The sequence below is a fragment of the Triticum aestivum genome, chromosome 2B (assembly GCF_018294505.1).
Source record: "Triticum aestivum cultivar Chinese Spring chromosome 2B, IWGSC CS RefSeq v2.1, whole genome shotgun sequence".
Lineage (NCBI taxonomy): Eukaryota > Viridiplantae > Streptophyta > Magnoliopsida > Poales > Poaceae > Triticum > Triticum aestivum.
The window spans coordinates 15,348,927-15,420,726 of NC_057798.1; the positions used below are offsets into that span (position 1 = coordinate 15,348,927).

Sequence of the window (71,800 nt, forward strand, 5' to 3'; positions counted from 1 at the left end):
ACTCACAAAGCGAAAGCCACTTTGCCCACTTGTTCGGATGAGCACTGAGGAAACATCTCAAAAAACACTCCACCTGCTGATTAACACGCTCTGTCTGCCCATCAGTTTCAGGATGGTAGGCTGTGCTCATATTAAGTGCAGCTCCTGTCCTCTTCACCAGAGCTTGCCAGAATTTGCTGGTGAAAACTGGATCTCTGTCAGACACTATATAGAGGGGCATGCCATGAAGCTTGTAAATATTGTCCAGAAAAAGTTCAGCAATCTTCTGGGCCGTATATGGGTGTTTGACAGGTATGAAATGACCATATTTTGTAAATTTGTCAATGACCACCATGATGCAGTCATACTGATCAGAAGATGGCAATCCTGATATAAAGTCCATTGTCACTGTTTCCCAAGCTTTTGTTGGAACAGGCAGTGGTGAGAGCAACCCAGGATAAGCCACTCTCTCTGGTTTAGCCTGTTGACAAATGAGACAAGATTTCACAAATTGTTGGATCTGTTTCTTCATACCGACCCATTTAAACAATGCTCTAATTCTCTTGTATGTAACAGGAAACCCAGAATGACCTCCCAAGGGAGTGTCATGAAAAGCTTGACAAATTTTTATGTGCAATCCAAGGTTATTGCCCACCCAAATGCAACCCGTATACCTCAACACACCTTGTATCAATTGAAAATTGTTCCTGGGCTTAGGCTGCACAGACAACTGTTGCAGTAATTCCTGTGCTTTGATATCATCCTTATAACTTCCCACCACTTCTTCCAACCAACTAGGCTGAACCCCAGAAATTGCAAGCACTTGCAAATCTGATTGTGGTCTCCTGGACAGGGCATCAGCTGCAGAATTATCAATAACTTTCTTGTAAACAATCTTATAATTTAATCCCATCATTTTTGTGAGAGCTTTTTGTTGCCAAGGTGTATGCAGTCTCTGATCAGAAAGATTCACCAAACTCTTTTGATCTGTCCTGATAATGAATTCTTGGAATTGTAAGTAGGGTCTCCACTGCTCAATAGCTAATAGTATAGCTAGATACTCCTTCTCATACACAGATAACCCTCTGTTCCTGGGACCTAGATCTCTGCTGACAAAAGCAATGGGATGACCCTGCTGCATCAGAACAGCACCAATCCCAACATCACAAGCATCAGTTTCAACCACAAACTGCCGTGAGAAATCAGGTAATGCTAAGACAAGAGCATGAATAAGAGCTTGCTTCAGAGTTTGGAAGGACATTTCTGCAGCTGGTGTCCACACAAAGATATCCCCCTTTTTTAACAGATCAGATAGTGGTCTACTGATCATCCCATAATTCCTGATGAACTTCCTGTAGTACCCAGTTAAGCCCAAAAATTCTCTGACTTGCTTTACATCAGTAGGAACCGGCCAATTTTTAACAGTTGCAATTTTGCTAGCATCTGTTGAAACCCCTTCACTGTTAATGACATGGCCCAAACAAGCAATTGCCTGCTTAGCAAAGTCACACTTGCTCAACTTTACTCTACATTGTTTTTCCAACGGTATGCTCAACACCTTTTCCAAATGTATAAAGTGGTCCTTCGAGGTTTTACTGAAAATGAGAATATCATCAAAGAAACATACTTCACAAGGATCTTCTCCTCTCAAACCTGGTTCTAGATCTGTATTCATTGCTCCTTGGAATGTATTGGGTGCACCTGTCAGGCCCATAGCCACCACAGTAAATTCATAATGGCCAGTATGAGTTTGAAAGGCAGTCTTGAATTCTTCTCCAGGTGCCAGTCTAATCTGATGGTAGCCAGCTCTCAGGTCTAGTTTTGAAAACCAACAGGCTCCAGCAAGTTGATCCAGTAATTCATCTATAACAAGAATTGGATACTTGCTCTTAATTGTGAGAGCATTAAGGGCATCTCCAGCCGCGCCCCCAAGAAGGCCTCCCCAGGCGATTTTTTCGCGCCGGCGCCGAAAAAACGGCCCAGTCGCGCCCCCAGGACGCCGAAAATCGCCGGCTTGGGCCGAAAACAGCGCCGGCGGACCCAGCCCGAACCTGGCGCGCTGGGGGGCGCCCGGGGGCGCCGGGGCGAGTTGTTTTGGCGCGAAGAAGCCGCGGGCCAGCCGCGTCAGTGACTCGGCGCCTCGTCTCCCCCCAACGGCCTCGGTTTCCGCGGGGAATCAATGGCAAGGCTGCCGTCGGTCAGCCTTGCCATTGATTCCTTCACTCACGGGCGGCGCTTCACGGGGCGGCGCCGACGCCTCCCCTCCCTCGCACGCGTACACACGGGCGCGGCCAGGCTATAAAAGCCGGCGGCCTCCACTCCACTCTCCTGTGCCCACACCAGCCCCGTCTGCCCCTCGCCGCCGTCCAGCCCCTCCCTCTCCCTGCCTCTCCCGCGCGCCGTCGCCGTCGCCATGGCAGAACGTTTCCCCGGGGACGAGGCGGCGGCCAACGGCTTCGGCCGCCGTTCGCTCCGCGTTCTGGAGTCCTGGCTCCTGTTCCAGGCGAACATCCCGGCGCCGCCGGACATGCGCGCCGGGCCGTCGGGGTGGAGGCTCGGCGCCGGGGGAGTGCCCATTCCCCCGTTGCCCGACGCCGCGGCGAAGCCGGAGTACTTCGCCGAGGAGGTCGAGATCGTCCGCGCGTCCCTCACCGACGCCCAACGCTCCCTCCCCCAGTACGCCGCCGACAACCACGCGGCCTGGGCGGCGTATTTCGAGCGCCGTCAGCAGCAGCGTTTGGCGTCCACCAATGACGCGCCGGTGGTCGGCGGGCGGCAGAACAGCGAGGGGCGCCACCTCTGGTGGGGCATCCCCGGCCGCACACTCGAGGGCGTGCTCATGCACCTCGAGGGCGGCAACGACCCGCCGTTGGCATACCCCCCGGCGACGCAGCGGCGCGTCGGGACATGGGTGCCAAGGCGGTTCGGGTCTTCCTCCTCCCGATCCTCCTCGCACTCCTCCGGCACTCCGGCCCTGCTCGCCGTCAAGGCCGAGCCTGCGGCGGAGTCGCCGCTCGGTTGGCGCACTCGCAGCGCCGGCATCGTCATCAACGAGGGCGGCCGGCGCGCTTCCTCCTCGGCTCCTTCGCGCTTCGTCAAGCCGAAGACGGAGCCGGGACTGGCGCCGGTGAAGACGGAGCCGGGGCTGGCGCCGGTGAAGACGGAGCCGGGTCTGGCGCTGGCGAAGGCGGAGCTCGTCGACGACGACGCGGCCCTAGAATGGGCGCGCCAGGACTCCATTGCGATGGAGAAGGCGCGCCGGGAGAAGGCGAAGGAGCACCAGCGCGGCGCCCTGCGCCGCTTCGAGGATCGCCGACGCGGCCGCGACGAAGACGGAGTCGTCGTCCTATGCGACAGCGACGACGACAACGACGCGCCGCCGCCAGTCCACCATGGCGACGTCAGGTCCAGCCGGGGCGTCCGCGTCAAGGAGGAGAAGGCCGATGACGACGATGGCGGCGACGACTTCAGCCCCTTTCTTTTTTAGATCAGCTTAATAATGTAATGAAAATGGGCGAATTTGGACGAAATTCGCCATGTTCAGACGAAATTTAACTACTCTTTGTCATAACTTCGCCGAACGGGCCCCCCCTTTTTTTACACTCGCCTGTGGGCGGCCCTGGGGGCCGACGGCTGGGCGACGACTCGCCCCCAGGGCCTTTTTTTTCGCCGGCTCACCCCCAGGCGGCGCTTTTAGACGCCCCCTGGGGGGCCAACGGCTGGAGATGCCCTAACATGTCTAAAATCAATGACCAACCTCCAGTCTCCTTCTTCCTTTTTCTTGACCATCAGAGCAGGAGATGAGAATGGACTGTTGCTCACTTGAATTATTCCCCTTTGCAGCATTTCCTGCACTTGCTTCTCCATTTCAACTTTCAGATGAGGAGGAATCCTGTAGGGTGTGATGGACACTGGCTTAGCACCACGGATTAGTGGTATGCTGTGATCATACTGTCTTCTAGGAGGTAAACTTGTAGGAGGAGAGAAGACCACTGCATACTTGTCCAACAGGGCCTGAATTTCAGGTAGCTGTTCCTTTTGCTCAATTACAGCACTCTGGAAAATAGCCATCACTGTAAAAGCACATTCTTCAGGCGGATCTCCTTGTAAGGTGACAGTGACACCCTTGTACTGGAATGAAAGCCACTTCTGCTCCCAATCGATGTACATGGGGCTGTGTTTGACCAACCAATCTAGACCCAAAATGCCATCATAGCCTCCTAATGACAATAGTCTGAAATCATGTGAAAATTCCTGGCCTTGACAACTCCACTGACATTGTTTCACTTGTTGTGAGCAAGTCAATTTTCCTCCACCTGCCACCTTCACTGTAACTGCTTTAATATCAGTAATTTTGGAAGCAGGGAATTCAAGGTGTTGTCCAAAAACGAATGAGTATTGCCTGAATCTACCAAAAACTTCAACTCTGCATTTCTGATATTAACTAGCAAGAACAGGGACAGTGTAGATACATTGTTGCTTGTAGCAGCTGTTGACAACAGCATCAGATTGTCAGAATCACTATCTGACTCATCCTGTGAAGGAGTGGAGCTTTGCAACTGGTCAATGAGCTCTTGAACCACATGTAACTGGACTCTAGATTTGCACTGGTGGTCCTTGGACCATTTCTCACCACAAATGAAACACAATCCCTTGGCCCTCCTGAAATTCCTTAGTGAAGTCCATTTATCTTCTACTGCCAGGGTTCTAGAGCCTTCAGTTGGTTTCTTTTCTTCCACAATCTTTGCCTTATAAGGGTAAGTTCCTGACGACTTACCGCTTCTTTTTGTTGTGGAAGAGTACTGCATTTCTCCTAATTCCTCATGGAGCAGGGCCAACTCATAAGCAGTATCCAGATCGCGTGGTTTTTGCATGGCAATAGCCATTCGAACACCTGGTTTCAGACCATCGATAAAACGGGTAGTGTAGTGCAGGGGATCAGGGCTGGACTCATATGCAGTCAGTTGGTCATACAGTTCTGCAAATTGTTCCACATACTCCACCACCGATCTAGTTTGGTTAATTCTGAACATCTTCCTCAAGAGATTCTGGTGCTGGTTCCGTCCAAATCTCGTCTGCAATAGGTTGCAAAACTCTGTCCAATGCAGTTCCACAGTTCGCCTCTGCACAGACTCCAACCATCGAGCAGCTGCACCTTCAAACTGGGCAGTGGCATAAGATACCCACCTGCTGTGGTGAGTGCCTCATAACTTGAAGTAATCCTTGCATCTAGCTTTCCATAATCGTGGATTAGACCCATCAAACCGCGGCAATACCACTCGTGGACCAGAGTTGAACTGCTCACCTTGATCCAGAGCAACGAGTTCGCGGGGTGACTGAAACTCCCGGGGAGACGGCAGATCACGCGCTCCGCGAGCCGGGGGTGGAACGTAGATGTTCTGGGTGCGCGCTTCTCTGCCCGCAGACGAGCTTCCCGGCCTGGCCTCGTAGTCGACCTTGTCAACCCACTCCAGATCGGAGCGGATCTGCTCGATGTCGAGGTGGAGCTCGGAACGGACGCCGTCAACGCGGGCCGTGATAAGGCCGTCCAAGGTCTTGGTCGATTCCTGGAGCAGCTTGGTCATGGATTTGAGGAGGTCGTCGCTGTGTACCTTGAGGCGCTGCTCGAGACCGTCGGTGACGGCCGCCTTGACGAATTCATGGATGTTGCGGCCTTCCGCCGACAGCTTTTCCATGGCCTCTCGCCGGTGAAATTCGCAGAAACGGGTGTGGTGTGGGTGGCGGGGCAACTCCAGGATGGAACGGCTCTGATGCCAGATGTGAGCAACCCGCTTATAGGATCCGAATTGGGGATGGATTCGCCATGAATGGCAGATACAAGCTCACACACACGCACAGTCTGGCCGAAGCCACTAGTTCCGTCCCAGATCCACACGCCACCCGCACCAACGGTAATATACTAGCGTACACCCTTATCGGGCCCAGTTTGGGCTTGCAAGCCACTGGTGAAGTTGCCGGTCGCGAGTGGGCCGAGCAGTCGGCCCACGAGTTGAATCCTTGGCCTCGCGCGCTCCCGCTTGCTCTGTTCCCGTGCCAAGGTCGCTGACAACAATCGTACCCCACAACACTAACAAATGACCCATTCATCACGAATAGATGGGGCTGGGGGTCTGGCTGACTTGCGGGTCCCGCCGTCCGGCACAACCGTCTCTTGCTCTCGTTGTGTTTTTTCTCGAGCTGGTTCAGTTTCGTCAGTTCCTTCATCCTTTGCTGCTGCACCTCATTCATTTCTGCCTCTGCAGTCTGCACGCTTCGCTAATGCCTTCTCCCAGCGACTCTGCATACGGGGTGTAACACAGACAGTTACCTGTCCAGCCATGGGAGGTTTCCGACGACCAGCCACACAGCACCCCCCCCCCCCCCCTCCGTTGTCGCCGGAGGCTGCTCACGTTTGGAGGGCGTGGTCGGTATAGTACCGACGCACATATCTTGGTGGGCTCAGCATGCTTTTTTTTCAAGTTCTGTAACATGCTTTGGACAGAATTTAGCAACGGCTCGCATACGACGTCTTTCCTTCATCCTTCTTCCGCCTGAGTTTCTTTCACTGCTTCTTATTCAAGTCAAAACAGTTTCTTTCAGAAAAACAAAGCTAATACTAACAATCTTTTTTCTAGCATCACCATCACTCTTTTCTTGTTGTTCTGCTATCTGAAGAAACATATTCACTGACCCCAGGTTCAGTTCTGGTAAGTACTGGTATACACAACTTCAGTTCTGCTAACTTAAGGACCAGGTCACATGCCATACTACTCTTTCTCTAATTAAACACAATGATGCCAAATTAACTTGACCAGCACTAGGAGGTCTTGCCTTAACTGACCGTCACTAGGCACATTTTCTATTCCAACCAAAAAGTTAGCCAAATTCTTTCCGGTGCTGCTCCCTGGATAAGACATAGAATCTAAAACATTGCTAGAAAATATATTTAGGCTGGAGTGTTTTGTAGAATCACAAAAAAAATTTGTGAGAAAAACATATGCTTCTTTTTTTGCAGAGGGTGTGAAAAGTGTATATTAAATTTTGTCCTATACCAAAAAAAATGATGTACATACTATTTTGGTTTATGTATTAACCTCTCACTATATTTTTGTAACAGCAAACAAATGAACATTTTCTAATAAAAGCATCACAATCACTGTTTCCTTGTTGTTTGGTTGCTATATTAACCTCTCACTGTTATTTGCCTCAACTGATCGTCACCAGTCAAAAGATCTCCTCAAACAAAAAAAGGTAGTCAAAGCTTGATTAAGTGGTGCATTTGTTTCCACTTAATTTGTTGCCGTGTGTCTTAGGGTCCTTCCTGCCAAATTATTATTCTCTTTTGCTCCCTAGAGAAAACCCACCAGCAAGTTATAAAAAGCTTCCTAAAAGCTTTAGATCTACATTCTGGAATATTGTGAAGAATATCAATTTATTTTGTGTCTTATACCCCAAAAAATATGGTGCTCTTTCATTAACCTCTCACCATTATCTGTGCAGGCAAATACACAGCTTTTTATTAAAAGTTTTTAGTGTGCACACAACATGCATTTGAAATAGTATAAATTATGTTTAGAAATTCCAAAATTTCCGGTCGCATCAAGTTGAGAATTCCCGTTTTTGTACTTTCCACAGCAATGCGGAACTTGACCGGCAGAGTAAAAGCGTCCGTCAAAACTTGTTGAAGAGATGGAAACTTCTCCACTATCATATGTACCACGAAGGATACTACACCCTATATATATGACATATTTGCATATCTTAATGTCCAGATGTCACAAAGATATATCAAAACAAATTACAACCCACCATGCTTCATTTTTTCATTGTCTTCGTGCTTGCCATATCTGTTCCTTCGGTGGCGTGCGCTTCTGTAGCAAATGGCAGTAGCATCCTGACAGAAGGCCAAGAGCTCAGCAGCGGCAACAGGCTCATCTCAAAGAATGGCAAGTTCACGTTGGGCTTCTTCACGTCAGGCAGCAGTAAGTCTTCCTCAGACAACACCACCTTCCCCAACTGGTATGTAGGTATATGGTTCAACAAGATCCCAAAGTTCACTCCTGTATGGATTGCGAACAGAGAGAAACCAATCAGTGACCCCAAGTTTAGACTACTCAAGCTCAGAATCTCAAGGGATGGCAATCTTGTCGTCTTAAACCAAGCGAGTAAATCCATAATCTGGTCCAGTCAAATAATAACAGCCAAAGGTAGAAGAACAGCTAGCAAAAATACTACCATCATGGCGGCGCTCTCAGACGATGGTAACCTTGTCATAAGAGACGACTCGAACCCATCCATCGTGTGGTGGCAGAGCTTTGATCACCCAACAAATGTTTTCCTGCCCGGTGCAAGGATTGGCCGGAACAAGGTTGCTGGCCAAAAATATAGTCTTGTTTCGAAGAAGAATCTGATAGATCCAGCTCCAGGCCTATACTGCATGGAGCTAGACCCAACTGGTGATCCGCAATACTTTGTTAAGCTCTGTAATTCATCCATGGTGTATTTCTCCACGGGGGAATGGACCGGGTGCGGGTGGTACTTCAATTTGGTGCCGGAGATGTCAGGCAGTCACTTTCTCCACACCAAATTCATCGACAATGATGAAGAGGAGTACTTCACTTATGCCCCGATGGATCCAACAATGATAACAATCTGCTTCCTTGATGTCTCCGGTCTTACCAAGCAACTTCTTTGGCTTGAAATCTTGCAAGATTGGGAAACCATACATGTCCAACCAAGGGCTCCATGCGATGTTTTCGCCGTTTGTGGGCCTTCCACGGTCTGCAATGACAACGCACTTACATTGTGTAACTGCATGAATGGGTTCTCTGTGAAGTCACCAGAGGATTGGGTGCTAGATGATAGAGGAGGTGGATGCATGAGAAATACTCCACTAGAACGTTGCAACAGCAACAAAAGTAACACAACAGGATTAACTGACCAGTTCTTTCCCATACATAGTGTTAGATTACCATATTATGCACATAGCATGGAAACAATTGAGAGTGGACAAGAGTGCATGCAGGTTTGTCTAAGAAATTGCTCATGCACTGCCTACTCCTATGGCAAGAGTGGCTGTTCTATCTGGCATGGCCAACTTATTAATGTAAAGCAGTACAATAATGGCACAGTCAATAGTGACAAAGAGATTCTTTTCCTTCGTCTTGCTGCTGGAGATGTGCAAAGTTGGGGAAACAACACGAAAGGAAATAGAAGAATGATCATAGGTCTCACTGTGTGTGCTTTCGGTTTGTTGGTAATGCTATTGATGATTTGGAGGGGGGGAAAGGAAGTGGTGTTCTCATCCCTTAAGCAACACTGAAGGTGGATGTGGAGTTATAGCATTTAAGTATGTTGATTTGCAGCAGACAACTAAAAATTTCTCAGAGAAGCTTGGTGTAGGTGGTTTTGGCTCTGTATTTAAGGGAATTCTGCGTGACTCGACTACCATAGCGGTGAAGATGCTTGATGGTGCACGCCAAGGAGAAAAACAGTTCAGGGCTGAGGTTAGCACAATTGGAATGATCCAACATGTCAACTTAGTAAAACTGATTGGTTTTTGCTGTGAAGGTGATAGAAGGATGCTTGTTTATGAACACATGGCAAATCGTTCTCTTGATGTCCATATATTCCAAGCCAATGGTTCTATGCTAGATTGGAGTACAAGGTTCCGAATTGCCATTGGTGTTGCTAAAGGATTGTCCTACTTGCATGAGAGTTGTCATGACTGCATAATACATTGCAATATTAAGCCAGAAAACATACTTCTCGATGCGGCACTTGTTCCTAGAATTGCAGATTTTGGGATGGCAAAACTTATGGGAAGGAACTTTAGTCGAGTTCTGACTACAATGAGAGTTCTGACTACAATCGAGATCATAAGACAGACCATCATAGTTCCATGCTACATAATATGGAATATATTCCGCACCCACCACACCGACGAGTAGCCTAGCAACTCCATGCACACGAGTATATGGCATATCACCCTTCTCTGTTTTACCGAACAGTGAACCGAGACTCGAGACAATAAGAAAGTCATTAAGCAAAGTCTCCGGAACACCTGTGAGTCTGACCCATACCTTCTCCAGCGGTGTCCCTGTCGGCTCAGGTCTTGTACACTCGTCAAACTCAAGAATACACTTGCTCCAGGGCACCCTACTGATTCCACACTGAAGCAAGTGGTTAAGATCCTCTCTCCTAGGGAACTCAACTCTATTTACCTGATCCTCCAACATGACATGTGACTAGTGGAAAGACTTAGAAACCAGCCGCTTGAGTTGCTGGCACACCTGTTCCTCTGTCAATGTCCCTTTAGTAACCCTGACCAGACCAAATTTCGAGCTCTCCATCATGGGGGTCACCAAGATCATACGTGGACTCTGGAAGAACATAACCTTTGTGTTGTATACACCATAAATATTCATGACAGTAGTGGGTACCAGAAGCAACGGACAATCGTCAGGTGAGTGTACATGCTTCAAGCATATGTCACATAACACCGCCGTGCAATCAATCACAAAGTGGCCTGGCAGCCCACAACGATAGCAGGTCATCTTTTCTTTCTTGCGTGCCGCCTTATTAGCCATCATATTTTCAGCTTTGTCACTAACTTTGTCGCTCATCCCATCTCTGCCATCGGTAGGCATCGTGGCCAGCACTGACAGCGCCGCCAACACCGTAACCGCCGCCATTGCAGCATTTGGCAGAGAAGCCGTTGAAGTATAAGCCACGACCATCTTCGCCGCGACCACCCCACTGTCAGTCTTTGCCGGTTTGATTGTCGGCTGCTTAGGGTATACCTTGGGGGCATATGGGCGACATGGAGGGGGGTTCCAGTCGTTCCATCCCCGACATCCCCGCTGGCGATAATGAGGCCATGTGGCACCCTCGACAAACTCCCCAGACGGAGGGTTGAAATTTCGCTGCCACTGGTTGCTGCCATAACCTCTTCCTCCCCCGCCATTCCATTGGTTCAAACCATTAGTAAAGCCCTGATAGCCACCGTCGTTTCCACATCCACCTCCGTATCCGCCACGACCGCCATTGAAGCCACCCTTGGCCGTGAGGAAAATCACCATGGCCGCCGCCTCTAGAAACAACTACAGAATAACCATGCCCCATGACCTGCCCGGCATCACCGCCCTGCGCCCCGTGCCGTCTCCACCGCGCGGTGCAGCAGGTGGCTATGGCGGTTGCTATGCTGGGAACCGTGGGGGCGGCCGGGAGTCACCTCGCCCAGCCATGTTCGCCGGCGGGATTCGCCGCGCCCTGCCAGTCAGCGAAGGGAATCCAGTCGCCGGCCCTTTAAGTGAAACAAGTGCTAAGCACGCCACATAAGCGAAACAATGACATGTCAGAGTAATTAAGGAGGAGAGAGAGCACTTTGATGACCTAGGAAGAACCAATGCCAAGTACGTAAACCTATGTAAACCACTTAAATGAAAGAAGTTGACAAATGCATGAAAGAGTTTAGGTGCTAAATCATTTAATAAAGTAAGCTTAGCAACAACATGTTAATCACCTATGCATTGGGAAGTATATCATCTAAGCACCTTTGCATTGAAAGAGCCTAAGAAAGTTTTGTTCATCATGTCCAACTACGTGCTGGACTGTTGTACTGTGGCATTTATAGCGTAGTGTAGACGGGGTTGCAGCATTGAAGACAAGTCGTGCAAGAAAACAGAAATGACAACCACATACGGGAGCTGACTAATCTAACGTGTACATTTTCGTCCTACCAATAGACATGTAACCCTCCCAATAGTCTACTCTCTACCGTGTGCCGCTGCCCCTTGTTCTCTCTCGTGCTACAATGAGACGAGAGGTACAACCCCTCATACGTTGGTGTTCCTCCTGCTTCACTAGAAACACGGGATTAAACTTGCACACATGACCCTCGGCCAAAATGGCACTGTAGGGCAAACACACACATACTTAATTAGTTATAATCTTGGACCGATATTACTCGGGGGTCTTGTCCATGGTCACTGTGAGTTGGTAAGCAGAAACCACATGACTTTGGTAGTTTTTTTTTTTTTTGACTGACCAGCGTGAGCTCTGCTTTTTTTCATCAAGAAGAAAATTGACCGATTAATAAGAAAATTGGCCGAAAATCGAATGACTTGACTAGTTTAGAATTCCATGTGTTCTTCAAGCAAGATGTTTATACGGAATCAACTACCTCCAAATTCCGGCACGTCTATGGCAATGCCAACCGCGGAATTCCATGCACCTGCTTGGCATTTGGTTTTTCAACCATTTAGCCGTGAGTAGTCCCTGACCAATCTTAGTATCTGATGAACGTATGATGATACATTTACCCTAGCTTTCAGGTTCAAGCGGTAAAACCGAAAAGCTCACACACACACACACACACACACACACACACACACACACACACACACACAAATACAAATACTCCCTCCGTTCCTAAATATTTGTCTTTCTAGAGATTTCAAATAGACTATCACATATAGATGTATATAAACACATTTTAGAGTGTAGATTCATTCATTTGTATTTGAAGTGAAAAAATGATTGTTTTGAGCTGCGCCTAAACGACAACCAAGCGCGTTTTTCCAGCTGGAGGGGAAAACAATTCGGAGCCGTATTTTACGCTGGTTTGGGCCTAAAAAACGGCCATCCAAGCGGGGCGTAAGATAAGAGTTTGGGTTACATCATCATTCCTAGTACGAGATTCAAAACTACCATATAATTACTTCGTTCACAAGATATTCAAAACTTCAAACCACGTGGAGAATCCACTAGTCAGATACATTTTTGTTCTTTTTTTATCTTTTTTCTGAAAAGGAGGATGACCCCCCGCCTCTGCATCAGGGCGATGCATACAACCATTTTATTAACTATTCACCAAGATCTTACAAAGTAATACATCCACAAGTATGAAGCCAGCATCGTTGCAACATCTGTCGCTACTGTGCGTATTGTCAGTGCCGCCAGCCCAGACATCACACCAAAGGCCAACATCTAAAACCGAAGAGCTCAACCAAGCCGCAACCGCGAGGTCTTGGGCACACACCGGCCCGACACACTCTCAGCAGACACCACATAAGCACGCTATAGAGGCCACCGCCACCGTCTTCCACCTGTCCATTTTCAGAGCAGGTACCGACACATTGACCTTGCCAGGCCCTGCCGTCGACGCCACCATGGTGCCAGACAACGCCACCTCCATACGTGCATCCATCATCACGCATCCGAGGCCGAGACCATGCAGCGCCACGGCGCCGAGACACCGCATCGTCGATGCATCACTTGAAACGCCACTCAACCGCTGAAACCGTCCACTTACCAATGCACACCTCCAAGAATGACGCCCCCAAGGACAGAAAGACCCAAGAGCGCCACTGTCATCTGATCGACTCATATAGAGTTTCCCCTGGAGGTAGCAGATAGTGGTCTGGAGCTTCTCCACGGTGATGCCTTATAGAAGGGGACAACACAAAAGAGTGTTACCATTGAAGGCCTTCTCAACTAGCCAAGAGCAAGGTTTTCACCCGGATCTACTCGATGAACCCCCATCTAGCATCGTGTGCCCTGTCTACCACCAATCTCTGATGCTGCACAGCGAGCAGGCCTCACCGGCCAGACCATGCATCCGGCGACCGGTCTACCATGCCCTCCACGCTGCCGCCACCGCATAACCGTCCGCCGCCGCTGCCCTACGCAGGGCTGACAGCCGCACCACCAGGGCCTGATCGGTTGTGCCTCCTCGCGCTGAGAGGCCCTGCACCACCCCCTTCACGCGGGAGAGAGGGAGACCCCCACCTTCGCCATTGACCCCTGGGCTTAACCTGGCGGCGTCCCCATGCGGCGACGGAGGGAAGGAAGGAAGGAGGCAGCGCCCCGGGAGGCTAGGGTTGTGTTACCGCCCGAGTCGCCTGAGCGGGGACGCCGCGGGGGTTGGGAGTCCACCCGCGTTGTGGAAAAAATGGACTATAGAAACATTTCTCATGAATGAATATATAGTTTGGGATTAGTCGTGAGTAGTTTGCGTCATACAAGGTTAATTGCATTTTTCTTCCTTCGTGCAACTGGGCAATTGCTTTTTTAGGACCAAGACCAGACTATTAGTTCAGTTTAGTTTTGAACCGGCACTTTGTAGTAGTCAACAATATGGTGCATCAACGACTATTAAATGAGACCAGACAAGTATTCTATAGACCTCATGCAACCACCTGCAAGTCAAGAAACCTCGGTGCATCTATAAAACGCCTGTCCTGCCCCGACTAGTAGTTCTTCTCATGCATCCACCTCCAAACGGTTCATCCTATTTCCAATTCTTTTCAGTTCCAGTGCAGGTCTTGTCTCTGGTTAATTGTTGTAGGATTGTAGCTACGCCTGGTTCAAGCACAAACAATTAGTACGTACGTAATCTCTCTCTCTCTCTCTCTCTCTCTCTCTCTCTCTCTCTCTCTCTCTCTCTCATCAGTACGTAACTTCTAAAAAACTTCCATTCTACATATGTTTTCCTTCATCCTCAGCTCAATCAATTAACTCATTTTTGTTAGCCAGGTTTGCATAAAGTTGAGCGCTGCATATGCATATGGACATGGATGGGATCAAAATACACACGGCAGCATGCTTTACCATTGCATTTCTATTTCTCGCCACAATCATCTCCAAGATCATTGCAGGAATCACAACCATTCATCTTACGCGCAAAGGAAAAAGATCACCAATTACTCTGCGCCTGCCACAAGTCGTGAGTGGAGCTCCTCTAATGGCAGCCCTGCTCACACTTGTGACGCCCAAGAAGGGTTTACATGCTGCAATCCATGAACTACACATGAAGATGGGAAGTGTGTTCACAGTGAACCTTTTTGGGCTAAAGAAGGTGACCTTAATTAAGATTATTTTGCAGATGTAACAAATGTTAAATTTAAGAGTATTCTCTGAGTTACAAACTCACGTACATGTGATCAATTTTGAAGGTGACATTTTTGGTTGGGCCAGAGGTCACTCCTCATTTCTTCAAGGGATCGCCATCTCAGATCGACTTCGGCGATACAGCTAAGATCATTGTGCCCGTCCTCGGTCCAGGAGTTCTGTTTGGTGTGGACATGGCTACCAGGAATGAGCAGATCCGATTTTGTACCAAGGCGATACAGCCGGCTGTTGAAAATTCGCCCTCAGGATCGATCACATCAAATCACGACGAACACGCGCACACAAAAACTGATAGCCAAGGGCTCTTGTCGTGCCCTTATTTCCTCTTTATTAATTTTCTGGTTTTCTCTGTTTTCTCTCTTTTCACAGGGTTACAAACCTTGACCGTAATGCCTGTATATATACAGGCACGAGACCATGACTAGCAAAGCTAGCCGGACACTACTTAACCTAAACATACTAGGACTGAACTACAAAAGCAACACGGACACAGCGAAAGCCTACTAGGACACGGCCGCGTACCACTACTCGTGGCCGGACACAAATTCAGTTACCTAATCTAATTACACAGCAACCCTGCTCACACTACTAATCCTAACCGGACTCAATTCTGTCTCACGCAGCCTGCTCGCTTGCACATAACTACTTACCTAGTTAAAAGTAACTTATGTTTGGATTACCTAACACCGGCGAGGTTGCGAAGAGATGTTCATTCCATGGTTTGTGTAGTGGAGGTAATTTTACTTTTAGATAATAAAGATATATCTTTCCCTTCCTCTGCCTCAGGAGATGCACGCAACCTGATTAGGAACGCAAGTTCCTCTATTTTGATTGATATGCACCATTTAATTACTCCGCCTTATGATTATTAGTTGTTTGATTTATAAATCTTTTTTTAGAATGCTTGATATGGAAAATTTTGTATGTAGGACTACTTTGCGAAATGGGGACAAAATGGCACGGTTGATTTAAAGCATGAGCTTGGCCACCTAATCGTGTTGATCGCAAACAGATGCTTGCTTGGCAATGAGATCAAAGGCCACAACTTGGAAGAAGTGTCGAGACTCCTCCATGAACTATTTGAAAACAGCTTCCACATGATCAACTTATTCTTCCCGCACCTCCCAATTCCGCCGCACCGCCGACGCGACGAAGCGCGTGCAAGGCTGGGAGAAATGCTCCATGAGATAGTCAGATCACGTAGAAGAATTAGCCCAGCCCGAGTCATGGACAACAATGATGACTCAAAGTACAGTGATGGCAGATCCATGACAGAGAGAGAGATCGTCGGGCTACTCATTGCCATCTTGTTCGCCGGGCAGCACACGAGCTCGAGTACCAGCACCTGGACAGGAGCTTGCCTGCTAAGCAATAAAAAGTACATGACAGCTGCCATGGAAGAGCAGAAGAAAATCATTGAGCAAAATGGAGAACCCATCGACTACACCATCTTGTCAAAGATGGATACCTTGCGTTGCTGTATCAAAGAGGCACTGAGGCTTTATTCTCCGACGCCATTATTACTTCGTCATGCACACAAGAGCTTCGCTGTGCAAACCAGAGATCGCATGGAATATGAGATCCCAGAAGGGCATGCTTTGGCGTGCTCCATAGCAGTAAGCAACAAGTTGCCTTACATATTTAAGAACCCTAATGTGTATGATCCGTGCCGGTTTGGCCTGGGGAGAGAGGAGGACAAAACCGGTGGCAAGTTTTCGGATATATACTTTGGTGCTGGAAGGTATTCTTGCTTGGGGCAGGATTATGCTTTCATGCAAATCAAGGTGATATGGAGCTATTTGCTGAGGAACTTTGAGCTCGAGTTGATCTCTCCTTTCCCTGAGCTAGAGAATGACAAAATATTACCAGGACCTAGGGGCGAAGTGATGGTTACTTACAGGAGAAGGTCAATAGTTAATTAGCACGCATGCATGTAAAGTATGAATTTGTAAGCTAACTGTGTGTCCGTGTGTCATTTTTATACGTGTGAATTAATATATAGTAAATATGTGCTAGAAAAGGGAGAACAATTAGCATTTGTGAAATACCTCGCCATTACAGTGGGTGTGTGAGTTAGAAATGTGGTCATGTGTGTATGTGTACACGTTCAAGTTATGCTTGTTCTGTAAAGAAAGTCTGTTCTTATTGCCCTGCTAATAAAAAGAAATTTATTACTCCAATATTTTTCAGAATATAATACTCCATATGCTTCAAAATATGTGTATTAGGTTTTGCAGGTAATCTACAGAGGAACTAGCTGGATTCCTAGGTGGTCGTGACTCAGCCGTGCGGAAGCCAAAGAGTATATGGCTTATGGGTGCAACTGATGGGAGACGGTAGCACGAGATACCTACAACCAGTTTGGATGGCGGTTCAATATGATAGGTGCATATGGCTTTGAGTTCTTCCTTTACTTTATCTCTTATACTACAAACTTGTTGGATCTTTTGGTTAATAAGATGGCTGCATGCATCGCTTTCATGTAGAGGTCAAGGATAATCCTTCTTTTCTAAAAAAATAGGTTTTGTTAAGACAAGATTTTGACACACAGTTAAACTAAACTATGTAACATATGCGATATAAAACCATAACCCTGAAAAGTACCTTTTTTTGAGCATCAGTACAGACACAAGCGCTCATATACACGCGCATACACTCACCCCTATAAACGCACACTGAGCCGGCATACCATCTTGAGATTTACGAAGCCACCATAGGCACCTCGTCGTCGACGGAAACGTCTCCTCCCACTGAAAGCGCATCGCTGGAAATCCTGAAATAAATCAAGGAATAATGCGAGCACCAGGATTTGAACCCTGGTGGGTTGGGGATACCATTGTCCACCTAACCATCTCAGCCACAGGTTAAATCCAATGACATTGATCTCATGTTACATAAAAAATATACGTATTTTATTATAATAGTCCTAACAAAACCTTATATGCTAGGTGTTTTGAAACGGAAGGCATAATGTTCAAAATCTTATATTTATTAATTGGAGGCACCATCAAAGGCTCCACGGTAATTCTGGAGGTTAGAAAATTTCATCCATAGGATTAACTAATGGTAGTAAAATAGCCCGTCAGATGTGATCTACCTATTCGGCCAATTCCACCAGCCTGAAAGAAGGAATCTAATCGAGGACCCTAATCGCTTTCCATCCTCCTCCGTAAAAAAAAATGGAAACAGAGGAATACATCTCCTCCTTGGAAAGCGATTAGTTTCTCCTTCATCTTGAGCTGGCCAATCAATTAGGATCTCCAATAGACGAGGTGAAGTGATTACAAAGATCATGCCAAGGGAAGATGGAGAGTACTGGCCGGCAGCAATCTAGCAGCTCCATTCTTTGATCTACCTGCATAGGCTGGCTGCATCATGCCTCCAGATGCAGACAAAGGTACTGCATAAAGCATGTCTGATATTACTACGTGTGGCTGCTTTAGATTTGGGTAGTTCGAATGATTGGGTATACGAGTAGAATTTCTTGATACATTCATAAGCAAGGTGTGGTAACTACATATATGTCACTATTTTTGCCATAATTAGGAGAAATAAATATTAAAAACGATTATATGCTGAAATCTCCATACCCATATACTAAAGGGAGGTAGTAGAAATAATCCCTACGTCTCTCATCCCTCCGAAAGATGCGAAACACACACACCCACACACCCACACACACACAGACGCAGACAATTATCTATGTGCTACAGCAATATATGCATATGTGTTGGCAGTATTGCCAATAAAAAATATATATAATCGTGAATTTATCTCAACCAATTTTTTGACATCTATTTGATGTAGTTTACTGGAAAAAACTAACAAAAAATAGAACAAAAAAACTTCGAATGTTTTATGTAAATGGTACTGAATGATTCAGAACTTCCTAAATATGTTCCCGATGACATATGCTCAATGGCAGACACACAAGACCAAACTCTACAGCGCCTAGCGAGCGATCCCTGGGAGAACAAAAACTACAAGGTGCATATAGTACTTTAACGACAATAGAATCTGCTGATCGGTCCTGAAAGAAGACGGCATGGCCCTTGGTTAGCCAAGGCGTTGATGAGCAGACCGTTGCCCGACGAGGTCAAGTAGTATAAGGACACCCATAACAAGAGTTGATGGCGAGTACCGTCCTGTGCAGCTCCATGAGTCGCTTTGGTCATGTACACGTAGCAATCTGACTGCATGCATGGGCTCAAGATGTGTTGACACCAGATTTTGGCACGGTCAATAACTTATTTAAGATGGCCTCAAATGGAGAAGTGATCTTCATGAAAGAGTTCCGTATTGTCGATATGAACATCTTTGAAGTTTGGGTCATCGCAGTCCGATTTCATCTCGAAGGCCGAAACTATACTCAAAGTACTAAGATCATATATTCAGAGTACAGTTTGGCTGATTAAGCCCCCAAGACGACCTCAAATGGAAACATTATATACACGGATTGTCTTCGTCTCGTCGAAACGATCGATTTTGATATAAAAATCGTTCCAATGCGAGTTCGTATGCAAAAGTTAGAGCCATCGGAACACAGCCCTGTCACGAGGCAAAAACTGGCGCGCCCCACCAGACACCCTGTCTGATGGGTAGCGCGAGGGATAGCCTGTTTTGCGCGACCATTTGACTCTCGAGATGATCTCTGATCAAAAAACGTTCAACATAAAAGTTGTTCGTCTCGTTGAAACGGTCAAGATTGCTTTTGGGCTCGTTTCCATCCGAGATCGTTTACCACCACAAAAAGACCTGCAAGGTGTAGCCAGTTTAAACCGAACAGTTTTGGAAAGTTCGGACAAAATCAATCCGAATTTGACTAGGGTTTTGGACGTGGATCCAAGCCTTTTCCTGGCACGGGAAGTCCAGCCGCCTCTTATATACCTAAGGGGTGACGGCCGATTGAATAACCCACAATCGATCAATCAATCTACCACTTTTTATCTTTTATCTTTTCTCCTTAACCCTAGTTGTTCTTCTTCCTCGTTCTTCGTTTGTTCTTCTTCATTGCAGGGAGGCGAACCTCGAGGCCCTAGGGGCGATCAGGTCATTCTAGGGCAGCCCATAGCCGCCACGCGCCCAGACGGGGTCCCTCCCGGGCGTGTGGGGTTTCGGGTCCCAAAAGCGCCGGCTTGCTGTCTTGCGTATCGCGCTGGAAGTCGGCCTCCCGCGGTGTGAGTTGCGGAGCATCTCCCTCGGCGCCGCGGGTACACATCGACGTGTTCGTGTGACGCGTTCCAGCGTCAACACACTTTTTGGCGACTCCGCTGGGGATGAAGCTTTGAACGGTCTCCAGCCCGTTCTTGCTACGAAGAGATCGTCATCTAGGGTTTGCAATCTACAAAGGTAACATGAATACCCAATTCACTTATGTAGATGCAAAAAATACATATGTTGTTGCTAGATCGTCTAATGAACATATTGTATCGACTAGCCCTAGTTTTATCAATCATGCATCTAATTATGTGCAACAGCCGATTCAGAATAATCTTCATGCTTCAACTTCATATAATTTTAGCAACATGCAACATATGTATCCCAACTCCCATGCATCGGCAACCCCACAAATCTATATGCCGATGAACAACATGATGAGTTCGGTTAATCATGTTGAGACACCCCATGTAGGAACTTCCAATAGTATGCAACAAAGTGTTTCAACTTTTTATTCAACGGCAAATAACTTGCAGTATGTTTATCCAAACGTGCCGGTGGATAGGGGAATTGGCCATGCCACTACTAGTTATTCGGCCAATTACCCTCAAACATCGTATGCTACACCTCATGCTACGAATTTTTCGGCACCATACGCAATTGTAGATATTCGTGATTCGGCTCCGCACCTTCAGGACGACACTAGTGTCTTAGCATCTCTGCAAAACTCGATCAAGGTTGCACAAAGAATCATCAAAAGAGGATCCATAGACGGAGAAGTCATCCATGAATACCTCACAAATCTTTTCACAAAAATCAGAAAATATAGCCATCATGTATCTTTGAAAGGTAGCAGGTGCATTACATAAACCAAAAGGCATACGTCTATAAGCAAAAGCACCAAAAGGGCAAGTAAAAGTAGTTTTAGATTGATCCCTCGCAGATACAGGTATCTGAGAGAAGCCAGAATAACCATCTAGAAAGCAAAAATGTGTGTGTTTGGATAGGCTTTCTAGCATTTGATCAATAAATGGTAAAGGGTAATGGTCTTTCTTAGTAGCTTTATTTAACTTACGAAAATCAATTACCATCCTATAACCTTAATAATTCTTTGCGGGATCAATTCATCTTTATCATTAGGGACAACGGTAATACATCCCTTTTTAGGGACACAATGGACAGGGCTTACCCATTCACTATCAGCAACGGGATGAATAATACCTGCCTCAAGGAGCTTTAGTATCTCCTTTCTTACCACTTCCTTCATTTTGGGATTTAATCGTCTTTGAGGATCTCTAACTGGTTTGGCATCTTTCTCCACTGAAATTTTATGTTGACATAATGTGGGACTAATGCCCTTAAGATCATCCAGAGTATATCAAATAGCAGCTCGGTGCTTCTTCAGAGTTTTCAATAATCTTTCTTCTTCTTTCTCTGAAAGTTTAGCACTAATAATAACAGGATATATTTCTTTTTCATCAAGATAAGCATACTTAAGATTATCAGGTAAGGGTTTGAGTTCAAACACAGGATCACCCTTGGGTGGAGGGGGATCCCCAAGAATTTCAACGGGAAGATTATGTTTCAACATAGGTTCTTGTTTAAGGAACACTTCATCTATTTCTTCCCTTTCCTTCATAAACATATCGTTTTCATGGTCTAGCAAATATTGTTCTAACGGATCAGTTGGTGGAACAGCAATGGAAGCAAGACCAATAATTTCATCCTTACTAGGTGGTTCCCTTTCACGAGGTTGTCTACTAAACTTAGCAAAATTAAACTCATGAGACATACCATCTATGCCAACAGTGACAATATTCTTTTCACAATTAATCTTAGCACTAGCAATATTCAAGAAGGGTCTACCAAAAATAATGGGACAAAAATCATCTTGTGGGGAACCAAGAACAAGAAAATCAGCAGGGTATTTAATCTTCCCACACAAGACTTCAACATCTCTAACAATCCCAATAGGTTTAATGGTGTCCCTATTAGCAAGCTTAATAGTAACATCAATGTCTTCTAATTTAACAGGTGCAATATCGTGCATAATTTCTTTATAAAGATCATAAGGTATCGCATTAGCACTAGCACCCATATCACATAAACCGTTATAACGATGATATCCTATTTTAACAGAAATAACATGCGTGCCTACAACAGGTCTACGTATCTTAGTATCAGGTCTAGCAATATTAGCAGTTTCACCACAAAAAGAGATAACATGCCCATCTAAGTCCTCATCCAAAAGATCTTTAATCATAGCAATACCAGGTTCAACATTAATTTGCTCAGGAGGTGTATAGGTCCTAGTATTACTCTTCCGGACAACAGTCGAAGCTTTGACATGATCTTTTATCCTAACAAGAAAAGGACATTTTTGAACATAAGCAGTAGGAATAATGGGATCACTATATGTAATAGTCTTCTCTTTGACTGTAATAGGTGTAACTACTTTAACTTCAACAGGAGGATTATATTTAAACCACTTCTCTTTAGGGAGATCAACGTGGGTAGAAAAAGTTTCACAAAAAGTAGCTACTATCTCAGAGTCAAGTCCATACTTAGAGCTAAATCCACGGAAAGCATAGGTATCCATAAAAGATTTAACACAATCGAACTTAGGTGTCATACCTGACTCCTTACCATCATCGTAACCCCAATCTTCAGAGTTGCGTTTAATTCTTTCCAATAAGTCCCATTTGAAATCAATAGTCCTCAGCATATAGGAACCAGCACAGGAAGTATCGAGCAGGTTGCGAGTATCAAGAGAAAGCCAAGCATAAAAATTCTGAATAATCATTTCCTGAGAGAGCTCATGATTGGGGCATGAATATAACATTGACTTAAGCCTCCCCCAAGCTTGAGCGATGCTTTCTCCTTCGCGAGGCCAGAAATTATATATGTAATTACGATCACGATGAACAAGATGCATAGGATAGAACTTCTGGCGAAATTCCAACTTCAATCGCTTATAGTTCCAATATCTCATATCATCACATAGCCTATACCATGTCATTGCATCTCCCTTCAAAGATAAAGGGAAGACCTTCCTTTTGACAACATCATTGGGAATACCTGCAAGCTTAAATAATCCACAAACTTCATCCACGAAGATAAGGTGTAAGTCAGGATGCAATGTTCCGTCTCCTGCAAAAGGATTAGCTTGCAGTTTCTATATCATACCCGAAGGAATCTCAAAGTGAATATTTTCATAAGGTTCAGTAGGTTGAGGAGCATCCATTGGCTCTTCTGGTTGGGGTGAAGATACCCCAAACAAGCCCCTCAAAGGATTAGTTCCATAGTGACAAGTAACAGAAAATTTTAGCACACTATATAAATGTTTCCTTACCAAGTCGACTCACCAAGAGCGCTACGCTCCCCGGCAACGGCGCCAGAAAAGAATCTTGATGACCCACAAGTATAAGGGATCTATCGTAGTCCTTCCGATAAGTAAGAGTGTCAAACCCAACGAGGAGCAGAAGGAAATGATAAGCGGTTTTCAGTAAGGTTTTCTCTGCAAGCACTGAAATAGTAGGTGATAGATAGTTTTGTGATAAGATAAATAGTAACAAGCAAAAAGTAAATAAAGTAAATAAAGTGCAGCAAGGTGGCCCAATCCTTTTTGTAGCAAAGGATAAGCCTGGAAAAACTCTAATAATGAAGAAGGAGCTCCCGAGGACACATTGGGAATTATCGTCAAGCTAGTTTTCATCACATTCATAAGATTCGCGTTCGGTACTTTGATAATTTGATATGTGGATGGACCGGCACTTGGGTACTGCCCTAACATGGACAAGCATCCCACTTATGATTAACCCCTATTGCAAGCATCTGCAACTACAAAAAGGAGTATTAAGGTAAACCTAACCACAACATTAAACATATGGGTCCATATCAACCCATAACGAAGGAACGCATAAACAAGGGTTTATGCTTCTGTCACTCTAGCAACCCATCATCCACTTATTACTTCCCTATGCCTTCCTCTAGGCCCAAATAATGCTTAAGTGTCATGTAGTCGACGTTCACATAACACCAATAGAGGAGAGACAACATACATCTCATCAAAATATCGAACGAATACCAAACTCACATGACTACTAATAGCCAGACTTCACCCATGTCCTCAGGAACAAACGTAACTACTCACAAAGCATATTCATGTTCATAATAATAGGGGTAATAATATGCATAAAGGATCTCAACATATGATCTTCCACCAAGTAAACCAAATAGCATCAACTACAAGGAGTAATCAACACTACTAGCAACCCACAGGTACCAATTTGTGGTTTTGATACAAGATTGGATACAAGAGATGAACTAGGGTTTTGAGAGGAGATGGTGCTGGTGAAGATGTTGATGGAGATTGACCCCCTCCTGATGAGAGGATCGTTGGTGATGACGTTGGTGATGATTTCCCCCTTCCAGAGGGAAGTGTCCCCGGCAGAATAGCTCCGCCAGAGCCCTAGATTGATTCCGCCAAGGTTCCGCCTCGTGGCAGCGGAGTTTCGTCCCGTAAGCTTGCCCACGATTTTTTCCAGGACAAAACCCTTCATATAGCAGAAGATGGAAGCTGGAATCCCACCAGGGGGCCAGGAGATAGGGGGGCACGCCCTACAGGGGGGCGCCCCATGTCTCCTGGACAGGGTGTGGGCCCCTGGCCTATTTCTTTTGCCCAAAAATTCTTATTAAGTCTACAAAGTTGTTTCGTGGAGTCTCAGGTCTTTTGGAGTTGTGCAGAATAGGTTTCCAACATTTACTCCTTTTCCAGCCAGAATTCCAGCTGCAGGCATTCCCCCTCTTCATGCTAAACCTTGTAAAATAAGATATAATGCGTAATAACAGTCCATAATGCAATAAATATTGATATAAAAGCATGATGCAAAATGGACGTATCATCTATCAAATGTCACAACGTAACTGGGTGATTATAAAGATGCTTTACAGGTATCTCCAAAGGTGTTTGTTGGGTTGGCATAGATCGAGATTGGGGTTTGTCACTCCGAGTATTGGAGAGGTATCTCTGGGCCCTCTCGGTAATGCACATCATAATAAGCCTTGCAAGCAATGTGACTAATGAGTTAGTTGTGGGATGATGCATTACGGAACGAGTAAAGATTCTTGCTAGTAACAAGATTGAACTAGGTATGAAGATACCGACAATCAAATCTCGGGCAAGTAATATACCGATGACAAAGGGAATAACGTATGTTGTCATTACGGTACGACCAATAAAGATCTTCGTAGAATTTGTGGGAACCAATATGAGCATCCAGGTTCCGCTGTTGGTTATTGACCAAAGAGGTGTCTCGGTCATGTCCACATAGTTCTCGAACCCATAGGGTCCGCACGCTTAACGTTCAATGACGATTTTGTATTATATGAGTTATGTGATTTGGTGACTGAATGTTGTTAGGAGTCCTGGATGATATCACAAACATGACGAGGAGTCTCGAAATGGTCGAGAGGTAAAGTATCATATATAGGACGATGATATTCGAACACCGGAAGTGTTTCGGGGCATACCCGGTACATATCGGAGTACCGAGGGGGTTACCGGAACCCCCTCCCCCTCTTCGGGGGGGGGGGGCAATAATGGGCCTTATGGCCCATAGGAGGTAAGAACACCAGCCCACAAGGGGTGGTGCGCCCCCCCTAAGGAAGGAGGCCGAATAGGAGAAGGAGGTGGGGGTTCGCCCTCCCCTCCTTCCTCCCCCCTCTCTTCCTTTTTTCCCCTTCCGGTAAAAGGAAGGAGGGGAGGCCGAATTGGACTAGGGGCCCAACTAGGATTCCTCCTACTTGGGCACCCCCTTGGCTGCCTCTCCTCCCCTCCAACCTATATATACGTGGGGGGCACCGCTAGAACACACAACATTGATTCCTAGCCGTGTGCGGCGCCCCCCTCCACAGTATACGCCTCCGGTTATATTCACGTAGTGCTCAGGCGAAGCCATGCGCGGATCACTTCACCATAATCATCACCATGTCGTCGTGCTGATGTAGCTCTCCCTCAACACTTTGTTGTATCAAGAGTTCGAGGGACGTTATCGAGCTGAACGTGTGCAGAACTCGGAGGCGCCTTAATTCGATGCTTGATCGGTCGGAACGAGAAGAAGTTCGACTACATCAACCGCGGAATCAAACGCTTCGCTTTCGGTCTACGAGGGTACGTGGACACACTCTCCCGCTGGACTCATATGCAGTCAGTTGGTCATACAGTTCTGCAAATTGTTCCACATACTCCACCACCGATCCAGTTTTGTTAATTCTGAACATCTTCCTCAAGAGATTCTGGTGCTGGTTCCGCCCAAATCTCGTCTGCAATAGGTTGCAAAACTCTGTCCAATGCAGTTCCACAGTTCGCCTCTGCATAGACTCCAACCATCGAGCAGCTGCACCTTCAAACTGGGCAGTGGCATAAGATATCCACCTGCTGTGGTGAGTGCCCCATAACTTGAAGTAATCCTTGCATCTAGCTTGCCATAATCGTGGATTAGACCCATCAAACCGCGGCAATTCCACTCGTGGACCAGAGTTGAACTGCTCACCTTGATCCAGAGCAACGAGTTCGCGGGGTGACTGAAACTCTCGGGGAGACGGCAGATCACGCGCTCCGCGAGCCGGGGGTGGAACGTAGATGTTCTGGGTGCGCGCTTCTCTGCCCGCAGACGAGCTTCCCGCCTGGCCTCGTAGTCGACCTTGTCAACCCACTCCAGATCGGAGCGGATCTGCTCGATGTCGAGGTGGAGCTCGGAACGGACGCCGTCAACGCGGGCCGTGATAAGGCCGTCCAAGGTCTTGGTCGATTCCTGGAGCAGCTTGGTCATGGATTTGAGGAGGTCATCGCTGTGTACCTTGAGGCGCTGCTCGAGATCGTCGGTGACGGCCGCCTTGACGAATTCATGGATGTTGCGGCCTTCCGCCAACAGCTTTTCCATGGCCTCTCGCCGGTGAAATTCGCGGAAACGGGTGTGGTGTGGGTGGCGGGGCAACTCCAGGATGGAACGGCTCTGATGCCAGATGTGAGCAACCCGCTTATAGGATCCGAATTGGGGATGGATTCGCCATGGATGGCAGATACAAGCTCTCACACACACGCACGGTCTGGCCGAAGCCACTAGTTCCGTCCCAGATCCACACGCCACCCGCACCAACGGTAATATACTAGCGTACACCCTTATCGGGCCCAGTTTGGGCTTGCAAGCCACTGGTGAAGTTGCCGGTCGCGAGTGGGCCGAGCAGTCGGCCCACGAGTTGAATCCTTGGCCTCGCGCGCTCCCGCTTGCTCTGTTCCGTGCCAAGGTCGCTGACAACAATCGTACCCCACAACACTAACAAATGACCCATTCATCACGAATAGATGGGGCTGGGGGTCTGGCTGACTTGCGGGTCCCGCCGTCCGGCACAACCGTCTCTTGCTCTCGTTGTGTTTTTTCTCGAGCTGGTTCAGTTTCGTCAGTTCCTTCATCCTTTGCTGCTGCACCTCATTCATTTCTGCCTCTGCAGTCTGCACGCTTCGCTAATGCCTTCTCCCAGCGACTCTGCATACGGGGTGTAACACAGACAGTTACCTGTCCAGCCATGGGAGGTTTCCGACGACCAGCCACACAGCACCCCCCCCCCCTCCGTTGTCGCCGGAGGCTGCTCACGTTTGGAGGGCGTGGTCGGTATAGTACCGACGCACATATCTTGGTGGGCTCAGCATGCTTTTTTTTCAAGTTCTGTAACATGCTTTGGACAGAATTTAGCAACGGCTCGCATACGACGTCTTTCCTTCATCCTTCTTCCGCCTGAGTTTCTTTCACTGCTTCTTATTCAAGTCAAAACAGTTTCTTTCAGAAAAACAAAGCTAATACTAACAATCTTTTTTCTAGCATCACCATCACTCTTTTCTTGTTGTTCTGCTATCTGAAGAAACATATTCACTGACCCCAGGTTCAGTTCTGGTAAGTACTGGTATACACAACTTCAGTTCTGCTAACTTAAGGACCAGGTCACATGCCATACTACTCTTTCTCTAATTAAACACAATGATGCCAAATTAACTTGACCAGCACTAGGAGGTCTTGCCTTAACTGACCGTCACTAGGCACATTTTCTATTCCAACCAAAAAGTTAGCCAAATTCTTTCCGGTGCTGCTCCCTGGATAAGACATAGAATCTAAAACATTGCTAGAAAATATATTTAGGCTGGAGTGTTTTGTAGAATCACAAAAAAAATTTGTGAGAAAAACATATGCTTCTTTTTTTGCAGAGGGTGTGAAAAGTGTATATTAAATTTTGTCCTATACCAAAAAAAATGATGTACATACTATTTTGGTTTATGTATTAACCTCTCACTATATTTTTGTAACAGCAAACAAATGAACATTTTCTAATAAAAGCATCACAATCACTGTTTCCTTGTTGTTTGGTTGCTATATTAACCTCTCACTGTTATTTGCCTCAACTGATCGTCACCAGTCAAAAGATCTCCTCAAACAAAAAAAGGTAGTCAAAGCTTGATTAAGTGGTGCATTTGTTTCCACTTAATTTGTTGCCGTGTGTCTTAGGGTCCTTCCTGCCAAATTATTATTCTCTTTTGCTCCCTAGAGAAAACCCACCAGCAAGTTATAAAAAGCTTCCTAAAAGCTTTAGATCTACATTCTGGAATATTGTGAAGAATATCAATTTATTTTGTGTCTTATACCCCAAAAAATATGGTGCTCTTTCATTAACCTCTCACCATTATCTGTGCAGGCAAATACACAGCTTTTTATTAAAAGTTTTTAGTGTGCACACAACGTGCATTTGAAATAGTATAAATTATGTTTAGAAATTCCAAAATGTCCGGTCGCATCAAGTTGAGAATTCCCGTTTTTGTACTTTCCACAGCAATGCGGAACTTGACCGGCAGAGTAAAAGCGTCCGTCAAAACTTGTTGAAGAGATGGAAACTTCTCCACTATCATATGTACCACGAAGGATACTACACCCTATATATATGACATATTTACATATCTTAATGTCCAGATGTCACAAAGATATATCAAAACAAATTACAACCCACCATGCTTCATTTTTTCATTGTCTTCGTGCTTGCCATATCTGTTCCAATTCGGTGGCGTGCGCTTGTGTAGCAAATGGCAGCAGCATCCTGACAGAAGGCCAAGAGCTCAGCGGCGGCAACAGGCTCATCTCAAAGAATGGCAAGTTCACGTTGGGCTTCTTCACGTCAGGCCACTGGTAGAAAAAGAGGCTTCCGTCCAGCCCCATTAGTCGCGAAACTGTAGGAACCGCGACTAATGAAGTCTTTAGTCGCGGTTCGGCAGACGAACCGCGACCAAAGGCCTGGGCCCAGGGCGCTCGGTGGCCAGCTGGTGCACGTGAGGGGCTTTAGTCGCGGTTGGCCAGGCCAACCGCGACTAAAGGTGCCCAAAGGCCTTTAGTCGCGGTTGGCCAGGCCAACCGCGACTAAAGCTCCTCCCCTATATATACCAGTTCAGCGCACTCACTTAGCCATTTGGTGCCACTTCTCTTCACAAGCTTCACAAGGGGGTGTAGGTTTGCTTTTGGTTCCTCTTATGCACACAAGGTGTTTGATGAAATGCCCCAACAGCGTGAAACAAACATCATATGAAGTGTTGGAGCCACACTTGAGGTTCCTTCCTCGATCGCGGTTAGCAACTTGAACCTTTCATGCATGTGTGTCATTGATAAAATATGCATGTGTGTTGTTCATTGTTTAATTTCTATTGTTTATAGCTAGTTAGTTTAACAAATGCATGATGGTTAATTATATATTTTATATTATAATAATGCAGATGAATCGGCAATGGATGTACGGTAACCGACTCTCCCGCGAGTTCACTACGGGTTTGAAAGATTTCCTCGTAGTGGCTAATGCGAACAAGCAGAAGGGTTTTGTTATCTGTCCATGTGTTGACTGTAAGAATCAGAAGGGTTACTCTTCCTCAAGAGAAGTTCACCTGCACCTGCTTCGGCACGGTTTCATGCCAAGCTATAATTGTTGGACCAAGCATGGAGAAAGAGGGGTTATAATGGAAGAAGATGAAGAAGGGGATGATTTCATCGATGAAAGCTATCTTGCTCATTTCGGTGATACTTTCATGGAGGATGCTGAAGGTGAAGGGGAAGGTGAAGGGGAAGGTGAAGGTGAAGAAGAGGCACGTGATGAGACCGTTGATGATCTTGGTCGGACCATTGCTGATGCACGGAGACGCTGCGAAACTGAAAAGGAGAGGGAGAATTTGGATCGCATGTTAGAGGATCACAGAAAGTCGTTGTACCCCGGATGCGATGATGGTCTGAAAAAGCTGGGCTGCACACTGGATTTGCTGAAATGGAAGGCACAGGCAGGTGTAGCTGACTCGGCATTTGAAAACTTGCTGAAAATGTTGAAGAATATGTTTCCAAAGAATAACGAGTTGCCCGCCAGTACGTACGAAGCAAAGAAGGTTGTCTGCCCTCTAGGTTTAGAGGTTCTGAAGATACATGCATGCATCAACGACTGCATCCTCTACCGCGGTGAATACGAGAATTTGAATGAATGCCCGGTATGCACTGCATTGCGTTATAAGATCAGAGGCGATGACCCTGGTGACGATGTTGAGGGCGAGAAACCCAGGAAGAGGGTTCCCGCCAAGGTGATGTGGTATGCTCCTATAATACCACGGTTGAAACGTCTGTTCAGGAACAAAGAGCATGCCAAGTTGTTGCGATGGCACAAAGAGGACCGTAAGTCGGACGGGGAGTTGAGACACACCGCAGATGGAACGCAATGGAGAAAGATCGACAGAGAGTTCAAAGATTTTGCAGCTGACGCAAGGAACATAAGATTTGGTCTAAGTACAGATGGCATGAATCCTTTTGGCGAGCAGAGCTCCAGCCATAGCACCTGGCCCGTGACTCTATGCATCTACAACCTTCCTCCTTGGTTGTGCATGAAGCGGAAGTTCATTATGATGCCAGTGCTCATCCAAGGTCCGAAGCAACCCGGCAACGACATCGATGTGTACCTAAGGCCATTAGTTGATGAACTTTTACAGCTGTGGGGCAGACCTGGTGTCCGTGTGTGGGATGAGCACAAAAAAGAGGAATTTAACCTACGAGCGTTGCTTTTCGTAACCATCAACGATTGGCCTGCTCTTAGTAACCTTTCGGGACTGTCAAATAAGGGATACAATGCATGCACGCACTGCTTACATGAGACTGAAAGTGTACATTTGCCAAATTGTAAGAAGAACGTGTACCTTGGGCATCGTCGATTTCTTCCGAAAATTCATCCAGTAAGAAAGAAAGGCAAGCATTACAACGGCAAGGCAGATCACCGGCCGAAGCCTGCGGAACGCACTGGTGCTGAGGTATTTGATATGGTCAAGGATTTGAAAGTCATCTTTGGAAAGGGTCCTGGCGGACAATCAGTTCCGAAGGGAGCTGACGGGCACGCAGCCATGTGGAAGAAGAAATCTATATTCTGGGAGCTAGAATATTGGAAAGTCCTAGAAGTCCGCTCTGCAATCGACGTGATGCACGTTACGAAGAATATTTGCGTGAACCTCCTAAGCTTCTTGGGCGTGTATGGGAAGACAAATGATACAAAGGAAGCACGGCAGGACCAGCAACGTTTGAAAGACCCTGATGACCGGCATCCGGAATGGTTTCAAGGTCGTGCCAGCTACGCTCTGACCAAAGAAGAGAAGGTCATCTTTTTTGAATGCCTGAGCAGTATGAAGGTCCCGTCTGGATTCTCGTCCAATATAAAGGGAATAATAAACATGGCGGAGAAAAAGTTCCAAAACCTGAAGTCTCACGACTGCCACGTGATTATGACGCAATTGCTTCCGATTGCTTTGAGGGGGCTCCTGCCGGAAAATGTTCGAGTAGCCATTGTGAAGCTATGTGCATTCCTCAATGCAATCTCTCAGAAGGTAATCAATCCAGAAGATCTACCACGGTTACAGAACGATGTGATCCAATGTCTTGTCAGTTTCGAGTTGGTGTTCCCGCCATCCTTCTTCAATATTATGACGCACCTCTTGGTTCACCTAGTCGAAGAGATTTTCATTCTCGGTCCTGTATTTCTACACAATATGTTCCCCTTCGAGAGGTTCATGGGAGTATTAAAGAAATATGTTCGTAACCGTGCTAGGCCAGAAGGAAGCATCGCCAAGGGCTATGGAAATGAGGAGGTAATTGAGTTTTGTGTTGACTTTGTTCCTGACCTTAAGCCGATTGGTCTTCCTCGATCGCGGCACGAGGGAGACTAAGTGGAAAAGGCACGATCGAAAGGAAATCAACGATATGTATGGACGGCCATTCTCTGACTGAAGCACACCACACTGTACTGACCAATTCCAGCTTGGTGGCTCCGTACTTTGAGAAACACAAGAATATTTTACGCTTGGACAACCCGGGGAAGCCTGAATCCTGGATTAGGAAGGCCCACATGGAGACTTTCGGCAGTTGGTTGAGAAAACATTTAATGAATGATAATGATGTTGTAGATCAGCTGTACATGTTGGCCAAGACACCATCTTCAACTATAACGACTTTCCAAGGGTACGAGATAAATGGGAATACATTTTACACGATCATCCAAGATAAAAAGAGCACCAACCAAAACAGTGGTGTCCGCTTTGGTGCAGCAACCGAGAATGGGCAAAAGGTCACATATTATGGTTACATAGAGGAGATATGGGAACTTGACTATGGACCCTCCTTTAAGGTCCCTTTGTTCCGGTGCAAATGGTTCAAGCTAACAGGAGGTGGGGTAAAGGTGGACCAGCAATACGGAATGACAATGGTGGATTTCAACAATCTTGGTTACCTTGACGAACCATTCGTCCTAGCGAAAGATGTCGCTCAGGTTTTCTATGTGAAGGACATGAGTAGCAAACTGAGGAAACGGAAAGATAAGAAAACGATCAGTACATCATGCGATGATCCAAAGCGCCACATTGTTCTTTCAGGGAAAAGAAACATCGTGGGAGTGGAGGACAAGACAGACATGTCAGAAGATTATAATATGTTTGCTGAAATTCCGCCCTTCAAAGTGAACACCGACCCAAGCATTAAGTTAAATGATGAGGATGCTCCATGGATACGGCACAATCGTAAGCAAGCAGGGACACAAGGGAAGAAATGATGTGTAATAATTTATTGTACCAAACTTTGTTGATTGGATCATGTGAATTATATTATTTTGAATTGAATTAGTTTTATTTTTCTTAATTTTTTGATATATTATTTGTATTTTTAGAATTTTGAATTGAATTAGTTTTATTTTTCTGAATTTTTTGATATAATATTTGTGTTTTTAACATATTGAATTGAATTAGTTCTATTTTTCTGAATTTTTTGATATATTATTTGTATTTTTAACATATTGATTGAATTAGTTTTATTTTTCTTAATTTTTGATATATTATTTGTATTTTTAAGATTTTGAATTGAATTAGTTTTATTTTTATGAATTTTTTGATATATTATTTGTATTTTTAACATATTGAATTGAATTAGTTTTATTTTTCTTAATTTTTTGATATATTATTTGTATTTTTAAGATTTTGAAAAAGAAAAAGTATTTGGAAAATACCTTTAGTCGCGGTTGGCGTGCCCAACCGCGACTAAAGGTCGTTGCGCGCGGGAACGCAAAAACCCGCCAAAAACCCCTTTAGTCGCGGTTGGTCTGGCCAACCGCGACTAAAGGTTACCCTTTAGTCGCGGGTCGCCTCCTCAACCGCGACTAAAGGGGGGGCTATAAATACAAGGGCCCGACCCGTCGCCTCCATTTCTCGTCTTCTCTGCCGCGCCGAAGGCCTGCCGCCGTCGCCCTCGCCCTCGACGCCGCCCGCCGTCGCCCTCGCCCTCGACGCCGCCCGCCGTCGCCCTCGCCCTCGACGCCGCCCGCCGTCGCCCGCCGCCCCCTCTCGCCCACGTACGGCGCCCGCCGCCCCCTCTCGCCCTCGTACGCCGCCCGCCGGCCTCCCTCGCCCACCGCGCCGCCTCTCGCCCGCCCTCAACGCCGCCGGCCGGCCTCGCTGCCGCGCGCGCACGCGCGCGCCTCTCTACAGAGAGCGAGATCGTGGAGAGAGAGATAATTTTTTTCTTTTTTTTGTTCTTTTTAATTTTAACTAGTTAATTAGTTTAACAAAAACGGTAAAATAACTTAAAACTTGATAATTAACAAAAAAACGTAAAATTTGATAATTAACAAAAAAACGTATATACGGAGAGGGGGCGGCGAGGGGGGCGGCGATGCGCGCGGTGTTTTTTTTAGGGATCGAGAGGGGGCGGCGAGGGTTATACATGTGTGTTGTCGTCGCCTCCCTCTCCGTGACGCCGTCGTCTGCCGCCCCGTCTCGCGCTCTACCGCGACACCCTCTCCCACCCCTTCCTCGCCCCCTCCTTTTGCCACCGCCCTTTCGCCACCGCCACCGCCACCGCCCCCCTTCTTCACTTAATTAATTTGTTTTTACTACATGTTTTCAGGACTGACATAATGGCGGACGATAGAGCTGACCCGATTATGGACAACTATGATCCGGACGGTGAAGCACATATGTTCGGCATCATAAACGGCGATATTCTATATGTGCCGACCGGACAAGAAGAAGATGATATCTCTTCTTATCTGAACCTTGACGGTGAAGATGAAGGGCGCCGTCAGCAAGATGATGCCGAACAAACGTCGATAAATGACGATCTTCAAATGGAAGTAGCAACCACCTCCGGCGCCGAGGTATATATATACATTGAGCCTCTGGTGATACAGACTAACTGATTTGAATAAATATGTGTGTACTAACGTGCGCGACTCTCTTTCTTATTTTAGCCCTCGGCCGGATCGTCGAAACAATCGAGTACGTCGTCAAAGCGTGGCGCAACCAAGACGATGAAACAAGGAGAAACATGCACCATCGAGGTTGTCGACAGTGCAACCGGCAGGCCACTGGAGCCCCGCAAGAACGCCACCAAGTTTGTCAACCAATGCGGAGCCATTGTTAGAGACAACGTCTCGATCACCGTCCAGGAGTGGAATAAGCCAAAGAAGGCACGAATTGCTGGTTTCACTTTTGTCGATAAGAGAACAAAAAAAGATTGCTTCAAGAAGCTTATGGAACATTTCGTTCTACCTCCGGAATACAACAAATTCGATGAGGAGGGTAACAAGATTGAGGAAAACAAGGAGAGGAGGAGGCTAGTCAAACAGTTCGCTCTTCATAAGATGGCCAACGCATTCCGGAAATTCAAGCAAAATCTAGCCCATGACTTTGTCAAGCAGAACAAGACTCCGGATTTCAAAGGACAATATGAGAAACTGAAACATGATTGGCCAGAATTTGTGAAGCAAAAGAAATCGGAGCAGTTCATTCAAATATCGAAAGAAATAAGGAAAATGCGGCTAAGAAGGAGTACAATCATATTATGGGGCCAGGAGGGTATCGCCTTTGGGAGCCTAGGTGGGAGAAGATGGAGAATGAGCTGAGGGCGCGAGGAATCGGTCCAGGTACGGAGGGATGGGACCCAAGGGCCAAAAGCTGGTGGTACGGGCATGGGGGAACGCTGAACCCGGAGACAGGGGAGTGTGTTTACCGGGGCAAAATAATTAAACCCACCCAAGCCCTTATTGACGCAATGAGGGATGCTCAAGAGGGGAAGATCAAGTTTAACAGAGAGAACGACGCGCTGACAAAAGCCCTCGGGAATCCTGAACACGGAGGACGTGTACGAGGCATGGGGCACATTCCGTGGAAAATAGGGTTCCCCCAGAACGATGACCCGTACGGTTATAGAAGCCGGAAGAGAAAGATGGATCGGGAAGCAGATGTTGTGGCGCGGTTGGCATCGGAAATGGATGTGATGAAGAAAACCGTGAGTGTACTAGTAGCCGAAAGAGATGCAGCTCGGGCGCAGCATGAAGATCATCCAGCGGATCTCAGAAGCCAGCGGCGGAGAAGCAGTGTGGCTTCCACGGAGGCCCCACCGGCTGGTGCAGATGCACCGACGATCGAAATTACTGCACCGGAGCCTCTGGTGGCCGAAATTACTGCACCGGAGCCTCTGGTGGTCGAAATTACTGCACCGGAGCCTCCTCGCTACCCCGTGGACGATATAAAGGAGATGAAAGAATGTCATCTGTATTATCCTATCGGGAACATGTCCATGAAGGTAGCCATCGGCAGTGCTTTACCATGTTTACCTGGAGCACTCCACCACAACAACCCCATTCAAGATGGCTATGCTCGTGTCACGGTGGAGGACATAGTCCAAGGGTTTGAGGACCTGGAGATTGACATTGCTACACCTGAAGGGGAGAAAAGACTTGGAGATGTCAAGCGCCATTTCATTCTATGGCAAAAGAAGTTTATCAAGTTTCTAGGCGAGGCGCCAAGGACAACAAGTCCACCCCCCTACGGTGGTGGCGGTTCACCTACACCTCCGTCACGTCAGCCGACACCCCCCAGTCCACAACGTCCGGCGGGTGATCAGACGCCGCCCCCCAGTCCTCGTCCGGCGGGTGATCAGACGCCGCCCCCCAATCCACCTCCGGCAAAGAAGCAGAAGCAGTCCTGGATTATTAACCCGGACCCTTATGTACCTAAGACCACAAAGGTACCGGAGCCATCACTGAAGCCTCTCCCCACAAGGCCTTGGGAACGTAGTGCCGAGGAAACTGCCGCGGCCGCGACTGCTGATCATGAGAAATGGAAGGCGGACTGCAAGAAGAAAAGAGAGCCCGAGCCCAAGCCAGTATTTTCTGATGAGCAAAAGAAGTGGGCTAAGTCATTTTTGAGCACACCGTCCCAAGCCGCGAAGAATCTGCCTGACGACTATGCACGTGAACTTCGTAGGCAGGCACTCATGTTGAAGGAGAAGAAAGAGCGGGCGGAGAACCAGGAGAACAAAGCCTTGGAGGAGGCCGAGAAAACGGAATTAGAAAGTAAAAAAAGCGGGAAACGAGTTGCCCAGCTCGGGGAACAAAGTAAACAATCGATTGCCCCGCTTATAGTGAAAGCCGCCGGTCCGGATGACCCCGATATCATAGCAGCTGCGGCAGCACATGGATTGACTGTAACGAGTGCTAGAGAACAAGCGGCCAACTTAGGTATTACTCTTCGTGAACTGTTAGGCCTTGATGAGGCGCCAGTGAAGGAGGTAGTAATTACATATGTGAAGAATGGGCCTCTCGTCGAGCCTGCGCAGGAAGAGGATCTACCTCCACAAATGAAAGGTCTGCTGAAATGGTACAAGGGTTACATAAAAAATAAAAACGCCAAAGAATATATTTATGCGGAAGTTAGATATGAGCATCACTTCAAACATTACTATGTACAAATTCATCTGAGTGAATTGTTCCAGCTTTTCAATCTGCGCGAGCTCGACAAATCTATCATCAGTTGCTACGTTCTGTAAGTGATTTATTTCTACCCCATCTCGTTCATATTGCCTGCACTATATATATGTCCTAACTATATTGTTGTGTCCGCTATTATACATGCAGATTGAAGATTAAGGAATGCAGAGTAAGGAACATCCATGATGTTGGGTTCATTGACCCACACATCGTTAATGGATATGTGTTGGAGCATCACCCCGCCGACATGGAGGCAGACCTGTGGCAGTTTCTTACAAAGCAGGAACTCAAAAGTGATATTATATTTCCTTACCATTTTGGGTGAGTGTTTCTGTCTTGAGCACATTCTCTTTTGTTTACTCCATGCATGGTATGTGGCCGGCTAATCGATGAGTTATGCATGACGTACTGTGCATGTATCGTGTCCGCAGGTTCCACTGGATTCTGCTAGTAATTAAAGTTGACACCTCAGAATGTCTCGTGCACGACTCTCTGAATAAGGATCCAAAGCTTTGGGGCGACATGAGAAGAATGCTGCAGAAGTAATTATTTTCATTCATTTGCGCTCTATATCGATCGGCCTATTTCGTTCATTTCCTAATATCAAGTAACTAATAACTCTCTTGTTCATTTAATTTTCTTTGCCTCGTAGGGTTTGGAGACGGTTTGTAGATACAAAGGTCGGTGAATTCAAAAAAGAGCTAGAATTCAAAAGGTCAAAGGCTAAGAATGGTGAGGATATTCAGCCAGCGGGGACCAATCTATGTGCATACTATGTCTGTGAGATGATCCGGAGATACACCTCTGAGCGGGTTCCGAGTGATACCAATGCTCAGAGGAATAACCTCCGGATGATGCTTAGTCCAGAAGCTCGCTTCCGACCACTTCAAGAGGAACTAGCTGGATGGTTCAGGAGGGAAATCCTCCATCCTAAAGGAGAACACCATTACGAGGACGTAGAACTTTATATGCATTAAATTATGTATGGAAACTTGTTCAAAATTGTATATGGTCATCCGATGATATTGAATATATATTGTATATTCCTCTTGAATTCTTTTTGGTTCTAATTTCAAATTTGTTTGAAATTTTACATTCATATGCATGTATGTAGTACCGTAGAATATGTGAAACTCCTTCAAAATTAAAATAAAGCACAAAAGAAATAAAACAATACAAATTAAACAGAAAACAGGTTTAGGGGGGGGGGGGCTAAAACCCTAAACCTGCGGCGGCCTTTAGTCGCGGTTGGCCAGAAGAACCGCGACTAAAGGTCCTCCGCCCCGACGGCCGCCTGGCGCCCACGTGGACGGGCCTTTAGTCGCGGTTCTTAAGCAACCGCGACTAAAGGTGGGGGCTTTAGTCGCGCCTATTTGGTCGCGGTTGCGCAACCGCGACTAATGGCAGTTGCGAACCGCGACCAAAGGCCCTTTTTCCACTAGTGGGCAGCAGTAAGTCTTCCTCAGACAACACCACCTTCCCCAACTGGTATGTAGGTATATGGTTCAACAAGATCCCAAAGGTCACTCCTGTATGGATTGCGAACAGAGAGAAACCAATCAGTGACCCCAAGTTTAGACTACTCAAGCTCAGAATCTCAAGGGATGGCAATCTTGTCGTCTTAAACCAAGCGAGTAAATCCATAATCTGGTCCAGTCAAATAATAACAGCCAAAGGTAGAAGAACAGCTAGCAAAAATACTACCATCATGGCGGCGCTCTCAGACGATGGTAACCTTGTCATAAGAGACGACTCGAACCCATCCATCGTGTGGTGGCAGAGCTTTGATCACCCAACAAATGTTTTCCTGCCCGGTGCAAGGATTGGCCGGAACAAGGTTGCTGGCCAAAAATATAGTCTTGTTTCGAAGAAGAATCTGATAGATCCAGCTCCAGGCCTATACTGCATGGAGCTAGACCCCACTGGTGATCCGCAATACTTTGTTAAGCTCTGTAATTCATCCATGGTGTATTTCTCCATGGGGGAATGGACCGGGTGCGGGTGGTACTTCAATTTGGTACCGGAGATGTCAGGCAGTCACTTTCTCCACACCAAATTCATCGACAATGATGAAGAGGAGTACTTCACTTATGCCCCGATGGATCCAACAATGATAACAATCTGCTTCCTTGATGTCTCCGGTCTTACCAAGCAACTTCTTTGGCTTGAAATCTTGCAAGATTGGGAAACCATACATGTCCAACCAAGGGCTCCATGTGATGTTTTCGCCGTTTGTGGGCCTTCCACGGTCTGCAATGACAACGCACTTACATTGTGTAACTGCATGAATGGGTTCTCTGTGAAGTCACCAGAGGATTGGGTGCTAGATGATAGAGGAGGTGGATGCATGAGAAATACTCCACTAGAACGTTGCAACAGCAACAAAAGTAACACAACAGGATTAACTGACCAGTTCTTTCCCATACATAGTGTTAGATTACCATATTATGCACATAGCATGGAAACAATTGAGAGTGGACAAGAGTGCATGCAGGTTTGTCTAAGAAATTGCTCATGCACTGCCTACTCCTATGGCAAGAGTGGCTGTTCTATCTGGCATGGCCAACTTATTAATGTAAAGCAGTACAATAATGGCACAGTCAATAGTGACAAAGAGATTCTTTTCCTTCGTCTTGCTGCTGGAGATGTGCAAAGTTGGGGAAACAACACGAAAGGAAATAGAAGAATGATCATAGGTCTCACTGTGTGTGCTTTCGGTTTGTTGGTGATGCTATTGATGATTTGGAGGGGGGAAAGGAAGTGGTGTTCTCATCCCTTAAGCAACACTGAAGGTGGATGTGGAGTTATAGCATTTAAGTATGTTGATTTGCAGCAGACAACTAAAAATTTCTCAGAGAAGCTTGGTGTAGGTGGTTTTGGCTCTGTATTTAAGGGAATTCTGCGTGACTCGACTACCATAGCGGTGAAGATGCTTGATGGTGCACGCCAAGGAGAAAAACAGTTCAGGGCTGAGGTTAGCACAATTGGAATGATCCAACATGTCAACTTAGTAAAACTGATTGGTTTTTGCTGTGAAGGTGATAGAAGGATGCTTGTTTATGAACACATGGCAAATCGTTCTCTTGATGTCCATATATTCCAAGCCAATGGTTCTATGCTAGATTGGAGTACAAGGTTCCGAATTGCCATTGGTGTTGCTAAAGGATTGTCCTCCTTGCATGAGAGTTGTCATGACTGCATAATACATTGCGATATTAAGCCAGAAAACATACTTCTCGATGCGGCACTTGTTCCTAGAATTGCAGATTTGGGATGGCAAAACTTATGGGAAGGAACTTTAGTCGAGTTCTGACTACCATGAGAGGAACCATAGGATACCTTGCGCCTGAATGGATTAGTGGAGTGGCTATTACACAAAAGGTTGATGTTTACAGCTATGGAATGGTACTGCTAGAAATCATGTCTGGAAGGAGGAACTCATCACCTCAAGAATGTACAGGAAATATTGATCATGATGTTCATTTTCCTGTGCAAGCTGCAGTTAAGCTTCTTGAGGGAGATGTGAGGACTTTGGTCGATCAACAATTATATGGTGACATCAACGTGGAGGAGGTTGAAAGAGCTTGCAAAGCTGCATGTTGGTGCATTCAAGATCATGACTTTGATCGTCCTACAATGGGCGATGTGGTTCAAGTTCTCGAGGGTCTAGTCAAGCTTGATATGCCCCCAGTGCCAAGATTGCTTCAAGCTATATCAGGAAGCTCTTCAACAAATTAAATATAATCCATGTAAGGAAAAGTTCAAATTTCAGCAGGGTTCTAATAACTGAGCTGAGAAGTTACCCTTCATACACACTTTTCCATAGTGATTGATACTACTAAAAACATGTCTTGAATTTTAGTCTCTATTATATATTGTACAAACTAGCAGGGCAGCTAGTGTATCTGTGGTTCTAGTTTGTCATGTATCGCCATTTGTATCGACATGTCAAATGTTTGTTTCCCCCATAAATATCAGTTGACTTATTGTTATACAAAAGTTTGTAGCCAAAACACATTTCCGTGACGGGTATTCTTCACTGCACCTTAATTTCTTTAAATAGTTGCTATTTTCATCCTTGCCCAACACATGGTTTGTTTTTTCTGCCCCTGTTTTATCCTTTGGAAACATTGTAAAGCTGAATCTGTGGTCTATATGCCGAGCTGTACCGAGGATTCATATAGAGGAGAGGTACGTCCACAAAACATGCGCAATCCTTGCAGCACAGCTAAACAAAACTATGAACCAGTATATAATATGAAAATACATTGTATTTTATCCATCTAATGATATAGTGATTTGGTTTAGGTTTCCTATATAGTACTCCGTCCCATAATGTAAGACGCTTTTTCACACTAGTGTAGTGTCAAAAAACGTCTTACATTATGGGACGGAGTGAGTATAAATTTAGCCAAACTTTGCACCATTTGACTACAGATAAAATCTTCGAGCCTTGTTTTGGAGACGGAAAGCTCTCGGTAGGTTGGGACCCAAACCTGTCAGACTCGTGATTGATTTGAGTTGAATGCATGACAGTAACCACCGACGTCCTCTTAATTGCATGTATAAATTTTGACCGACCAACCTAGCTACTTCACATGGAGCAGCTGTCTGCAGCAGAGATTAAAGGCGGTCATCACTCATCACACCAAGATCAGAACTTGGGAAGCTGTGGGTAGGCTGGGCATGGATGCATCCATGGCGCCAACGGAGGGTGACGAGCAACCCCCGTTGCGCATGCTCTTCTTCCGGTTCCTCCTCCCCGGCCACCTCATCCCGATGGCCGACATGGCCGCGCTCTTCGCCGCCCGTGGCGTTAGGTGCACCATCCTCACCACACCCTTGCAAGCTTCGACCATCCGCTCCATCGTCGACCGTGCCAACACTTCCCTGGGGTCAGTGGATGTTGTCGTCGTTCCTTTCCCCGACGTCGGGCTTCCCCCCAGCGCCGAGAGCGGGACTGGCCTAACATCCAAGGACTACAACGACAGGTTCCTTCGGACGGCGGAGCTGCTCCAGGAGCCCTTCCGCCGCTTCCTGTCCAGCCACCACGCCGAGATCGACGCCGTCGTCTCCGACGGCCTCTTCCACTGGTCCGTGGATGACGCCGCAGAGCATGGAATCCCACGCATCACGTTCCTCGGCACCAGCATGTTCGCCCGTTCCTGCACCGAAGCCATGCTCCGCAGCAACCCGTTCGAGGTGTGCTCCGACGACCCAGCCACCGTTATCTCTCTGCCGGGGCTGCCGCACCGGGTGGTGGAGCTGCGGGGGCAGATGATGGACCCTGTGAAGCGGCCACATGAGTGGGCATTGTTCCAGCTAATCCACGCCGCGGACCGGCGGAGCTACGGAGAGCTCTTCAACAGCTTCCACGAGCTGGAGCCGGCCTACGCCGAGCACTACCGCGCCACCCTCCACCGCCGAGCTTGGCTTGTCGGCCCGGTTGCGCTCGCAAGCGGCAGCGGGAAGGACGTGACGTCAAGAGGTGCCGTTGCGGGCGCGCTCTCACCGGAGTCCATCGGGTGCCTGCGGTGGCTCGACGAGAAGCCGGCCAGCTCAGTGTTGTACGTCTCCTTCGGCACTATGACAATCTTCTCGCCGGAGCAGATGCGGGAGCTCGCCCGCGGCCTTGACCTCTCGGGCAAAAACTTCCTGTGGGTCATCGCCAATGGCAGTGCATCAACAGATCTGTGTATGCCAGACGGGTTCCCGATGGCGCACCGCGGGTACATCGTCCGGGGCTGGGCGCCGCAGGTGCTCATCTTGAACCACCCCGCCGTGGGTGGTTACATGACGCACTGCGGGTGGAACTCCACGCTCGAGGCTGTGAGCGCCGGCGTGCCGATGGTGACGTGGCCGCGGTACGCCGACCAGTTTCACAACGAGAAGCTCGTCGCGGAGGTGCTTGAGGTGGGCGTCGGCGTCGGTGCGGAGGACTACGCAACATGGATGGAGACCCACCGACTTATCGGCAGCGAGGTGATCGCCGAATCCATCAGGAAAGTGATGAAAAAGGAGACGATGTGGAAGAAGGCTGAGGAGCTCGGCGCCAAGGCGAGGGCCGCCGTGGAGAAGGGCGGGTCGTCCTACGATGATGTAGGGCAGCTCATGGAAGAGTTGATGGCCCGCCGGTGCTCTGGACGTACGGCTCGTGGACAATTGTGATCCGGCCTCCGCCGTGTGCTTCCCTTTTGCACTGTACCGTGTACCTTTGTCCACCACATTTTATTAGTAATAAAATAAATAAATTCATTTCATGTTCTTCTGAAACTGCTGGCTTCACTTTATAGATAAATCATTTTGTATAGTTGGGCAGGAGCTTTGCTACACTTGTAAATTAAGCTAAGAAACGGCGGCCGACGGCGACGGCGAGGACTCATTCTACGTGCAGCGGGCGGCGGTGTAGAGGGATGCGTATGTGGCAGATGTGCTGCGCGGTGGGCCGGCGTCGCCCGGGGTATGAGCTGCACGGTAGCCTGTGATCTTGTCAGGGTCTTCCCTCTGGATCAAGTGGTCGATCAGCGGCTTCAAGTCGCAGGCTCGCAGCTTCTCGTGCGGTGTCTCCTCCTCTGGCTGACGGTGTAGGGACTCCAGATCGTGGCTGAAAGGCATCTCATTTGCATGTATCAAGCACGTACGAAGGTACTTGATCCTGAAGTGCGGTGACTCCTTGCTACAATTGGCGCCATGGCTCGCGTACGGATGCATTGTCATCTACGATTACATCTTACACGGGCATGGTTACAAGACCTCGCGATCCCATGAAGGTTCGTGGCCGGCAACCATGGATCTGGTGGTGACCACCCGCGGCGCTATGATCCACGGCTTGGTGGTGGTGATTCAGATTCGGTCGACCGAGTGAGGATGACTGCACACTGTGCTGCAGCGACCTTCTACGTCTCCACAACAGCGATGGCCATTCTTCGGTCCATCTCAGGATCCAGTGGTTGACTTCGGCAGTCGGATGCAAATTATGAGCGACCACTTGACGCAAAGGAATGGTTGTGCAGTGGCGGCGGTCACATCGCATGTAACTGCTTGGATCGTGGAAAAGTGGCGGCGACAACACTTGCATGACTTCGATGGTGGTGCTACTCGAGCACCCGGTCGCGAGGTCCGGGGTGAAAGCCTAGGTCTGAACCGAACTGGTTATGTCTGGCAATGGCGATTTTTTTACGTCGTTACCTTGTTGAAGGCATGGTCTGGATATGCTCTGACTGATTCTTCAAGGTGAAAACATAGATTCTGCCCTTGGTGGTTGAATCCGGTAACGGCGACGCTTGAGTGTCGCTCTCTTCTTGAAGGCGTTGCTGTTGATGAACCTCGTTGTCTGTGTGGTGTCATTAGATAATTGGTGCGGATATGGTGTTTACTGTAGTTTGTCGATCGTGGCTCTGATCACTTTGGGTTTTTCTTTTTTCCTCGGCTACGTATAGCTTTGGTCTTATATGACTTTGCTATTTGCTGCTGTGTTTTTTGTGTGTGTGCGTTTGTGTTGGCTGTGTGCATCTTAGCTATGCAGAGGCTAGTTGTGTGCTCTTTTGGTTTGTATCTTCTTGATGCTTCTTTATGAGCTAATAAAATCCACCCTTTATTGAAAAAAAAATTAAGCTAGGAAACGTAATTACGTACGTGATGATGTGGTCTCATTTGATTGGATATTAGTACAAGGCAGGGGCCCACCCCTGAAATTCAGGACGGCCATTTAGTTACTTTGGGAAGGCTATGTTCCGTTGATTTTGGTCCGAAAATCCTAGACACACGGACAATCACGGGCGAATATTTCACACTAATTAACCTTCGCCCCCTCTGATTTGCATGGGACGACCCCGTTTCCCCCTTAATCTCCAATTAAACCATGCCAGCTAATCAGGTTCCGTTGATTCCGTAGTCATCCGCCCGTGTGTGTAGCATTGCCATTTTTCGTCGATGTAGCATTTTTGGTGGGCAATCTACCTCTCCTAACAGTGGGCCTCCTCTAAACTGGGATCTATACGTATTCGACAATCAAAAACAATAAGAGTGGCGCAAAGGGCCAACGCTCGGGTTAGCCACGTCATCGAGCCGCACTGTTCTGTCCAATCTTCGTGCCGTGCCTGGCCAATCCTGTCGTAGGATCAGGCCTCCTATCCAAGAAATATTTTTCCTTTGTTTTTCCCACACGCAACCTCCTCTCCCCACTCCTCATCGAGGGTTGCTGCCGCCACGGCCGCCACCGCTGCCCCCATCGCTGCTCCTGCTCTGGCCACCGAAGGAAGGCTGGCTTCTCGGGCGGATCTTCTCCTCTTGGTGATTTCCTTGTAGAAAGTTGCGGCGTGGCTCGAGGTCTCGTCCCGAGAAAGCCAGCCTTCCCACGGTCCCGCATCAAGGCGGGCGACGCTGATGGAGTCATGTACCTAGGGTAGGGTCACAGACCTGATCTAAGTACCCTGCCCAAGGACACCCTTAGAAGAGGTCACCTTCCAGTCGACCAACGAGGGACTCACTCGACTGACTTGAAGGACTCGACCACGAAGACTCACTCGACTACCAGGAGGTCAAAAGGCACTCTGCACTGCAACGGCCTGTAGTTAAGTAGACTTTATGATAGTTAAGACACTTTATGTGGGACGTTACCAGTAACGCCCCGGACTAAATACACCTTAAACCCTTCATTACGTGGGCTGGCTGGGGTCCTGGCGCACTCTATATAAGCCACCCCCCTCCACAGGCAGAAGGGTTCGGCATCCTGTAATTCATATACACATAATCCACTCGACCGCCTCCGGGCTCCGAGACGTAGGGCTTTTACTTCCTCCGAGAAGGGCCTGAACTCGTACATCTCTTGTGTTACAACCTCTCCATAGCTAGGACCTTGCCTCTCCATACCTACCCCCCACTCTACTGTCAGACTTAGAACCACAACAGTTGGCGCCCACCGTGGGGCAGGTGTTTTAGCGATTTTGTGGAGAAGTTGCGGTTCTTCCGAGTACTTTTATCATGATGACTGCTGGAGTTTTAGTTGAGGGTCGAGAGATCCGTCTCGGTGCTCTCACCTTCGTCGCCGACGACTCCGCCTGGCTCCAGGAGGCTCCACTCGACGTCGATGCGCTCCCCGTCCGCGGTGCGACGCATTTTCGCGCATGTGTCCGTGACGTTCTGCTGCGGCAACCGTCGACTCCGTATCGGTCGACTCCCCCATCGACCACCCTCCCGGTCTCCCGCCAGCGCAAGCGCTCGGGCCGGTCGAGGCTTCAGCGGTGGGTGAGGCACGCGGTGGCTCGCCAGACGGCCACCACCCAAGTTGCGGCAATCGAGCCCGACGAATCTCTCACGGCCTGTTTGATCTGTCGACTGGCTCCGTAGAGACTGCATCCGAGTGCGATAGCAGTGATCCAGCGGCGGAAATCCTGATGGTCGACGGGCTCCGCAGTCCCCCTGGCTTCGCCCGTGATGGTGGGGCAGGCGACGGAGGCAACCCCGCACGAGACCACGAAGAGTACCAGCCCGAGCCACTCGATTCTCTGCAAAGAGAGGAACTTTGCCGCAGGAACGTGGATGTCCTGCGTACTCCCATCGCAGGAGAAACCCTCGAGGCTCACGCCTTGGAGGAGGCTCGTTTAGCCAATTTGGCCGAACGCACTCGACTGGAGAATCTTCAGCGAGCACTCGACGAGCGCGCGCGGCAACGAGTTCCCGACACCAGTCGACGTCAACTCTTCCCGCCGACTTAGGTATATCGAACCCCAATCCAGAATTTAGCAGCTGCGACCCGTATAGCAGAGTCCATCCAGCCCTCTCAGTCGGAAGCTGGCAGAGGCTTGATGCAGATCAGGGATTTGCTCCGGGCAGCAGGAGATCAGAATTCGGTCGTGTCGCAGTCGCGCAACAGAATTCACAGTCGATCTGTCGCTGCGAATACGGTTCAGTCGGCTCACAGCCCCAGATCGCCTCCGCGGCGTGAAGGGCGCGAGAATCGGCGAGACCAATATGGTGACTGACTCGACCGAGATGATAGGCGTCGAGTGCCCAATTCCCCTCTGAGGGGTGGGTCTTACGCTCCTCGGCAGCAAGATGACAGACGTCAGCTCAGTGCGGGGCGAAGAGTTCCAGTCGACCCCAGAGAACCAGGCTTTGATGCGCGATGGGTTTCCCGCAGAGTTCTATCAATGTTTTTGGGACGTCATTAAGGCAGACTTGGTTCAGTTGTTTAACCAACTGCATACTGAAGACCTTGACATTTCTCGCTTAAACTTTGGGGAAATTATCCTATTGCCTAAGATTAAGGAGGCTAGTCGTATTCAACAATATCGTCCGATTTGCCTTTTGAATGTAAGTTTTAAAATCTTTACGAAGGTCGCAACTAATCGGTTGAACGGGGTGGCTGACCATGTCGTAAAACCCACTCAAACAGCATTTATGCAAGGCCGCAACATATTAGATGGAGTGGTCGTCTTGCATGAAACTGTACATGAGCTTCACCAAAAAAAGTTGAATGGTGTCATTCTTAAAATAGATTTTGAAAAAGCCTACGATAAGGTTAAGTGGCCCTTTCTGTTGCAAACTTTGCGCATGAAGGGGTTTTCACAAAAATGGTGTTGTTGGGTAGATAGCTTTGTCTCTGGAGGCAGTGTGGCCATAAAAGTTAATGATGACGTTGGCAACTATTTTGAAACAAGAAAGGGGCTTCGCCAAGGGGGCCCCGCTTCTCCTATTTTGTTTAACATTGTGGCCGACATGCTAGCTACCCTTGTTGAGCGGGCTAAGCTGGACGGTCAAATTAGTGGTGTCATTCCACACTTGGTAGAAGATGACCTATCTATTTTACAATATGTGGATGACACTATTCTATTCATGGATCATGATCTAGATACGAAAAGAAATCTCAAGTTGCTCTTATGTGCTTTTGAGGAACTTTCTGGTCTCAAAATTAATCTTCATAAGAGCGAACTTTTTTGCTTTGGCGATGCTGCAGAATCAGCACCTGAGTACGCTGAGATTTTTGGATGCCAGCTCGGGCAGTTTCCGATTCGATATCTGGGTATTCCCATACACTATCGGCGCTTAAATATCGCTGAGTGCAAGTATGTGGAAGAGAGACTTGAGAAACTCTTAGCCAGTTGGAAGGCCAAGCTCTTGTCTTACAGGGACGATTGATCTTGATCAATTCAGTTCTAAGCAACATGGTTTTATATATGTTGTCATTCTTCCACCTACCGAAGGGGGTTCTCCAGCGACTAGACTACTTTAGATCTAGATATTTTTTGGCAATGCGATAACGAATCCAAGAAATATCGACTGGCTAGGTGGAGCGTGTTATGCAGACCTAAAAGTCAAGGGGGGCTAGGAATCCAAGACCTTGAGATTAAAAACATTGCTCTTCTCAGCAAGTGGGTTTACAAACTACTCACTGAGAATAGAGTATGGCAGGAAATCATTCGCAACAAGTATGTGGGATCCAATGCCATTTCTCAAGTTCATTGGAAACCTGGGGATTCGCATTTCTGGAGTGGTGTGATGAAGGCCAAGGAATTCTTTCTCCAATTTGGGACCTTCTCAGTTAGGGACGGTTCTCAGGTTCGATTCTGGGAAGATACCTGGCTAGGGAATAACCCACTAATGGTGCAATATCCGAGCTTGTATAGGATTGTTAGGCATAAATTCGTCACAATCAAACAAGTATTAGGACAAGAAAATCCTGATATTTCTTTCCGCAGGGACCTTTTTGGCCCTCGCCTGACAGCATGGAATGAATTACTCACTCGCTTGGAGGACATTCAACTGTCAGGTGAGCCGGACATTTTTCGATGGAACTTGCATCAGAATGGCAAATTTTCTGTCAAATCCATGTATGATGCAATGGTTCATTGTGATGTTCCAGTTGATAACAGGAAATTGTGGAAGCTCAAAATCCCTCTAAGAGTGAAGATTTTCCTCTGGTTTCTTAACAGAGGAGTCATCCTAACTAGAGACAATCTGGCACGACGAAGCTGGCATGGTTCCGAGACATGTGTCTTTTGCCAACATGACGAGTCTATTAAACACTTATTTTTGGAGTGCAAGTTCGCTCGGGCAGTTTGGACCATAGTTCAAGTAGCTTCGAATATATACCCATCACGTAGTGCACGGAACATGTTCGGCAACTGGTTGCGGGGTATTGATAAACAATTTTATGCACATATTCTTGTGGGAGCGGCGGCCTTATGCTGGGCACTGTGGCTTACCAGGAACGATGTGATTTTTAATAACAAATGTGTCTCATCTCCTATGTAGGCTATTCATGTGTGTACACGATAGCTCTGTACTTGGTCTATCCTGCTGAGGCCGGAGAACAGAGAACTTTTTATGATGGCGTCTACACGGCTGGAGCGTACGGTCAGGGAGGTTTTCTACCCCCATGGATGGCGGTGTGACCTACGGATAGGATCTGCCACTCCTTTGGCTGGACATGTTTTTTTGATTGGCGTTGTATCGAATTATTTTTTGCTTTTAGGGTACTCTGAACTTTTTTGGCTGTGTGCATTTAGCTATGCAGAGGCCGGGCTTTCTTTCGATGCGATCGTATCACCTCGATATATCTATTCAATGAAATGTCCTTTGTCGAAAAAAAGTAAGCTTAGCACCAACAAGTTAGACACCTATGCTTTGGGGAGTTGAGTTGCTAAGCTATTTAGTATCTTATATCTAAACACCTTTGCATTGACTGGTTCATCATGTCCATGGCGACTGGTCAGCTGCCGACCTTGGTCTCCGGTCCAACTACGTGCTGGACTGTTGTACTGTGGCATTTATAGCGTAGTGTAGACGGGGTTACTGCATCGAAGACAAGTCGTGCAAGAAAACAGAAATTACAACTACATACGGGAGCTGACGAATCCAACGTGTGCATTTTCGGCCTACCAATAGACATGTAACCCTCCCAATAGTCTACTCTCTACCGTGTGCCGCAGTCCCTTGTTCTCTCTCGTGCTTCAATGAGACGAGAGGCACAACCCCTCATACGTTGGTGTTCCTCCTGCTTCACTAGAAACACGGGATTAAACTTGCACACATGACCCTCGACCAAAATGCTACTGTAGGGCAACACACACATACTTAATTAGTTATAATCTTGGACCGATATTACTCGGGGCTCTTGTCCATAGTCACTGTGAGTTGGTAAGCAGAAACCACATGACTTTGCTAGTTTTTTTTTTTTTTTGAAGCGACCAGCGTGAGCTCTGCTTTTTTCATCAAGAAGAACATTGACCGATTAATAAGAAAATTGGCCGAAAATCGAATGACTTGGCTAGTTTAGAATTCCATGTCTTCTTCAAGCAAGATGTTTATACGGAATCAACTACCTCCAAATTCCGTCACGTCCATGGCATGCCAACCGCGGAATTCCATGCACATGCTTGGCATTTGATTTTTCAACCATTTCGCCGTGTGTAGTCCCTGACCAATCTTAATATCCGATGAACGTATGATGCTACACTCACCCTAACTTTCTGGTTCAAACAGTAGAAACGAAAAGCTCGCTCACACACACACACACACACACACACACACACACACACACACACACACACACACACACACACACACACACACAAATACAAATACAAATATGTTGTAACAAAAAATAAAATGGAAATACCTCAAAATAAATAGAAATGATCTAGTAGCCATGAAGAAATCATCCTTTCATCAAGCGAAGGCAATCTTTTCTCTACTTTCTTTCTATCTCTCACAACTCAACAAAACTCCCACGTGACACCAGTAAGAGAGCGTACGAGATTGAAAACTACCAGGTAATTAGTTCACAAGATATTTAAAACCTCAAACCACGTGGAGAATCCACTATTCAGGTACATGAGCTATAGAAACATTTGTCGCGAATGAATATATAGTCAGTAGTTTGCACCACATCAAGGTTAATTGCATTTTTCTTCCTTTGTGCAACTGGTCAATTGTTTTTTTAGGACCAAGACCAGACCATTAGTTCGGTTTAGTTTTGAAACGGCACTTTGTAGTAGTCAACAATATGGTGCATCAACGACTATTAAATGAGACCGGACAAGTATTCTATAGACCTCATGCAAGTCAAGAAACCTCGGTGCATCTATAAAACGCCTGTCCTGCCCGACTAGTAGTTCTTCTCATGCATCCACCTCCAAACGGTTCATCCTATTTCCAATTTTTTTCAGCTTCAGTGCAGGTCTTGTCTCTGGTTAATTGTTGTAGGATTATAGCTACGCCTGGTTCAAGCACAAACAATTAGTACGTACATAATCTCTCTCTCTCTCTCTCTCTCTCTCTCTCTCTCTCTCTCTCCATATGTTTTTGCTCTATATTGTGTAATTGACAACCTTTATCCTCAGCAAGATCTGCATAAAGTTGAGCGCTGCATACGCATATGGACATGGAGAGGGTCACAATACACACGGCAGCATGTTTCACCATAGCATTCGTGGTTCTCACCACGATCATCTCCAAGATCATTGCAAGAATCAGAACCGTTCATCTTGTGCGCAAAGGAGAAAGATCACCAATTACTCTGCGCCCACCACATGTTGTGAGTGGAGCTCCTCTAATGGCAGCCCTGCTCACACTTGTGACGCCCAAGAAGGGTTTACATGCTGCAATCCATGAACTACACATGAAGATGGGAAGTGTGTTCACAGTGAACCTTTTTGGGCTAAAGAAGGTGACCTTAATTAACATTATTTTGCAGATGGCACGAATCTTAAATTTAAGAGTATTCTTTGACTTACAATCTCACGTACATGTCATCAATTTTTGAAGGTTACATTTTTGGTTGGGCCAGAGGTCACTCCTCATTTCTTCAAGGGATCGCCATCCGATATCGACTTCGGGGATACAGCTAAGATCATTGTGCCCGTCCTCGGTCCAGGAGTTCTGTTTGGTGTGGACATGGCTACCAGGAATGAGCAGATCCGATTTTGTACCAAGGCGATACAGCCGGCGAGGTTGCGAAGAGATGTTCATTCCATGGTTTGCGAAGTGGAGGTATTTTTTCTTTTATTATATAATAAAGATATATCTTTCCCGGCCTCTGCCTCAGGGGATGTACGCAACCTGATTAGGAACGCAAGTTCCTCTATTTTGATTGATATGCAGCACTTAATTACTCCACCTTATGATTATTATTTTTTGATTATAAATCTTTTTTTTTAGAATCCTTGATATGGAAATTTTTGTATGTAGGACTACTTTGCAAAATGGGGACAAAGTGGCACGGTTGATTTAAAGCATGAGCTTGGCCACCTAATCGTGTTGATCGCAAACAGATGCTTGCTTGGCAATGAGATCAAAGTCAACAACTTGGAAGAAGTGTCAAAACTCCTCCATGAACTATTTGAAAACAGCTTCCACATGATCAACTTATTCTTCCCGCACCTCCCAATTCCGCCGCACCGCCGACGCGACGAAGCGCGTGCAAGGCTGGGAGAAATACTCCACGAGATAGTGAGATCACGTAGAAGAATTAGCCCAGCCCGAGTTATGGACAACAATGATGACAACGAAGGCGATGTGTTGCAGAGCTTCATAGACTCAAAATACAGTGACGGCCGATCCATGACAGAGAGTGAGATCGTCGGGCTACTCATTGCCATCTTGTTCGCCGGGCAGCATACGAGCTCAAGTAGCAGCACCTGGACAGGAGCTTGCCTGCTAAGCAATCAAAAGTACATGACAGCTGCCATGGAAGAGCAACAGAAAATCATTGAGCAAAATGGAGAACCCATTGACTACACCATCTTGTCAAAGATGGATACCTTGCGTTTCTGTATCAAAGAGGCACTGAGGCTTTATTCTCCGACGCCATTATTACTTCGTCATGCACACAAGAGCTTCGCTGTGCAAACCAGAGATGGCATGGAATATGAGATCCCAGAAGGGCATGCTTTGGCGTGCTCCATAGCAGTAAGCAACAAGTTGCCTTACATATTTAAGAACCCTAATGTGTATGATCCATGCCGGTTTGGCCCAGGAAGAGAGGAGGACAAAACTGGCGGCAAGTTTTCAGACATATCGTTTGGTGCTGGGAGGTATTCTTGCTTGGGACAGGATTATGCTTTCATGCAAATCAAGGTGATATGGAGCTATTTGCTGAGGAACTTCGAGCTTGAGTTGATCTCTCCTTTCCCCGAATTAGAGAATGATAAAATATTACCAGGACCTAGAGGAAATGTGATGGTTACCTACAGGAGAATGTCAATAGTTACTTAGCACGATGCATGTAAAGTAATTAAGTGTAAGCTAATTATGTGTTGGTGCGTGGTTTTTATACGTGGTAAATTAATATGCTAAATAAATGCTAATAAAAGGAGGACAAATAGAGTTGTGCGCATGTGTATGTGAGCTAAATCATGCACCAAAAATAAAGAACTTGTTGCATCTTTATCTTGACCTAATATTAAAGGACGGAAGCTTTCTTAGTTCTTCATAAGTCATCTTCTTATATCCATTGATTTTGTGTTAACTATAAAGTTTGACGGCTGATATTTACAAATAGATCTACAAACAGGTAATAAGGTAGAAAAAATCGCTGCGGAACAAAGTCTACATGTCCGATTCCATGAAAAAAGAAAAATGAAACGTTGTGTCCGGATTGATGAGAAAAAAAAACATTTTATTTAGTTACTACTAACGGGCGGGTATCACGCACGGGAACGATAGGTGTATTCGTGTACAACTCGCCAACTCAGATACCAAAGATACCAATCTGTACTATAAATCTCTACCCCCTCGATCTAGCTATTGTGAGAAGAACAAGTCGCCGAGCCGGCTGCTGTACATCCGAACACCATGGACCAGCGAGATCGAGAGACGGCTGCGTGCCCACGTCGACCCAAGCACACGGTCTCCAGTATGCACATGGCATCCCTGGTTGATCCCCTTCACCGATCTCTCTTTTTTTGCAGGGGGTCACCGATCTCTCTTGCCAGCCGTCAGTCTCCCCGCCCACGGTGCTGCTCCCCGTGCCCACGTACGGCACCTCCCCATGCTCCACGGAGCCCACCATGACGCTGGCTACCACGGCCACCTAGGGCAGTGCCTCCTTCCTAGTGCACTGACCAGGGATACGATGGAGGGATAGTGTGGATATTGTTGAGCAACTGCAGAGTGCGTGCTTGTTTTGGTGCTGCTACGTCGCCATAGTGCATAGTCCACGCTTGCACGATTTGGGCAGAAGCATACGAACAATGAGCTGGTCGGGATGAACAGACAGAACAAAATCATCTTCGCATGCGTCCGGCCGCATTCATCGGATCTGGGTTTTCTATGTACGTGTGTTGATCGTCGGAAATCGTCATTGTCCGTTTTTACATGAGCATCCAACCAGTGTAGGAATCGATTAATGAGTGACCTTTGTGTAGGTGCATCTGGTGTTCAGCAAGATTAACACCAGTTTTTGAGGTTATAACAAATTTGTTCTCTGTCGAGTTGAAGTTTGATCTATTTATACAGACATGTGTGATTGAGGCGAATTTGTTCATGCTCGTTCTTGCTGATTGATGCTGCTCCTTCTTATCCCATACTTGCAGATGCTCACATGCTCGGCCAAGCCGAGCCATTGCTTCTCCTGGATGATAACAAGGCCGCGAGTGGACTGTTCGTCTGACTATCAAGACATGTTTAGAAGTTCGGAACCTTCACAAGTCAGTGGCTATTTTTGATTGTGCAACAGTGCGTGTTTGATTCCTTCAACTATGTGTTTGATTCCTTTGGCCTCATCCTATCAAATAATTCTGAATCTTACGCACAACAGCGATCCTCCTCGGCTGTGTGGCGCTGCTTCACCTCTGCAGTACGGAGGTTGGCTGCTCGGAGCTGGCTCTCCACGGTCGGCCAAGCGCGGAAGAGCACGAGCCCGCCCACACAAATCCTTTGTCCCCGCCTGAGCTTTGACGATGACTCGTGAGATGGTAAAGTGTTGGCTTTTTTACTATATATGATCGTCGATGTCCGTAGGATGGAGAATGAACACTGGATGGGTGGGCTTAAACGAGCTGGACCCTGCTGGTCCATCCGGGTCACCTTAAACGAGCCAGCATGTTCCGCCATAATCATGACGATGGTTGTGAGGTCACCACCACAGCTGAGCTGCTTGGCATGGATTCCGGCCTGCTTCGGGTGGCCGCATGCAGCAGCTTGTCCACCCACACGTTGAAGACGAGCTCCAGCAGCTCTGGCAATATATCGTCCTCAGCAGCTCTGAGCAGCTCTTCGGCAAGAGTGACGGCGTCGGAGAGGAGCCTACTTTCAAAAAAGCCAAAATCCCGTCCAAGCAGCATCATTGCAAGCTTCTCCTCCGCGGTTGCCGAACTGGAAATGGTGTGGCTCTCGTCGTCCCATAACTTCTGCAAGGACTTCTTGGTTGTTTCATACAAGGCTGCCACTTGACCCCAAAACAACGAGATGTCCTTCATGGAGTACTGGCCATCCTCGTCCTGCTCGTATGTTGACTTGAGTATCTTGAGCACACGTTTGAACATCAAGTCTTTCACGTCTTGTGAAAGCTTATTTCCTTCAGAGTGCTTGTATTCATTCCAAATGTCTTCAAGCCAACGCCATCTCCCGGTGCACAAAACTGAATGGTGAAGCCAGCTGGACTTCAGGAAAGCATGCGCCCAGGTCAACCCAAGTGCTCTCAACAGCCATCTCATATCCAGGAGGAAGGTAGCCAACAGCAAGATGTAGGTGATAATCACATCCGTTTTGCTCTGGCCTTCTTTGCTGTAGAACCCAAAGAGCACGGTTGCAGTGGCGATGGCGAGCGGCGAGGTGACACGGATCCCGTAACCAAGACGCGTGTTGATGACGGCCACCTTGGTGTAGAGGATGTCGTATGTGAGTGAAAGCTCCATCTCCACCACCTTGCACATGTTCTCCATCTTCAAAGTGAATATTACCCTGTTTTTACCAAGGTCTTGATTGTCACGCGCCTCTTCGGCCGAAGAATCAGCCATGGCACGCCTGCAAAATGGGAGCATGTCATGTGCGACCATCAGGGCTTCTTCGTCGTCCAGATCACGATACAATCCACTACTTATCAGCGAGCCCGAGCCCAAGCCAGCAGAAGCACAAGCAGTGAAGGATCTACTTTGTTCCTCTTCCTCCTCCTTCCTGGAGACCCTGATGTTCCCCAAGTCACCTTGCCATAGTGCCAGCACCCTCTCCGCATACTTGGCAGCACCAACAGCAAAAACGATGATGGACGCCGGGATCAAAGCCCCAGCACCGCTAGTGCGGTGCAAGTGCTTGTACAGGAAATAACTAGCTCCCACAACCCGCGAGAGGACCAATAGTGCTTCGCGCTTGTAGAGTGCATTATCCTCCAAGGAGAAGGCACTCATGTTATCTGGGCCACCAAGATTGTGCAGCAGGAACGTCGCCCAGAATGCAAGAAGCTGCTGCCGCTGTGACATAGTGTCATCACAGGAGGAGATGTTGTTGAGGGCATACGGCGCCACCCAGTTTGCCACCTGGTATGCTGCCCAAAGGAGCAGCATCGGCATGCCAGAGGCTTTACGCCGGCGGATGTTGGCCAAAAACATGATGAAAATATGCGCGGCGAAGCTGAAAAGGACCGCTCCTGGGATCTCCAAGAAATTTATCGCTTGGGCCATCCAGTATTTTGCCCATTCTAGATCGTCCATTAACTAGTGGCACGATCAATCCCCCTGTGCACAAATCAACATGATATACATGGTCAGGTATCACATATGCAATTTAACTAGTCACATACTCGAAAATCAAAATGCATCTACAACTAGCTAGGTAATGAATGTTCCATGCATCTACATGCTTGAGAGAGAAGGACGAGCCAAGGTCTAAGATAACATACCTGCCCGTGTGCAGGCTGGATGGTCGATCGCTCGATGAATTCAGCTCTTCCAGTAAGGAGTGTGTACAAGAAGTAATGAAGCTAGCAGCTAGCTTTAACAAGGGAGCTGTCCCATGACAACGGTCTGGTTAATTCTAAAATGTTGAACTAGTTGTGTAGCATCCACTAACTATCTATGCATGTGCAAATGGGCAAGCATGCGCTGATTTCATAGAGATATGTGCTTGCTTAACCCCCAGGATACTGTTTTGCCCATACCATGTAATATGTTTATGGAACTGTTCGTGCTTTGCTCCAATGTACTCCATTATGAGGGGCAGCAGGACATTCCTTCTTATCTTTATAAAACACTGGGGCAAAAGCCGCTACGAATCGCACATTGCTTTTCGTACAGCTGCACATTCTTTATAATCTACCTTTAGTAAAAAGGACAGTGTGCACTACAGTCATGTTGGCTAGTGTCATGCTCCAGGCGGTTGGAATTTCACCCTCAGGATCAATTGCATTAAAGTAGACGATGAACACACCGATGAAAACTTCTGCCCAAAGGGCACTTGTCGTGCCCTCTTTTCTCCACTTTATTTATTTTCTCTTTTTTCTCAAAGTATTAGAAATCTACACGATGGGTCGGTAGGAATCCATAGTTCGACTTCCTAGTCGAGATCATAATTAATGCTAGCTCCTTGTCAGGATGTGCCTTCCTTATTTTGTACTTGCACCCACTCACCAAGGCAAGTGGCACTTTGAAGAATACTATAAGGATAATTGTTTTTTCAGGGAAAAGATATATCATTAAGCACTTTGAAGAATACCACTCGGCATGAGTGGTAAGCTATATCAAAAACAATGAACAATAGATATTATTAAGCACGAATAGATTTTACCTTAAAAATGGATAGTCCTATACCATATGGTGAGCTTCACTTATTGCCGCAATAACCTCGTATGGGAAGTTTCTCAGCCAGCATAGCACACCACACAGGGCACCGTTGGACATGGAGAATGCCCTTTATTAGCGATTATGTAGATGCAGCACACTACTGTTATGCTGAGGGTGGCAATTCATTGCTCCAACTATAAATCGAATTTATCTCAGTAGAATCACTCCCAAAGTTATCTATTTTCTCTGTGCTATTGTCTGAACCCTACATCTCGAATCTAATTTGAAATTCAGTTGCGAAAATACAGAAACAGGAAGCAGTTCAGATAAAAATACCGGAAAGGGAGAATTAACATGGAGCACCGCATCGCGGGGTGAGCACCAGCCTTCACACCTCCCCTCCCTCCACACGTTGCACTGCAGCGACGACGAAAGCCGCCGCCGACCACAGGCTCCGCGAAGCACGCAGCCGCAGGAGCGGAAGGAGGGCCGGGGATGGTACGTGGCCGCAGCCATGGGTAAGTCTCCCCTGAGACCTCGAGCAAGAGCAGTAGAGTGCCTCGAGGTTGGAGGAAGAAACACATCTTCCCCCGAACAAACGAACGAGCAAGAGCAGTAGAGTGCCTCCAATGAAGCAAGAGCAGACACTGAATGCTAGGCCCCACAGAAATACTGCTTGCTTCCAAAAAGAGGCACAGATGCTACAGTGTGCTTAATTGCTTATTACTTTGCAGCATGAACAATACAAAAATAACAGTGACATTTTTTATATTTCACAGTTGTCCAAAAAGAATTAGAGAATATGGTATTTCAGTACGGATGACAGTCACAACTCACAATATCTATCTACTCTACTTGCATCATTTCAAGTTGTTTGAGAACCATAAACCATGTAAAGTAGTTTGGGAAGCGTAGAACCCTTTGTCTGGGGCCGCGTGTATATATTGAGGCAATGCCTTGGTGCATAAGTTTACAGAGAGAAACCGATCGAGAGAAAGAGAGATCGGTTGAGAGGAGATCGACCAGGAGGAGGTCGTTACAAGGGATAAGGAGAAGAAGAGATAGAGTTGAGATACAAGTTAAACACCTCTCCTATCCCTATACAAATAATTCTAACACTCCCCCTCAATCTAAACCTCAAGCCTTGCTAAGGTTGAGACTGTATTTGAACTCATCCAATCTTCTCTCTGTCAAGGGTTTAGTAAACCCATCTGCAAGTTGATCCTCTATAGGAATGAACCGTATCTCAAGTAGCTTTCGAGCTACTCTCTCTCTGACAAAATGAAAGTCCACTTCAATATATTTTGTTCGTGCATGGAAGACGGGATTGGCTGAAAGATAAGTTGCACCAATATTGTCACACCATAACCGTGCAACTTTCGGAGCTTTAATTCCAAGCTCATAGAGTAATGTTTGTATCCACATTACTTCAGCTGTGGCATTTGCTAATGACTTATATTCAGCCTCTGTACTTGATCTTGAGACAGTAGCTTGCTTCCTTGCACTCCATGACACAAGATTAGATCCCAGAAATACAGCCAAACCACCAGTGGATCTTCTGTCATCAGCACACCCTGCCCAGTCTGCATCAAAATATGCAGTAACAAGCAAGGAAGAGGACTTGACAATTTGAAGTCCAAGTCCTTGAGAATACTGAAGATACCTTAGAATTCTCTTGACTGCTGTCCAGTGAGTAGTTCTAGGAGCATGCAAATATTGACATACCTTGTTCACTGAATAAGAAATATCTGGACGTGTAAGTGTTAAATATTGCAAAGCACCAACGACACTTCTGTAATTTGTTGCATCTTCTGGACCAAGAGCTTCTCCACTATCAACAGTAAGTTTTTCTGAGGTGGAAATTGGTGTGCTGACAGGTTTACAGTTCTCCAATCCCACCCTCTTTAGAACATCAGCTGTGTATTTTTCTTGTGAGAGAAGTATGCCATCTCTAACTTGTTTTACCTCAATGCCAAGAAAATAGTGAAGATCACCTAGATCCTTGAGAGCAAATTCAAGTTTTAAATCCTTAAGCAAACAAGTAGTGGCCTCTTGACTTGAACTAGCAACAATTATATCATCAACATAAACAAGCACAAAAACAGTGATATTGCCTTTGCTATAAAAGAACAAGGATGTATCTGCTTTGGATGGTGTGAACCCAAAACATTGTAACTGCATGCTCAGCCCAGAATACCACGCTCTTGGAGCCTGCTTAAGTCCATATAATGCTTTATCCAACTTGCATATATAATGCGGTGTGCTATGACTTTCATAACCTGGTGGTTGCCGCATGAACACTTCTTCCTCAAGAACACCATGAAGGAACGTGTTCTGAACATCTAGCTATCGTAAGCTCCATCCTCTGGAAATGGCAATGGATAAAACAAGGCGAATGGTAGTTGCTTTAATAACAGGGCTAAAGGTATCATCATAATCAATTCCAAACCTTTGCTTAAAACCTTTTGCAACCAACCTTGCCTTGTACCTGTCTATACTACCATCAGATTTCCTTTTTATCTTGTATACCCACTTACAATCAATTATGTTAGCACCACGTTGCGGTGGTACTAAGTGCCAGGTCTGATTCTTTATGAGTGCATTGTACTCATTAACCATAGCTTCCTTCCAATCCTTGCTAGCAAGTGCATCATGCAAATTAATAGGTTCACCAGTAGTGGCAAGAAAAGCATGCTTAGTCGGATTATACTTTATTGTACCATCACTATATTGCTTTTCCTTGACAATACCTGACCGAGACCTGGTGTGTTGACGAGGAGGCGAAGGAGCCACAAAACCGGTTGCTGCTGACTGCGGCACAGGAGATCCACCAGTGTCGGCGTCATCCACAGAAGATCCAGCATGATGGACAGGCTCCAGATCCGAGGAGGATGCGGGCTGCTCCTCGTTCTGGCAGCGGATCCGATCGGCCGACGTGACAGACATGGAGTCTCTCCTCCCCACGCCGCGCGCGATAGCCGTAGCAGACTGCGCGGGCGAGGATTGGCGAGGCGCGCCGGAGTGGGCGCCAGGACCCATGCCTACACCTGGTCCGCTGGGGCCCGACCGGTCGGTTTGGCGCGACTCGCCTGGACCCGCGCTAGGGCCCGCGCGTGGACCCGCGCGACACACCTGGTCGGCTTGGCGTGGCGCGTCCGGAGCTGCCCCTGGATCCGTGGCTGGGCCGTTGTCGCCTGCCAGGGGCAGATCTGCACCGGATCATGAGCTGCCTGGTTCTGCATGCTGCCGTGGATCTGCCTAGGATCGTGCGCCGCCCTGCTCTGCATGCTGCTGCGGATCATCCTCGAAGACTGCGCCTTTGTCCTGTGTGCACATAAAATGACAAGCAGAATCTGTACAAGACCCATTAGGAATGCCTTTGTCTGTGGATTTTTGCACATGATCATGATCATTTAATTCACCCCCGTGATCAGGATGGACAGAATAGTCTGGTAGGAGTGCAATTTCTGCACGAAGCAAGGCGCCAGCATTGGGATGAAGAAGGGAAAAAGGGAACAATGTTTCATCAAAGATAACATCACGGGAGATATAGATGCGTCCAGTAGATGGTTCAAGACATTTGTACCCTTTATGAAGGTTACTATACCCAAGAAACACACATTGTGTGGAGCGAAACTCCAATTTGTGACGATTGTATGGACGTAGGTTGGGGTAACATGCACACCCAAATTTTTTTAGAGAGTTGTAGTCTGGCTTTTGGTGATACAATCATTCTAAAGGAGTTGAATTGCCAATGACCTTACTAGGAAGACGGTTGATAAGATATGTAGCTGTGATGAAAGCCTCATCCCAATACTTGAGGGGCATAGATGCATGAGCTAAAAGAGAAAGACCAACTTCGACAATATGATGGTGTTTGCATTCAGCAGAACCGTTTTGCTGATGAGCATGAGGACAGGACACATAATGAGTGATTCCAATGCTACGGAAGAAGGAGTTGAGCGTTTCATACTCCCCTCCCCAGTCACTTTGGACTGAAATAATTTTCCTGTCGAAGTGGCGCTCAACTAGCTTCTGAAACTCTTGGAAGATGGAAAAAACTTCAGATTTATACTTAAGCAAATAAATCCATGTGAACTTGCTGTAATCATCAATGAAGCTAACATAATATTTTTTTCGACCAAAAGAATCTCAAGCATGACCCCATACATCACTGAAGATTAATTGTAATGGGGCATGAGACACACTAGTAGACTTAGGATGGGGAAGCTGATGGCTCTTGGCACATTGACATGCTTCACAAACAGACTCATTGTTTGAACGATGTGACAAAGGAAGTTTGTCTTTATTGACTACTTGCCTAACTTTGACTGATGAGGGATGTCCTAATCTTTGATGCCACCGCTCGAAGGAGGGCATGACGACGGAATAGACGCGACGATGCTTGTTGCTAAAAACTCCGGAGGAGATGGGGTAGAGGCCGCCGACGCATATACCGTGATAGAGAGGTGCCCTCGTTGCCCGATCCTTAATGAAAAAATAGCGAGGGTGAGTTTCAAAGAAAACATCATTATCGGTGGCTAAACGAGACATCGATGCAAGATTTTTGTCAGCTTGAGGAACATGAAGAACATCCTTAAGAACAAGATCACGTTGAAGGCTAGGGGAATTAAGTGAAACTTGACCAATGTGACAAATTTCCATACCTTTACCGCTAGCTGTGTGGATCTGATTGTTGCCGTGGTACGTCTCCCGTAGGGCCAGTTGCTCTAACTCATTTGTGACATGATCGGTAGCACCGGAGTCAACGTACCAGACATCGTCCCCGCCTTGCTCGCGCATAGCTGCTGCAACTACTTTGGAATCAGGAACGTAGTTTTCATCATACTGATGCCAACAATCGATGACCTCATGGCCAGCCTTCTTGCAGAGTTGACACCGAGGGCGAGGCCGCGAGGGGGGGTTGCGGCGGCCAGTGTTGGAGTTGAAGCCGCCACCCCCGTGGTTGTTGCAGTAGCCGCCGTCGTAGTTGTTGTTGCCGTAGCCGCCACCAGAGCGGGCACCGTCGCCCGAGGAGGCAGTACGGCCGCGGCCGCCACCACGGTTGGTGCCCTGGTGACCACGGCCACGACCACGCCCCCTGGAGGCGGAGTATGCAGAGGATTGCCGAAGATCGTCGCCGTGGAGGAGGGTGAGGCGGGCGTCGAAGCTGAGCAGCTGGCTATGCAGCTCTGGAACCGTGATGGGTTCCACTCGAGCCGCCAGCGCAGAGACGACTGGATTATATTCCATGTCGAGGCCGGCAAGGATCTTGGAGACGATCTCTGGATCGGAGAGGGCCGAGGCGGTGCAGGCAACTTCATCGGTGAGGGTTTTGATCTTGCCGAGGTACTCTGCCATGGTCAAGTTACCTTTTTAAGGTTGGTGAGCTCGATGCAGGTGTTGATCGCCTGTGCCTGGCTCTGGGCAATGAACATGGTGTTGATGGCGCGCCACACCTCGGCCGGCGTCTGGAGCGTGGCCACCTGGGACAGAATCTCGCGGGAAAAGGAACCCATCAAGAACCCTTGGAGTTGTTGTTGTTGAGCATACCAGAGGGTGCGTGCGAAGTTGGCGACTTGCTCTTCTTTGCCCTCCTTGGTGATGGTGAGGGTAGCCGGCGGTGGCGGGCTCGTGGGGTCAAGGTGGTGCTCCATCTGAGCACCCTTGATCTGAGGAAGCACGATGGCTTTCCAGAGGAGGAAGTTCCCCCTCGTCAGCTTCTCCTGTGGTGGCGATCCGAGGAAGGTGGTGGTAGTTGTGGATCATGAAACAAAGGTGGAGGCGGAGGAGGTGGTGGTGATCGCGCCCATGGTGCTAGGTGACATGGAGGCGGAGGTGGTGGACATGGCTCGGTCGCGGACGGTAGCTAGATGCGATCTCTCTTGATCTGATGAGAAAGAGGCTCTGATACCATGTAAAGTAGTTTGGGAAGCGTAGAACCCTTTGTCTCGGGCCGCGTGTATATATTGAGGCAATGCCTTGTTGCATAAGTTTACAGAGAGAAACCGATCGAGAGAAAGAGAGATCGGTTGAGAGGAGATCGACCAGGAGGAGGTCGTTACAAGGGATAAGGAGAAGAAGAGATAGAGTTGAGATACAAGTTAAACACCTCTCCTATCCCTATACAAATAATTCTAACAAACCATTCATGAGTTTGGAGCGTTGGATTAGTGCAATTCAAATCATCGGTTGAGAGAAGAAATGGAGACTAGACAATTAATCAGCCAGGCTGATATCACCCTCCCAAAGAAATTTCCAAAACTTCTAGCCCATACAGCGTTGTTAATTGCTTAATATACTTACAACAGGAACAACTACAAAATAACATTGAAATTGCACACTACAACCTCCATCCCAAATTACTTGTCTTAAATTAGTCGAGATATGGATGTATCTAACACTAAAACGCGTCTAGATACATCCGTAGTATGTATACTTCAGTAAAGAGAGCAGACACCACTTTGCATCACTTCCTGTTGATTGAGAACCGTCAACCATGCATAAGCTTTGAGCCTTGGCGTAGCACAATTCAAATCATGTTGACAGAAGAAATTGAAGACTAGGCAGCTAGTTCCTGGCGACCATACGTTGTGGTCTTTGAATCTCACAGTGAAAGATGTAACTGTAGTGAGGCTCCAGGTGAGATGTCCATGTGTGCACCTTGAATTTTCCTCGAGGCATCACGCTTCCTAAGAAAAGGTCTTGTACGCTAATCATCTCCGGATCTTCAGCTTCAGTTTCAGCAGAACATGTCTGGTAGTCACCAAAAATCATTAACCATTCAGAGGAAGTTTTGTTTGCTCTCCTAACATATATTGGCTCCGCCATCTGCCAAGGGTCAGTGAAACTCTCCCCATACACTGAGATGTTTGTCTGGATAAAATTCCTCTGGGTTGCAAGGGCAACGCTCCAGAAACGGTGGTCAAAATTTGCTTTCAGTAGTCCACTGAAGAGGGTCGCAGTCATGAAGGACCCATGCGCCAGCCTAGCCATTTCCATGGCCATTGCTGCGAGCTTCGGGTAGTCCTCTGCCGTGAGCTTGTCCCAAGACAGCGGCAGCCCCAGGTATGGCTGCGGAAACCCTTGAAAACAACACGAGAGGTCAGACGCAGCTCCGTCGACCCCCTCCAGTGGCACATGGATGGGCACCAGCGTGCTCTTGCTGTAGTTGATGCGCAACCCGGTGGCAGCCGCAAAATCATCAAGGATGGCGCGGAGGCGCCCCGCAGCGCCCTCGGACGCACGCATGATGATGAGCGTGTCGTCAGCGTACTGAAGCATGATCGGTGGCTCACCATCCACCAGTGGGTGTCCAAGCATGGGATCGTGCCGGATCATCCGCTGCAAGACGTCGGCCACCAGGAGGAAGAGGTAGGGGGATAGCAGGTCCCCCCGGCGCAGCCCAAAGCAGACGGGGAACCACGCCCCAGGAATGCCGTTGAGCAGCATGGCGGAGCGTGAGCAATGGAGGATAGCATCCATCCACTCACACCACTTGTCAGGGAAGCCGCGCACCTCCATGATTCGACGGAGGCATTTCCAGTTCAGCGAGTCGAACGCCTTCACAAAGTCCAGCTTGAGGACAAGGGCGGGGGCCTTCCTGACACGACAACATTGCACCACCTCGATCGCGTAGAGGAAGTTCTCGGAGATGCTACGTCCCGCGACGAAGCTAGACTGATCAATATCGATCACCCCACCAATCTGCTTCTGCAGCCGGGTAGTGAGGCCACGGCACAGGATCTTGACGTCGTCATTCTGGAGGGAGACGGGGCGGAACGAGCCAGGAGTCGGGGTGAGCATCCCTTTGGGCAGCAGAGCGATGTACACCCTATTGTTCGGCTCCAGATCCAGCGCACCGTCGAAGAAGGCGTCGAAGAGGAGCTGTAAGTCACCCGAGACTGCGCCCCAAGCCGCCTGGTAGAAGGCGGGGCCAAGCCCGTCGGGGCCCGGCGCGCTAGTTCGGTCAAGGAGCGCCGCCACAGCCTTGATCTCCTCCGGGGAGAACCGCCCAACCAAAGCGCGCCCGTCCATGCCCTGCACACCACAATACAGCTCGGCGAGGTCGAAGCGTCCGACGGCCGGGACGGCTGTGACGCCCCAAGAGGTCGGGGTAGAAGGCATGGGGGGCAGCAGCCTTCCCGGGGTGATCCAGCATCTCGACCCCGTCAATGTCCAGCGCATGGATCCAGTTCCCACGACGGTGCTGGGAGGCGCTGGCGTGAAAGAACCCAGTGTTCTCGTCGCCCTCCCGCACTGGCCGACACTTCCCGCATTGCTTACAGTGCGCGCTCTGCCGCTTGATCGACGCGGCCAGGCACTCGCGGGCGTCGCAGCGCAACTGCCCTTCATCCATAGAGACGCAACATAATTCTTCCCAAAAATCAAGGAGGTCAATCACAAACTTGCAGTCATTATCAAAAGTAGGAATATATCTATGGCTCCGCTTCCAAACCTTGGCTGCCGATCGGAACCGTTTCTTGCGAGCCGCGAGGTTCACAGCTGCATCGAGCCCGCCCGTCACGGCTGTCACGCCAGGCCAGGACGGCAAGGTAGTGGGGAGGAAGAGAGGGTCGAGGAGCCAGGAGGTCTCGAAGAAGAAACAGGCAGGTTTTGGGATGCGGGTGGAGGCGGTGACTAGGGGACGTGGTCGGAGGTAGGGCGGGGGTGCGAAGAGAGAGTGGAGTCAGGGAAGGACGCGTCCCGATTTGCATCAAAAAAAGCCCGGTCAAGCCTAGCAAGAGTCGGGGGGTCTCTCCGATTAGTCCAAGTAAAACGACGATCGTTCAGGGTGAGCTCGTGTAGGGCAAGGGAGTTGGTCAGAGAGTTGAAGATCGCCGCCCTGGGAGCATCAAAGCGATCATTATTCTTCTCCTGGGGCGCCCAGACCAGATTGAAATCGCCAAGCGTGATCCACGGCTCGTGGATACCCAGAGCCACCGCCATCATGTCCGCGACAAACGCATGAGTGAGAGACTTCACTGATGACTTCAAGGTCATGCTACTTAGCATATACTCAGGATTGCCTAATCAGCAGCATATTGTACTGCAGTCCGAAATTCAGACCATATTTTAAATCTAACCAAGAAATTTTAAAATGCTCGCCTCCGTCGGACGGCGGGGACTGCTCCGGCAGAAGCACGGAGACCAACCACAGCCCCACGCAACCGAGGAGGCTGGGCCTGGACGCCGCGGACCATTACAGCTAGAAAAAGAACGAACCATGTAATTCAATCAATGTAGATGGAAGAGAAAAAACAAAGCCCACGTAACACTAGGCAAAGCCTATTCTTCATGCAGTTAGGTCAACGTGGAAGAGATGGCCCACACAAACCAAGAAAATAGCTAAGCGCACAAAGCGCGCACACGGGAATACAAACCATGTTAACAAAATTTTCACGGAAAGCCTGCCGTCACAGCCGATTTCTACCCCCTAGCCTCCCAAAATAATAGCACGTGCCACATCCACAATCCACCATGGGCCATTTTCACCCAAGTGGATGAATCTTGGAGAGAAAATCTTGCCTGCAATAGAGGCTTGGGTACTACTCGCAATTGTCATCATCGCAACACTCTCAGGTTTGATGTAGGCCAGATTTCTTTTCTTTTCATACTTTTCTACTAGTCACAATTTGTGGAGGCCTTAGACAAATGTATTTCATTCTCCTTTTTTGCTCATAATCTGTGTATGAGCAAGCACAACATAGCCATCTTGTTACCGAAATATAAAACAAAGAAAAAGTGAAATGCCCTTTTTTATGTTCAGCATGACATTAAATCACATTCCAGGCCACATACATAGTTGAAGGTCTGTTTGGTCACAACACAAATGCGCAAAATACACAAGCACACGGCAGTACACAGGCAACAGCCGAATATCAACCCCATGTTATCATGCCCACACAACCCACAACGCACAAAACAAAAACCGGAAACGTGAAGAAAACGAGACAACATGCTTACAAGTCTACCAGCGCGTTCGTGCTGACGTCAGCTGACTGAGACCAAACTAAGTCTCAGTCTGCTGAGGTCCAGGCGCTTCATAATGCTGTTTAATTAAACGATCAAAAGACGCAACACAGTCACAGGCTGGATCAGGAGAGGGAAACCAACATGGCCGATCACTAGTCTTGTCTGCCCGGATGCCATATATGCCGGCGTGTTCCGCAAGCATCCAGACGACAGTGGTGAGGTCGCCGCCACGGCTGAGCTGCTTGGCATGGGAGTCGGGGCCACATCGTGTGGACGCGTGTACGAGCAAGCGCACCCATCCATACAAGATGATCTCCAACATCTCCTCCATCTGCAGAGGCTTGTTGACGTTGTGGTACAAGCCCGGCGCCAAAGTACGAAGTGGTCCGGTCCATCTGTCCTGGTGCTCCTCCGACCACTTGCCGTGGGGCCAAACCCACGAGCAACATGCCCCCATCCGGAAGAGCATTACCTCAGCGTAGAACGTTCCATCCGAGAGAACGGCACTCTTGCGGTGGAGATGGTCAGTCGCTGCCGCTACCTTTTTTTGCAGGATTTCTGCAAGGCCCCTCTTAGTTTTTCGACCAGATGTGCACTTCCCTTTACGATCACGGTACAGAGAGTCCAACGCCATCCACGTGGCGTCGAGCATGCTGCGGAGGTTGAGGCCCGGTAGCATGCCGGGGCGTACAGCGACGAGGAACATCATATAGTTCGACAGCCCCTGTATAGCCTCGACGTGTTTGCACTCGATGCAGCTGCCGGATGCTGTTGGCCTCGGCCTGCACAGGAGGAAAATTTCGGTTGCCACATGCCACTTAAGGACCAACTCTGGGAACTCGGAGCCGATACCAAGAACTTTGCCTAATGCCGCTTGTCTCTTTAGGGCACCGCTTGGATCTGGGCCGGTCTCCATACCTATTTCCGCTTTGGCGGTAATTTTGGAGGTCACCGGGACAGCAATTTCTTCGTCTGTACTTGTTCCTTCTTCTTCTTCTTCTTCTTCTTCTTCTTCTTCTTCTTCTTCTTCTTCTTCTTCTTCTTCTTCTTCCTCTTCCTCTGGGAAGGCTTCTTCAAGAATTTCACATACCCATTGGAACACCAAGTCCATGACACATGGTGATAGTACAATGCCCTCGGAGCAGCCGTATGTGTATTCCATCCAAGCATCTTCGGCTGAAAGCCTCTTTACTAGCTTGCTGGCCCTTCTTCCGCGACAGTTCTCACTTAACAGGTTGTACTGCCCCATGGTGCCCGACCACAACCTGTATTTAGTTGCATCCTTGCCGGCGACGAAGCCCAAGCTACGGAGCTGCCGATGGCATCTCCCCAGCGAACAGTGAAGAAGCCAATGTTGCGGCCTATGCGTCAGGAATGCACATGTCCATGTGGACCCTAGCGTTCCGAGTAGCCACCCGACATCAAGGATGAGTGTCACAAGGAGCAAGGCGTATGTCACCATGACGTCCGCACCACTCTCACCGACTTTGCTGTCGGACCAGAAGAGCAGCAAAGCGGCGGCGGTGAAGGGCGGCGACATGACGCGGATGCAGTAACCCGGCCAGCTGTGTGCGATGGCCGCCTTGGTGTGCATGACGTCGTATACGAGGGACAGCTCCATCTCCACCACTCTGCACATGTCCTGCCAACCTTCAGATTGGCAGAAGGCTCTTATTTCATCTTGACGCCTCACCACCGGCTTCAAAATGATGGGATAGTCCGCAAAGGCACCCTTGCCGATGTGCAGCAGTTTATGGGCAAACAGCAAGGCTTGCTCGTTGTCCAAACCATGGACTTTACACTCTGCAGGGCTCAGAACCTTGGGCTTCATCTCCTTGATTGACCCCCGGATGGTTCCCAGACTACCTTGCCAGAGCGCCCACACACTCTCTACGTACTTGTAAAGACCCAGGGTGAACATGAGGTAGGACGCCTGCCACAAGGTCCCGGCGTCGGCGTCGCGGACGAAGATGAAGTTCTTGTACAGGATAAATATGGCTCCGCTGATCTGCCCGATGGCGCTCGCCAGTTGCCGGCCTGACAGCGCGCTGTCCTCGAGGGAGTAGGCGCTGATGTTGTCCGGCAAGGCGAGGTGCATGAGCAGGAAGGGAGTCCACAAGGCGTGCAGGTGCTTCTCCCTGGATGTGACGGCGCCCAGCATGAGGTTGCTGATAGAGTGTGTCCCCACCCAGCTTGCCACCTGGTAACAAAACCACAGGAGTCCTCTGCACAAACCGCTGGCTCGACGCCGGCGGGTCCCGGCGACGAGGACCAGGACAAGATGCGTCGCCAGGCTCGCGAGGACCAGTGCCCGGACCAGCCACTCATTCTCCAGCTTCAGTATTACCGGTTGATAATTTCCGCCCGGTAACAACTGCATGCTTCTTGCTTGATCGATCCTGCCTTCCTCTTCCTTCCTGCGACCCAATTTAACATACTACTCCAGTTAATTACTATCTAGGATCGACCTGATCTAATTACGGAGTAATTATATAAAGTAGCTAGCAATATATTGCGCATTTACATGGCGTACCTAGCTTCCGATTAACTTGCTGTTGCTGGTCGGCCGCATGAGCTTGATAAGTCGCCAAAGTGTGTCCTAAGGCTGCCTTATATATAGTAGCTAATGAAGGGCGTTCTCCATGTCTAACGATGCGCTGTGCTCTGCTGGCTGAGAAACTTTGTATACCAGGTTGTTGCGGCAGTCAGTGAAGCTACCCATATTGTACGTAAGTCTATACATTTTTTTTAAGGCCATTATATTCATGCTTAATGATATCACTTTGCCTCCAAAGCAGAAACAATTATCCTTAGTTTTCTTCACAGTGCCACTTGCCTTGAGTGGGTTCAATGCAAGTGCAAGGGTGGGTCATGTTGTCGCTCCAAAAGCTCATCATGTTAGGGCATTTCTAACCGATCCCCTATATATTACGGACGATCCGGCGGAGTAAATACTTAGTGGAGTATTTGTAGCCCTATATTTAACAGAGTAAAGTTACTTTTCGGTTTATGCATTTCATCGAACATTTGCCATGTTGCGACAATGATGACCACGCAGGGAACGCTGGCATCTGCCGTCGCGCTTGTGCTCGGCGAGGATGGAGGGCTTTTCTCCTTGTTCCACCAGCTCTCATAGCCCGTCACCTTCCGCTAACCGGGAAAACCAAATGCATAATGATGAATGAAGCAAAATATTTTGCATGGGACATGCTGACGGATCTTTTGAACAAACCACGAGGACCTTTTTTATGGCGATTAACTTCAGAAAATTTGCACGTTCTACAGGTAGACTACCCTTGTCTAATCAAGTCGTCATTCTGGTGAGGGTAGCGGGGCTAGTTCGACTGGTCGGTAAGAATCCATAGTCTGATTCCCTAGTCGAGATTACAATGCTAGCTCCTTGCCAGGATGTGCCGTCTTTATTTTGTATTTGGTTGCCCTTTTGGAGCAACCACAAGCACGATGCGACGCTTTGCACCCACTCACCAAGGCAAGGCAAGCGGGACTTTAAAAAAAGAAGAGATATCAATAAGTATGAACAGAATACAATATGACTGGCTTCACTGAAGGCCTCAACAAGAACCTCTTATCGAAAACTGGACACTGAGAACACAAAGGCCCATGAATTAGCGACTTTATAGATACAACAGCTGTTCTGTTGAAGGTGGTAACTGATTGTTCCAACTATCATG

At 47.7% G+C, this 71,800-nt stretch overlaps 3 protein-coding genes and 2 pseudogenes across 3 annotated transcripts; all 5 read left to right on the forward strand.

The window, feature by feature from the left end:
• Window positions 1-7,789: 7,789 nt before the first annotated feature.
• On the forward strand, window positions 7,790-9,929 carry LOC123038759 (G-type lectin S-receptor-like serine/threonine-protein kinase At2g19130; annotated as a pseudogene).
• A 4,625-nt stretch (window positions 9,930-14,554) lies between these two features.
• Window positions 14,555-17,413, forward strand: LOC123039975 (obtusifoliol 14-alpha demethylase-like). The gene is made up of 5 exons (XM_044462944.1): window positions 14,555-14,839; window positions 14,937-15,107; window positions 15,573-15,626; window positions 15,822-16,798; window positions 17,362-17,413. The coding sequence occupies exons 1-5, from the start codon at window positions 14,555-14,557 to the stop codon at window positions 17,411-17,413; spliced, it is 1,539 nt and encodes a 512-aa protein (XP_044318879.1).
• An 11,691-nt stretch (window positions 17,414-29,104) lies between these two features.
• On the forward strand, window positions 29,105-41,151 carry LOC123038760 (G-type lectin S-receptor-like serine/threonine-protein kinase At2g19130; annotated as a pseudogene).
• An 856-nt stretch (window positions 41,152-42,007) lies between these two features.
• Window positions 42,008-43,686, forward strand: LOC123043132 (UDP-glucose flavonoid 3-O-glucosyltransferase 7). Its single transcript, XM_044465483.1, has one exon. It carries the CDS (start codon window positions 42,100-42,102, stop codon window positions 43,579-43,581), a length of 1,482 nt encoding a protein of 493 aa, XP_044321418.1. The 5' UTR covers window positions 42,008-42,099; the 3' UTR covers window positions 43,582-43,686.
• Window positions 43,687-51,764: 8,078 nt separating this feature from the next.
• On the forward strand, window positions 51,765-53,631 carry LOC123038761 (obtusifoliol 14-alpha demethylase-like). The gene is made up of 3 exons (XM_044462242.1): window positions 51,765-52,084; window positions 52,183-52,407; window positions 52,606-53,631. The coding sequence occupies exons 1-3, from the start codon at window positions 51,794-51,796 to the stop codon at window positions 53,629-53,631; spliced, it is 1,542 nt and encodes a 513-aa protein (XP_044318177.1). The 5' UTR covers window positions 51,765-51,793.
• The last annotated feature ends 18,169 nt before the right edge of the window (window positions 53,632-71,800 follow it).

What these genes read in the sequence shown, in the direction of transcription:
- LOC123038761 (XM_044462242.1), top strand. Translation starts at nt 51,794, where the DNA reads ATGGACATGGAGAGGGTCACAATACACACGGCAGCATGTTTCACCATA. An exon ending in ACCTTTTTGGGCTAAAGAAG is followed by an intron (nt 52,085 to 52,182) that starts GTGACCTTAATT and finishes CAATTTTTGAAG; the next exon opens with GTTACATTTTTGGTTGGGCC. An exon ending in CCATGGTTTGCGAAGTGGAG is followed by an intron (nt 52,408 to 52,605) that starts GTATTTTTTCTT and finishes TTTTGTATGTAG; the next exon opens with GACTACTTTGCAAAATGGGG.
- LOC123043132 (XM_044465483.1), top strand. Translation starts at nt 42,100, where the DNA reads ATGGATGCATCCATGGCGCCAACGGAGGGTGACGAGCAACCCCCGTTG.
- LOC123039975 (XM_044462944.1), top strand. Translation starts at nt 14,555, where the DNA reads ATGGATGGGATCAAAATACACACGGCAGCATGCTTTACCATTGCATTT. An exon ending in TCCGATTTTGTACCAAGGCG is followed by an intron (nt 15,108 to 15,572) that starts ATACAGCCGGCT and finishes TGTTTGGATTAC; the next exon opens with CTAACACCGGCGAGGTTGCG. An exon ending in ATGGTTACTTACAGGAGAAG is followed by an intron (nt 16,799 to 17,361) that starts GTCAATAGTTAA and finishes AGATGGCTGCAT; the next exon opens with GCATCGCTTTCATGTAGAGG.